This window comes from Eutrigla gurnardus (assembly GCF_963514095.1).
Source record: "Eutrigla gurnardus genome assembly, chromosome: 8".
Taxonomy (NCBI): domain Eukaryota; kingdom Metazoa; phylum Chordata; class Actinopteri; order Perciformes; family Triglidae; genus Eutrigla; species Eutrigla gurnardus.
The window spans coordinates 21,427,370-21,491,476 of NC_139922.1; the positions used below are offsets into that span (position 1 = coordinate 21,427,370).

General features: G+C 40.2%; 1 protein-coding gene and 1 long non-coding RNA gene across 2 annotated transcripts; both read right to left on the bottom strand.

The window, feature by feature from the left end:
- Positions 1 to 4,118: 4,118 nt before the first annotated feature.
- On the bottom strand, positions 4,119 to 9,493 carry LOC311017312 (uncharacterized protein). The gene is made up of 6 exons (XM_084015565.1): positions 9,418 to 9,493; positions 8,899 to 8,997; positions 6,610 to 8,662; positions 6,106 to 6,183; positions 5,983 to 6,072; positions 4,119 to 4,409 (listed from the first exon to the last, which is right to left on the bottom strand). Exons 3-6 carry the CDS (start codon positions 8,648 to 8,650, stop codon positions 4,177 to 4,179), a joined length of 2,442 nt encoding a protein of 813 aa, XP_083871691.1. The 5' UTR covers positions 8,651 to 8,662; positions 8,899 to 8,997; positions 9,418 to 9,493; the 3' UTR covers positions 4,119 to 4,176.
- Positions 9,494 to 9,892: 399 nt separating this feature from the next.
- On the bottom strand, positions 9,893 to 10,546 carry LOC311017123. The gene is made up of 3 exons (XR_014597589.1): positions 10,468 to 10,546; positions 10,107 to 10,338; positions 9,893 to 10,070 (listed from the first exon to the last, which is right to left on the bottom strand). It is a non-coding gene; the product is annotated as an uncharacterized lncRNA (long non-coding RNA).
- Positions 10,547 to 64,107: the final 53,561 nt, after the last annotated feature.

Genomic DNA, 64,107 nt, shown 5'->3' on the forward strand with positions numbered 1-64,107 from the left:
GGAGATGATAAAGGGTGACCGCTTGATTAGAAAGTGTTAGATTGGTCCGGTCCTTGTGACCCGCGACAGGAACAGATGAGCAGGGGAGAAAGGTGCTGATATCGTCGGGAGGAAAACGTTTTTTCCTTGATAGATTCACTGGTTTGACACTTTGGCAGACAAGAAAAAGATGATGAAGATGATATGGATGTCAGCTTGTCTTGAGAGGTGTCTCTGTGTCATCTTTATTAAATTATATTTTTTTAAGCCAACACACTGGAATAGTGCAACAAAAGTAGTAGTAAAAAATTGCGAATAAGGCAGGGCTGATACGGCTTTTGCATAGTTTGGCGCTATGGGTTAGGCGAGTCTGGAGTAGTCACACATGTCGGCTTGTCTTCAGGAATTTATTGAAATTTTTATTTCATATCTGCCAATATTAGCCATGTTTCATGCTGTCCAGAGACGAGGTCAAACATTTGCGTTATGAGAATGTCTGAGAAGAAAGCTGATAAAGGATGCAAGTTAAATGTTCCCTGCATCAGAATTTATTCGGCAAGGGCATTTCCATAATTCATTTATCATAACAACTCTTTTTTTTAAAAAGGCAAAAAATTACCTCAAGCAAACGTAAATATATCTTTGTAATTTAGGGAGATTTATCGAATTCTGCCATTTCAATTCACTAATGCGATACTTCAAAATGCACATAAAGGATATGTGAATGGAAAGACGACAATTGTTAAGTTAAATGAGTCTGTGGGGAGAGAAAAAAAGAAATTACAAGATGAAAGGGGAAGGCAGCTGAATATAATGGGAGGTTGCCTGTAGCTCTTCTGGGTGATAGGTGAAGAAATTGATTTTTTTTTTTTAAATCAATTTGCAATCACCATCATTACTGCATTATGACCTTTACTTGGACGTGCCGTTTAATTCCATTAAAGCCTATCAAAAATGTAAAAAAAAAAAAAAAAAAGTAATTTAATAATGAAAAGGAGATAAATACACATTTGGGGGATTGTTTGCGTTTGTATTGTATCTACAGAAGATTCAACTTGACAGACCAGTTAAAAAAAAATGCAATAATGCTGATGTCAAAAAATGAATGGATATAGCTACAACTACAGCTGCAACATAGATACTCTAAAATCAGAGATTTGAGATGCTGAACGTATGGCCTCAGAATTTCAATGGCTTATCAGCCATCTTCCGTATTAAGTGACTCTTCTGCTGCAATGCAGTTAAAGCAGTAGTTCTGACTGATAGGCACTCTCAGCCCTTTTTTTTCTAAATTGCTGCTGCTGTGCCATCTTGTTAAGTGGATGGTTAAGTACCATGGTCCCGCTGAAGCGTGTGCTGTTGGTTGATGGACCAGGATTTGCTGAGAGATAAGGGAGCCACAGACACCAGGTATTAGCAGCAACAATCTGACCAGCTTGATCACAACTCGAACTGCCACACGAGTCTTTACGCAGAGCAATTAAAGAAAAAAAGAAGATTGAGCTCTGCTGTCGCTCCTGTTGTTGTGAGGAAAACTGTGACAGGGCTCATGAGGATATTTCCAGAGTGAAGAAACAATAATCCTATATTTTGCCCTAAATTGCTTAGGAAACCAAAATAAAGGCACATGAATGACTCTTCTGTCACTTATGTATTAATCATCTAATAAATAGTTGCGTTTAATCATTATTTAAAGTTCATAGCCTTCCTCCTTGATGAGTTTGTGATAAATAGATAATGCATCTTAATAGCTTTCATCAGCTTAAAAACACCCTCCAGCCTTAGGAAGATAACATTTTCTAGGTGTCTATTGCTGGGAGAGTTACCCTTAAGAAACTGGCCTTTTGACTTGCTAGACGTCCTTTCAGGATGATTGACAAGAGGGACATGAGGAGAAACGGGTGGGTTGTGCAGATTGTGGTTGAGCCACAAACACAGATTGCCTTTGAACAACATGCTGGAGATAGCAGTGAGGATTCATCTGAGTGGATCATCGGTAAAAACCTGGCCCTCTGGCTAGTATCAGCTTGGATCATCTTCTGCAGACTTCATGGTGTGTTCTCATGTAGCGTTGCTGTCATTGTTATCCTCTTTGTTGTTTACTGTTGTTTACACAGAAAACGTTGACTGTATATTGTTTTGCCTCGAGCAGCCAATGCAATATATATATACAGCCGACGGGACACTGAGCCTCTTAGAGATGCTGATGTTAACTTTGGCTGCAGCTGTGGTGCAAAATGTAATTTTATGTCTACTGGTAAAATGGCTAGTGAAGAGAAGAAATTCTTCATCAACTTACACTCAAAGAACGATCATAGGATTGAATCGACTACTCCATTTGTTTATTTAACACAGTTTCTCCACAAAGAATCATGCGAAAGCATCACTTAAAGCTTGTGTTTGCCAGACATGTGCTCATAAGTTCCATGGATATAAGTAATTCAGCGTCACAATAAAGTGAATAATCAGACATCTCAAATCTTTAACAAAGACCAAAATGACTGAATAGTTGACTGATTGACTGACTAAAGATGCAGCATGTCTACAAGTGAGTGTTAAAAGTTTTACCAGCCGCTTATTAAATCACCATTCTTCGTTTGGCTGGTGAGTGAAGCAGATTTAGGAGCCAACTGCATATTTTACCAGGATTTGGCTTGTGGATGGTGCCAGTTTTGTACCCTGGCTGCAACTGCTTTACACGTTTGTTCATCAGTTACTGGTTTGGTCTACAAGAATGCTGGAAAATAGCAAAACAAAAGGGTCCATCACAAGTTAGCCCAAGGTGGTATCTTCAAATGTCTTCATTTGTCCGACCAACAAACAGTGAACTATTGAATTTACTGTCAGCAGAGGCTGAAGAAAGCACCCGATGTCGACAGCTGAGGAGATGTCTGGTATTTCTGGTTTGATAAAAGACATGAATGATTCATAATGCAAGGCAGTGTATCTGCGTAATGTAAAAAGGTATTTCACAAGCTGTTTACAGGGAAAAGAAAATGAACATCAGTTTGGATTTGCATTATGCTAATTATGTTGTCCACAGCGGGTCAGTGTTGGTGGTCATAAACGTGGTGCAGACACACACACACACACACACACACACACACATACTTACTTATGTCCACTTTGGGGGCGCACATTTCAACACCCTCCCTTAGAGGACACCACTTTCTGAATGGTTTAGAGAGATGCTGGCAAGTGGAATATATTACTGGGAGTCTCCAGATTATGAAAATCGCTTGAGATTTTAGTTTTAAACATCTTTTGTCCAAAAATATTTTTTACCTTGAGATTGGGGACAAATAATTTTAATGTCCCATTTGGGGTCTTCAGCTATACACAAATACACAGACTGATAAATGTCACTTTTGGGTGCCTCACTTTCCTTTTGGGGACAAGACTCATTAAATGTCATTATCTGCATGCACATTCAGTAAGGAGAGCATGTCGTGATGAAATATGAAATTCAATCTTTGATCGGGTAATACTGTACTTGTAACAGGTACCGGGGCTGCCGATGCCCATTGGTCAGTTGTATATCGTCTGAGAACTGAGCAAAAAGGAAAGAGTTAGCAGGACACAGCCGCTTCTGTTGAGTTCTCATAAAGACTGAAAACTCAGGCAGAAAACCCGGAAATGCCTGCCCCCTGGGATGATCACCTGGCATTATACTGCCACATACTAGTCAAACTGGAGAAGCTCTCAAAGGTAAGTTTTGTAAAAACCAAAATAAATCTTCCACAAATGTGGGCACACATCAGTGGACATCACATACTCACCCAGACCATGGAATAATGCAGATTAAGCGGTAGACTGAATATGTCATAGTAGCACCACAATGAAAATCTGCATGAAATAATAATACACCCAACAGACTTACGTTTGCTGTTAACTTGTATTTTAGTAACATAATGCATGGACATAATGTATAAGTGTCACACAGCTCAAATGGAATGTCCTTGAAAATTACAGGTCACTACAAACTTGGCTAGCTTTCAAATGAATGCATCTGGACAACAGTCATTTAACATACTTGACTAGAGAATGTTCAGAGAAACAATTTCTTGGGCTCGCTAGCAACAGCAAGAACTTTGGCTATATAAAAAGAAAGAAGGGCTTTGGGCACAAGCAAATTTAACATTAGCCTCTAAAATAAGGTAACAGTTTTAGTTCACACAGGTATACTTCAACAAATAGCTATCGTGAGTCCTGAGAACAAGCCTGTCTCTTTAAGGCAGTGATCCGATTTCGGACATAATTTTTCACTCCAGTCCAGTTTCGGTCTTTGAGTGCATGGGGTTCTGCACTGATACACCGAATGCAGTCCATCTTTTGAGGTACCTTGCACGTGTTGATGAAGCGCATCATGTGTCTTTGAACAGCACGCACCTCACTGTCTTCCCACTTACGTTTGGAGTTACCTCTGTTGTCTGTGAAGAAAGAGGTGTAAATATCTCATTACTAAAAGCATTTTTTGCAGTCCATCCAAAAATGTATTCACAACCTGTGCTGTCTTTTCGTACTATTGTTCAAAATGCAAGGACAACACCAAGGTAAACTGATTAAAAATAGAAGGCCATGAATGCTAGATATCGCTACAAAGGTTTTTAATTATTTAAACAGTTAAATTTGTAAAAAAAAAAAAAAAAAAAAGCAGGCTCCCTGCTCCAACGACATTAGCTGAAGAAAGCATTGCCTTTCTGGGAGCAGAGCTCAGGTCCTGACGATATCATATAGACATGAACAGAAAGAAAAATGTTCACGATATCGACCAATAGCTCTTAGAGGGTTACACCTTTATTAATAGAATCTGGAGTTACAATATGTAACGTTTTAAGCACTTTTCAAAGTGTTACTACTTAAACTTAAGATTCTTCTCCAAATTCAATTGTTAGCTGCAGTTGTAAACACTTTTTAATCAGAGATTTTAGTATCAAACAACTTAACAGAATTTTAACCTTAAGACTGAGGACAAATCATTTTAATCATGTCATGTCACTTTTGAGATCTTCAGCTGTACACATATATACAAACTGATAAAAGTCACCTGTTGGTGCCTAACTTTCCCATTAGGGACAAGAGTCATTAGATGTTATTATCTGCATGCACTTTAAGCTATGTTTTGTAAGGAGAGCATGTTCTAATGTGAATATGAAGTTCAGCCTTTGTCTCAACAGAGACTGCAGTGCAGACTCTGCCATAATGCCCTTCTTTAGGCTATCACGGACAGACAAGTTGTCTGTTAGTGCAGTAGACAGACACATTTATGTTATAGGTAGGTAGCAAGACCGGCAGCAAAGCATGGTAAACAGTGGTAATGTCTGAGCTGGGAGGTGCCGGGAGGGACAGCTAGGAGAACCATTAGCTATGTTATTATTACGTTATTGATCGTTGTATTTGTAAGTCTTTCATGAGGTTGCTGGTGTAATATGTTTTAGACATATATTAGATTTAGCTGCATTTTCATTCAATTTTGTAAAGTGAACCAACACCTTTGAACTTTTTGCCCTCTCAGCCATGACTGGGGAGCACAGAATGTAAACACAAAGTTACAGCACGTTAAATATGATTACTGACACCAGCATCTTCATCATTAGGGGACGATTAAGAAAAATGCCTGCTATGTTAAAATAAATTCATGTTATATAAACACTCATGGCAGCAATATTTCTTTACTGAATAGTCAGGAACAGGTACCAAATTAGTCCTGTTTCTCCCATCCCTACATATTACTGATCAGTTGTTAGTGATTAGTATGTTTTTAATATGTCCATTTATCATTAAATAGCCTAAGTCAAAAAAGGACGTTCTGAATATGTGTCTTTATTTTTACCACAATTCAAAACCTTATCCACAGTGCCAGAGTGGCTGGGATGGTTTGGCTGCAAAATTACTTGAAGGGCTCAGTATTCAGCTGTAAGACCTGGTTTATTAGGTTAGATTTATATTGTAGATACTAACTTTCTTACATTAAAAAAATATCTAACCCAAGCCAAAACAAACCTTGATTGCGAAGACCAGTGGGAGGAGTGGAACTGGAAGCAGTGGCCGGAAGTAAAGGTGTAGTCTCTGGTGGCTCCTGGCCGTCTTCACCTGTAGTCTCTGGTGGCTCCTGGCCGTCTTCACCTGTAGTCTCAGTAGACAACTCAACAGACTCATCCTCATCACTTGACGCATCCTGATCTTGGGAGGAATCAACTTTTTCTGAGAAAATGTAAGAGAATATTTAAAAAAAATATGGCATAGCCTCAGCAGTTGTAGCCTTAAGATGAAAAACCAACAGCCAATTCTGAATGTATTGCCCACATTATTGCAGTTGCACATTTAATCAAAATAATTTGATATAGTGTAGTGTTCTATATCAATTAACCATACATGTACGCAATATCTAAGGAGAAAGTAATCCATATTTGACCTGATAAGACTACATTTGCATTCTTTCAATTTGAAACAGATTGATAAGGTTCTTAATTTCTAGACTTCAATTACCAAATACAGCATAAACACTACCTTACTGTTAAAGAAGTACTGATGATGCATTTCTCATCAGGCAAAAACCATGGGTTGCCCCAGCATCTGAACTACATATATTGTACTAATATACACTAAGATACACACATGTATCCATACCTTCAGGGTCAATCTCAATGTCATCAAGGGTTTGACCTTGATACTGTGATAGAGTCCCCTTCTCCACTGCCAAAAGCATTTTACTCATTTTGGCTAACTGAAGTGTTCCCTGCGGAAGGCGGTAATACTGCCTGTGGACACGAATGTCATGACCCAGAAAGTCAGCAAGTTGGTCTGCTTCATTTTCTTGAAGATTAAGAACTTGAGACATCGTGGCTATGTGCTTCCGGAGCCTTGTTGAGGTTAAGACCTCGGGATGTTTGGCACCACACTCCCTTGCAAACCTTTGGATGCATTCTCCCCCTCTGTAAGCTGATGATGCTCCTGGTCTAGCAAACATGTAGATGTTCTCTTTGGAGACTCCACACAGTTCACGAGTGTCAGCTAGAAGCTCCATAGCTGTCACCATTGATGGTTTTAGGAGCACAGGGACTCCTCTTCCTCGTTTCCCCCTGATTTCTACTCTGGTGAAGAAATCACACATCTTGTTCTCAAGTGGGGTAAGACATAGGGCCATGTCCTCATTGAGTTCTGACTTTCTCCTTGCTTTGAAAGTGGCCAACTCCATTCTTGACACCTCTCCTTCTCTTCTTCTGTTGAAAATGATCAGCTGAGCAAGTGTCACTTTGGCAAGCATTGCATAGTTCTTTGCAGAGGGACACAGTCTCAGCATTCTTTCAACAACAACTTTAAAATTCTCCATGTGAAAGTCCAAACGTTTGACATCTTCAGTGAGAGGAATAATCTGTGGTGCATTCCACTTTGACTCTCTAAGAGAGGTTGTTGCTCCTCTGGTAATCATTCCCTTCCATCTGAATTGTTTTATGGTCTTGAATTCTCGAGCAAATTCTACAAGTCTCCGGTCTCTGTCAGCTCCAGACAAATTATCACTCTCTACAAGCTCACAGATTATACCCAGGCTGTTACCAAGTTTGAGGGCTAAGGAAGGTGTGCGGAATGTGTTGTTCTCTGCGTTGTACCCAGCCAACTCTTTCACTGCAGATATCACATGATTGAAGTTTGCAGGATAGATGAGTTCCTCTGCCTTCCGGATGGGAGTAATCTTCTTAGCCACAAGTAATAGTCGCCCAAGTTCTCTAAGTCTTTGCCTTATGTAGTCATGTCTGTTCTTTCTTGACCCATTCAGATCAAACAGGTGTTGTCCAAACTGCAGGAGAAGTTTGTCATTTTGAATCAGCTGAGTGACCCCATCATAGGTCATGGAGGAAATCACATTCTTCAAGCCCTCACTAATCTCACGCACAATGGCCGTTTTAAGGGCACATTTGGATCGAACTCGACTCCTCCCACTGCTGGATTCATCACTAGTTTCTTTCTTTGCTGGGCAGATTTTCATGTGCTTCCACAATGTTTTCTTGGCGTAAAGTCCTTGACAATGAAAACAATGAATAAATTCAGAGGCACGTCTGGACTCTCGTGGTCTGTAGCAGACCTGGAGCTCTCCAGCTCCCTCCCTCACAACATTGGCGTTGTGGGCAAAGTTTCCACGTCTTCTAAGAATGTCCAACTTTTTGCGTCTCTCTTTGGAATTCTTTGGATGCTGAAAGGCTAAGGCAACCTCCGCTTTATCCCCATGTACAGCTTCCAGGTGTCTTGAAATTTTGGATGAGGGATGGAGGCAGAAGGGACAGTAGTTCCTCTTGTTGTACACTCGACGAGTTTCAGAATTTGAGGGAGGCAATACTCTTATTGAGCCACAAATTTGTTGGATTCTGCTTTTCTTAGGAGTGTTTGAGTTGCTCTTTATTGGACTGGGGGATGAGATCTTTCTCTTCCTTTGAGTGATCAAGTTCCTCTTCTTAGGGCTGACTGCATTGTCTCTTTTTTCTGGGCTTCCTGAATCAGTATCTTGTTTTGATAGAGATAAAATGGGATAGCGTAGAGATGGCAGGGGCTTTTTCACAACTGGATACAGCGGTGTGTCTTCATCAGGCTCAGAGGAACTTCCTGCTTCAGAGTCTGGGACATAGTCACGATCACTAAAGTCTGTGACATCAGAGTCATCAAGGGATGTTTCCATATATGAAGTGGCCTTGGAAAAAAGATTCTGTTTTGTAACATAGGTCATCCTTTACTATACTGAGTGTCATGTACTGTATTGATGCATTGGACTTTTATTACAGGAAGATTATCTCTTTTAGCTTTGGGATATGACATATAAAGGCTACATTTATCAACGGTGATTTAATGAAAAGCCACATTATAATGGATTTAGCTTTATGTATACATCAAAATGTATACAACTGTTATTAGACTGTAGAAAAATACCTGTCTTTGTCTTGAGGATATCCTTTTTGAGTAATCCACTGAACAATTCCAAGATCTTTGACCATCTGATGATGTAGCACACGCAAGAGGAGCTGTTGTCTTTGAATAGAAAAAAGGACAAAAAAATAAAAGCATTCCATTTAGTACAAATTACTCAGCAAAAAAAAAAAAAAAAAACATTCACGTGGGTTTTTTAACTTAAATTAAATGACATAATAAATAATAATACATAAAAAACATTGGTATGATTGAAATTGATGTAAAATGAAAAAAATTCCACTCCCTATAATGATCAAAGAGTGATCAACCTTCACTCTTTTTCAGGGATAATACATTGGTAAATAAACAAATTACATGAGTATGTATTTTTGAAGAGCACGATGAAAATTATTGGATTAATGATGGTTTATTTAACGATGCCAAATGATAATAGTGATATTATCCACACTGAATATACCTGTACAATTGAAAAGTAAATAATAGGCTATTGTTCAAATGCAGCAAGCAATGCAGTGTTACCTGTGTTTTTGATGCTGGCTCTCCATCTTCCAACGGATCACTGGTTATCACTGATTCATCCGAGGTATCTGATGAGGCTAGTGCCTAAAAAGACAAATCCAACTTACTGTGTGCAATGTTCAAATTCAACTGGCATTCTAACATTTAAAAACATGACAAATAATTGCACCCCTATCACTGCTTGATGTACACAGAGCATGTCAATGATCATGGAGTTTTATAGAAGCTTCCCTTTTAAAACTTGCCCGTTTGAAGTTGTAGACATACCTGAATATCATCATGCAATGGGGATTGCGAAGTTAGCTAATGGAGGAAAAGAAAGAAAGGCATGTCAAAAGTGATGAAAAGAAACAAGATTGTTGACTCCAGGACAACAGCAAAACAAAATTAGACCAATGGTAAGTTATATATGGTCAGGAAATAAAATGTAGACTACTCATCATTGCTTTACTAATGTCTGAAAGTTAGCAAGACAACAACATTTCATGACAAATGGACATTCACAGTAAAAATCCAGTGCTTACAGATGAAATATAATAGGCCAAACATTTTTCTCAGGGTTCATGGGAATTAATCAGAGGACGAGTAAAAAAAAAAAATAATTAAGGGCTGTATCTGCCCCACTGGCCATCAGTTGAAGAACCCAGCTTTGACTGTGCTGTATTGAATAACAAGTAATAAAAAGACACAATCAAGTTCCTAGTAATGAACCATAAGAGGTTGGGCACAGAGAGTAATTTCTGCAAGATGTTCAAGTGTATTACTCACAAGCGTATCCAGTTGTGCCAATTGTTGAACCAGTTGTGCACGCTTTAACAAATTCATTGTATTCTGTCTTTCTTTAGCATTTCGCTCCTCCTCTGCAATTTTGTAACGATTGAAGCATTCCTCATGGTGCTGTCTATATTTGGCCATTCGAGACTATGACAGTAATCAAATAAAGAACCGATTGTTTCAAAGACAGTTTGCGAATACAACTACAAATTATAACACCTCACAGCCAAAAATGAACAATAGTTATTACATTTAAAGATGAAAATGGGCTCTTACTGTATGTGCCGCTGGATTGCTGCTGTTTATGTTGATCTCATCATACACCTGAGATGCATTCACACGACTAGATGACAGCTAAAAAAAAAAAAAAAAAATTTAAATTGTGTGTGCAGCCCACATGATTTTTGTTAAGTGTTACAGCAACTGATGTCATGTAATTGTTATCCTAGCGAATAGCAAACATTAGCTACATGCTAACACCAATTGTTAATGCTAAAGAATCGTGGTGTTCATAAGGCATGGGTTGGCTAAATTGATCGTACAAAATGATATCGTGTTAACGTCGTCACAGTGAGACAAAACAGAGTGGGGTTTTTTTCCCCAAAGTGTTTTTCAGATTAAACGGGAGGGCACACTGAACTGCAGACTTCAGAGACAAGTGTGTTGACCCCTGTGATCACCTACCAGAGGATTGTCCCTGACATCAGGTGTCAGTTGCTCGCTGACATCAGGTGCCATTTTCTGCTGGAAAAGGAAACCGGATAAAGTAAATATATAATCAACCTTGATACAGTTGAAATCTCAAGACATATTGAGATGAATGTGCTGCATGACCCCATTTAGGCATGAGTATTGTGTGTGTGTTTGGAATGACCCCAAAAGTAATAATATAATAATAACAATAATAATAATCTTTACAGAAGGAGCATTTTTCTAAAACCATGTCACAAGGTGCTTCATAAAGGCATCAACATAAAAGTCATAAAATCATCAAGTTTTAATACCTTTATCACATAGCCGTTCCTGATTATCATTAGGTTTTTATTTTCTTGATATGTACTGGGTTTTAGACACTAAATTGTTTTCTATATATTTTCATTTAAAACTTGATGATTTTATGACTTTTATTTTAATTCCTTTAAGAAGCACTTTGTCACATGGATTTAGAAGAGTGCTCTATAAAAAAAGATAATAATAATGATAATAATAGTAATCATAATCATTATCATTATTACATTATTACTTCTGGGCTCTCTCTCTTACTTTTGGGGTCATTTCAAACACACACACACAAGCTACTCATACCCAATTGGGGACATTCATCTATGTATATTGTTAGAACACCAATATGTAAGTCTATCAGTACTTTAGGAGATGTTCCAAACACAGATCATTGTCCTTACAGTCCATTACTACCTGGGTTGTCATAAGATAAACACTGGACAATAAAACACACTAATATAAAGGGATTCAGCAGTGTTTTAGGTGGCAGGCATAGACCCCCAACACTAAGAAATAAGAAAATACAGGTAGAAGGCAGTCTCTCTGTGGACACAAACACTGTCACAAAGGAATGAATGAGTAGGACCATTTTTGGAGAATTTCCTGCTATTTAAATGAAGAAATTCTTGCTCAACAGGTCTTTAAGTAGTATTTTATAAACTGGCCCCTACCTGGGGTCTATCACTTTCTTCCTCAATCAGCTGGCTATCATCAGGTGCCAACTGCTGCTGGAAAAGGAAAAACAATGTGATTTACTATTTTTACTACTTTTGGGGTCGTTTCAAACACACACACACAAGCTACTCATACCCAATTGGGGACATTCATCTATGTATATTGTTAAGCCACCAATATGTAAGTCTATCAGTACTTTAGGAGATGTTCCAAACACAGATCATTGTCCTTACAGTCCATTACTACCTGGGTTGTCATAAGATAAACACTGGACAATAAAACACACTAATATAAAGGGATTCAGCAGTGTTTTAGGTGGCAGGCATAGACCCCCAACACTAAGAAATAAGAAAATACAGGTAGAAGGCAGTCTCTCTGTGGACACAAACACTGTCACAAAGGAATGAATGAGTAGGACCATTTTTGGAGAATTTCCTGCTATTTAAATGAAGAAATTCTTGCTCAACAGGTCTTTAAGTAGTATTTTATAAACTGGCCCCTACCTGAGGTCTATCACTTTCTTCCTCAATCAGCTGGCTATCATCAGGTGCCAACTGCTGCTGGAAAAGGAAAAACAATGTGATTTACCATTTTTACTACTTTTGGGGTCGTTTCAAACACACACACACAAGCTACTCATACCCAATTGGGGACATTCATCTATGTATATTGTTAGAACACCAATATGTAAGTCTATCAGTACTTTAGGAGATGTTCCAAACACAGATCATTGTCCTTACAGTCCATTACTACCTGGGTTGTCATAAGATAAACACTGGACAATAAAACACACTAATATAAAGGGATTCAGCAGTGTTTTAGGTGGCAGGCATAGACCCCCAACACTAAGAAATAAGAAAATACAGGTAGAAGGCAGTCTCTCTGTGGACACAAACACTGTCACAAAGGAATGAATGAGTAGGACCATTTTTGGAGAATTTCCTGCTATTTAAATGAAGAAATTCTTGCTCAACAGGTCTTTAAGTAGTATTTTATAAACTGGCCCCTACCTGAGGTCTATCACTTTCTTCCTCAATCAGCTGGCTATCATCAGGTGCCAACTGCTGCTGGAAAAGGAAAAACAATGTGATTTACCATTTTTACTACTTTTGGGGTCGTTTCAAACACACACACACAAGCTACTCATACCCAATTGGGGACATTCATCTATGTATATTGTTAGAACACCAATATGTAAGTCTATCAGTACTTTAGGAGATGTTCCAAACACAGATCATTGTCCTTACAGTCCATTACTACCTGGGTTGTCATAAGATAAACACTGGACAATAAAACACACTAATATAAAGGGATTCAGCAGTGTTTTAGGTGGCAGGCATAGACCCCCAACACTAAGAAATAAGAAAATACAGGTAGAAGGCAGTCTCTCTGTGGACACAAACACTGTCACAAAGGAATGAATGAGTAGGACCATTTTTTGGAGAATTTCCTGCTATTTAAATGAAGAAATTCTTGCTCAACAGGTCTTTAAGTAGTATTTTATAAACTGGCCCCTACCTGAGGTCTATCACTTTCTTCCTCAATCAGCTGGCTATCATCAGGTGCCAACTGCTGCTGGAAAAGGAAAAACAATGTGATTTACCATTTTTACTACTTTTGGGGTCGTTTCAAACACACACACACAAGCTACTCATACCCAATTGGGGACATTCATCTATGTATATTGTTAAGCCACCAATATGTAAGTCTATCAGTACTTTAGGAGATGTTCCAAACACAGATCATTGTCCTTACAGTCCATTACTACCTGGGTTGTCATAAGATAAACACTGGACAATAAAACACACTAATATAAAGGGATTCAGCAGTGTTTTAGGTGGCAGGCATAGACCCCCAACACTAAGAAATAAGAAAATACAGGTAGAAGGCAGTCTCTCTGTGGACACAAACACTGTCACAAAGGAATGAATGAGTAGGACCATTTTTGGAGAATTTCCTGCTATTTAAATGAAGAAATTCTTGCTCAACAGGTCTTTAAGTAGTATTTTATAAACTGGCCCCTACCTGAGGTCTATCACTTTCTTCCTCAATCAGCTGGCTATCATCAGGTGCCAACTGCTGCTGGAAAAGGAAAAACAATGTGATTTACCATTTTTACTACTTTTGGGGTCGTTTCAAACACACACACACAAGCTACTCATACCCAATTGGGGACATTCATCTATGTATATTGTTAGAACACCAATATGAAAGTCTATCAGTACTTTAGGAGATGTTCCAAACACAGATCATTGTCCTTACAGTCCATTACTACCTGGGTTGTCATAAGATAAACACTGGACAATAAAACACACTAATATAAAGGGATTCAGCAGTGTTTTAGGTGGCAGGCATAGACCCCCAACACTAAGAAATAAGAAAATACAGGTAGAAGGCAGTCTCTCTGTGGACACAAACACTGTCACAAAGGAATGAATGAGTAGGACCATTTTTTGGAGAATTTCCTGCTATTTAAATGAAGAAATTCTTGCTCAACAGGTCTTTAAGTAGTATTTTATAAACTGGCCCCTACCTGAGGTCTATCACTTTCTTCCTCAATCAGCTGGCTATCATCAGGTGCCAACTGCTGCTGGAAAAGGAAAAACAATGTGATTTACCATTTTTACTACTTTTGGGGTCGTTTCAAACACACACACACAAGCTACTCATACCCAATTGGGGACATTCATCTATGTATATTGTTAAGCCACCAATATGTAAGTCTATCAGTACTTTAGGAGATGTTCCAAACACAGATCATTGTCCTTACAGTCCATTACTACCTGGGTTGTCATAAGATAAACACTGGACAATAAAACACACTAATATAAAGGGATTCAGCAGTGTTTTAGGTGGCAGGCATAGACCCCCAACACTAAGAAATAAGAAAATACAGGTAGAAGGCAGTCTCTCTGTGGACACAAACACTGTCACAAAGGAATGAATGAGTAGGACCATTTTTGGAGAATTTCCTGCTATTTAAATGAAGAAATTCTTGCTCAACAGGTCTTTAAGTAGTATTTTATAAACTGGCCCCTACCTGAGGTCTATCACTTTCTTCCTCAATCAGCTGGCTATCATCAGGTGCCAACTGCTGCTGGAAAAGGAAAAACAATGTGATTTACCATTTTTACTACTTTTGGGGTTGTTTCAAACACACACACACAAGCTACTCATACCCAATTGGGGACATTCATCTATGTATATTGTTAGAACACCAATATGAAAGTCTATCAGTACTTTAGGAGATGTTCCAAACACAGATCATTGTCCTTACAGTCCATTACTACCTGGGTTGTCATAAGATAAACACTGGACAATAAAACACACTAATATAAAGGGATTCAGCAGTGTTTTAGGTGGCAGGCATAGACCCCCAACACTAAGAAATAAGAAAATACAGGTAGAAGGCAGTCTCTCTGTGGACACAAACACTGTCACAAAGGAATGAATGAGTAGGACCATTTTTTGGAGAATTTCCTGCTATTTAAATGAAGAAATTCTTGCTCAACAGGTCTTTAAGTAGTATTTTATAAACTGGCCCCTACCTGAGGTCTATCACTTTCTTCCTCAATCAGCTGGCTATCATCAGGTGCCAACTGCTGCTGGAAAAGGAAAAACAATGTGATTTACCATTTTTACTACTTTTGGGGTCGTTTCAAACACACACACACAAGCTACTCATACCCAATTGGGGACATTCATCTATGTATATTGTTAGAACACCAATATGAAAGTCTATCAGTACTTTAGGAGATGTTCCAAACACAGATCATTGTCCTTACAGTCCATTACTACCTGGGTTGTCATAAGATAAACACTGGACAATAAAACACACTAATATAAAGGGATTCAGCAGTGTTTTAGGTGGCAGGCATAGACCCCCAACACTAAGAAATAAGAAAATACAGGTAGAAGGCAGTCTCTCTGTGGACACAAACACTGTCACAAAGGAATGAATGAGTAGGACCATTTTTGGAGAATTTCCTGCTATTTAAATGAAGAAATTCTTGCTCAACAGGTCTTTAAGTAGTATTTTATAAACTGGCCCCTACCTGAGGTCTATCACTTTCTTCCTCAATCAGCTGGCTATCATCAGGTGCCAACTGCTGCTGGAAAAGGAAAAACAATGTGATTTACCATTTTTACTACTTTTGGGGTCGTTTCAAACACACACACACAAGCTACTCATACCCAATTGGGGACATTCATCTATGTATATTGTTAGAACACCAATATGTAAGTCTATCAGTACTTTAGGAGATGTTCCAAACACAGATCATTGTCCTTACAGTCCATTACTACCTGGGTTGTCATAAGATAAACACTGGACAATAAAACACACTAATATAAAGGGATTCAGCAGTGTTTTAGGTGGCAGGCATAGACCCCCAACACTAAGAAATAAGAAAATACAGGTAGAAGGCAGTCTCTCTGTGGACACAAACACTGTCACAAAGGAATGAATGAGTAGGACCATTTTTTGGAGAATTTCCTGCTATTTAAATGAAGAAATTCTTGCTCAACAGGTCTTTAAGTAGTATTTTATAAACTGGCCCCTACCTGAGGTCTATCACTTTCTTCCTCAATCAGCTGGCTATCATCAGGTGCCAACTGCTGCTGGAAAAGGAAAAACAATGTGATTTACCATTTTTACTACTTTTGGGGTCGTTTCAAACACACACACACAAGCTACTCATACCCAATTGGGGACATTCATCTATGTATATTGTTAAGCCACCAATATGTAAGTCTATCAGTACTTTAGGAGATGTTCCAAACACAGATCATTGTCCTTACAGTCCATTACTACCTGGGTTGTCATAAGATAAACACTGGACAATAAAACACACTAATATAAAGGGATTCAGCAGTGTTTTAGGTGGCAGGCATAGACCCCCAACACTAAGAAATAAGAAAATACAGGTAGAAGGCAGTCTCTCTGTGGACACAAACACTGTCACAAAGGAATGAATGAGTAGGACCATTTTTGGAGAATTTCCTGCTATTTAAATGAAGAAATTCTTGCTCAACAGGTCTTTAAGTAGTATTTTATAAACTGGCCCCTACCTGAGGTCTATCACTTTCTTCCTCAATCAGCTGGCTATCATCAGGTGCCAACTGCTGCTGGAAAAGGAAAAACAATGTGATTTACCATTTTTACTACTTTTGGGGTCGTTTCAAACACACACACACAAGCTACTCATACCCAATTGGGGACATTCATCTATGTATATTGTTAGAACACCAATATGAAAGTCTATCAGTACTTTAGGAGATGTTCCAAACACAGATCATTGTCCTTACAGTCCATTACTACCTGGGTTGTCATAAGATAAACACTGGACAATAAAACACACTAATATAAAGGGATTCAGCAGTGTTTTAGGTGGCAGGCATAGACCCCCAACACTAAGAAATAAGAAAATACAGGTAGAAGGCAGTCTCTCTGTGGACACAAACACTGTCACAAAGGAATGAATGAGTAGGACCATTTTTTGGAGAATTTCCTGCTATTTAAATGAAGAAATTCTTGCTCAACAGGTCTTTAAGTAGTATTTTATAAACTGGCCCCTACCTGAGGTCTATCACTTTCTTCCTCAATCAGCTGGCTATCATCAGGTGCCAACTGCTGCTGGAAAAGGAAAAACAATGTGATTTACCATTTTTACTACTTTTGGGGTCGTTTCAAACACACACACACAAGCTACTCATACCCAATTGGGGACATTCATCTATGTATATTGTTAAGCCACCAATATGTAAGTCTATCAGTACTTTAGGAGATGTTCCAAACACAGATCATTGTCCTTACAGTCCATTACTACCTGGGTTGTCATAAGATAAACACTGGACAATAAAACACACTAATATAAAGGGATTCAGCAGTGTTTTAGGTGGCAGGCATAGACCCCCAACACTAAGAAATAAGAAAATACAGGTAGAAGGCAGTCTCTCTGTGGACACAAACACTGTCACAAAGGAATGAATGAGTAGGACCATTTTTGGAGAATTTCCTGCTATTTAAATGAAGAAATTCTTGCTCAACAGGTCTTTAAGTAGTATTTTATAAACTGGCCCCTACCTGAGGTCTATCACTTTCTTCCTCAATCAGCTGGCTATCATCAGGTGCCAACTGCTGCTGGAAAAGGAAAAACAATGTGATTTACCATTTTTACTACTTTTGGGGTTGTTTCAAACACACACACACAAGCTACTCATACCCAATTGGGGACATTCATCTATGTATATTGTTAGAACACCAATATGTAAGTCTATCAGTACTTTAGGAGATGTTCCAAACACAGATCATTGTCCTTACAGTCCATTACTACCTGGGTTGTCATAAGATAAACACTGGACAATAAAACACACTAATATAAAGGGATTCAGCAGTGTTTTAGGTGGCAGGCATAGACCCCCAACACTAAGAAATAAGAAAATACAGGTAGAAGGCAGTCTCTCTGTGGACACAAACACTGTCACAAAGGAATGAATGAGTAGGACCATTTTTGGAGAATTTCCTGCTATTTAAATGAAGAAATTCTTGCTCAACAGGTCTTTAAGTAGTATTTTATAAACTGGCCCCTACCTGAGGTCTATCACTTTCTTCCTCAATCAGCTGGCTATCATCAGGTGCCAACTGCTGCTGGAAAAGGAAAAACAATGTGATTTACCATTTTTACTACTTTTGGGGTCGTTTCAAACACACACACACAAGCTACTCATACCCAATTGGGGACATTCATCTATGTATATTGTTAGAACACCAATATGAAAGTCTATCAGTACTTTAGGAGATGTTCCAAACACAGATCATTGTCCTTACAGTCCATTACTACCTGGGTTGTCATAAGATAAACACTGGACAATAAAACACACTAATATAAAGGGATTCAGCAGTGTTTTAGGTGGCAGGCATAGACCCCCAACACTAAGAAATAAGAAAATACAGGTAGAAGGCAGTCTCTCTGTGGACACAAACACTGTCACAAAGGAATGAATGAGTAGGACCATTTTTTGGAGAATTTCCTGCTATTTAAATGAAGAAATTCTTGCTCAACAGGTCTTTAAGTAGTATTTTATAAACTGGCCCCTACCTGAGGTCTATCACTTTCTTCCTCAATCAGCTGGCTATCATCAGGTGCCAACTGCTGCTGGAAAAGGAAAAACAATGTGATTTACCATTTTTACTACTTTTGGGGTCGTTTCAAACACACACACACAAGCTACTCATACCCAATTGGGGACATTCATCTATGTATATTGTTAGAACACCAATATGTAAGTCTATCAGTACTTTAGGAGATGTTCCAAACACAGATCATTGTCCTTACAGTCCATTACTACCTGGGTTGTCATAAGATAAACACTGGACAATAAAACACACTAATATAAAGGGATTCAGCAGTGTTTTAGGTGGCAGGCATAGACCCCCAACACTAAGAAATAAGAAAATACAGGTAGAAGGCAGTCTCTCTGTGGACACAAACACTGTCACAAAGGAATGAATGAGTAGGACCATTTTTTGGAGAATTTCCTGCTATTTAAATGAAGAAATTCTTGCTCAACAGGTCTTTAAGTAGTATTTTATAAACTGGCCCCTACCTGAGGTCTATCACTTTCTTCCTCAATCAGCTGGCTATCATCAGGTGCCAACTGCTGCTGGAAAAGGAAAAACAATGTGATTTACCATTTTTACTACTTTTGGGGTCGTTTCAAACACACACACACACAAGCTACTCATACCCAATTGGGGACATTCATCTATGTATATTGTTAGAACACCAATATGAAAGTCTATCAGTACTTTAGGAGATGTTCCAAACACAGATCATTGTCCTTACAGTCCATTACTACCTGGGTTGTCATAAGATAAACACTGGACAATAAAACACACTAATATAAAGGGATTCAGCAGTGTTTTAGGTGGCAGGCATAGACCCCCAACACTAAGAAATAAGAAAATACAGGTAGAAGGCAGTCTCTCTGTGGACACAAACACTGTCACAAAGGAATGAATGAGTAGGACCATTTTTGGAGAATTTCCTGCTATTTAAATGAAGAAATTCTTGCTCAACAGGTCTTTAAGTAGTATTTTATAAACTGGCCCCTACCTGAGGTCTATCACTTTCTTCCTCAATCAGCTGGCTATCATCAGGTGCCAACTGCTGCTGGAAAAGGAAAAACAATGTGATTTACCATTTTTACTACTTTTGGGGTCGTTTCAAACACACACACACAAGCTACTCATACCCAATTGGGGACATTCATCTATGTATATTGTTAGAACACCAATATGTAAGTCTATCAGTACTTTAGGAGATGTTCCAAACACAGATCATTGTCCTTACAGTCCATTACTACCTGGGTTGTCATAAGATAAACACTGGACAATAAAACACACTAATATAAAGGGATTCAGCAGTGTTTTAGGTGGCAGGCATAGACCCCCAACACTAAGAAATAAGAAAATACAGGTAGAAGGCAGTCTCTCTGTGGACACAAACACTGTCACAAAGGAATGAATGAGTAGGACCATTTTTTGGAGAATTTCCTGCTATTTAAATGAAGAAATTCTTGCTCAACAGGTCTTTAAGTAGTATTTTATAAACTGGCCCCTACCTGAGGTCTATCACTTTCTTCCTCAATCAGCTGGCTATCATCAGGTGCCAACTGCTGCTGGAAAAGGAAAAACAATGTGATTTACCATTTTTACTACTTTTGGGGTCGTTTCAAACACACACACACAAGCTACTCATACCCAATTGGGGACATTCATCTATGTATATTGTTAAGCCACCAATATGTAAGTCTATCAGTACTTTAGGAGATGTTCCAAACACAGATCATTGTCCTTACAGTCCATTACTACCTGGGTTGTCATAAGATAAACACTGGACAATAAAACACACTAATATAAAGGGATTCAGCAGTGTTTTAGGTGGCAGGCATAGACCCCCAACACTAAGAAATAAGAAAATACAGGTAGAAGGCAGTCTCTCTGTGGACACAAACACTGTCACAAAGGAATGAATGAGTAGGACCATTTTTGGAGAATTTCCTGCTATTTAAATGAAGAAATTCTTGCTCAACAGGTCTTTAAGTAGTATTTTATAAACTGGCCCCTACCTGAGGTCTATCACTTTCTTCCTCAATCAGCTGGCTATCATCAGGTGCCAACTGCTGCTGGAAAAGGAAAAACAATGTGATTTACCATTTTTACTACTTTTGGGGTCGTTTCAAACACACACACACAAGCTACTCATACCCAATTGGGGACATTCATCTATGTATATTGTTAGAACACCAATATGAAAGTCTATCAGTACTTTAGGAGATGTTCCAAACACAGATCATTGTCCTTACAGTCCATTACTACCTGGGTTGTCATAAGATAAACACTGGACAATAAAACACACTAATATAAAGGGATTCAGCAGTGTTTTAGGTGGCAGGCATAGACCCCCAACACTAAGAAATAAGAAAATACAGGTAGAAGGCAGTCTCTCTGTGGACACAAACACTGTCACAAAGGAATGAATGAGTAGGACCATTTTTGGAGAATTTCCTGCTATTTAAATGAAGAAATTCTTGCTCAACAGGTCTTTAAGTAGTGTTTTATAAACTGGCCCCTACCTGAGGTCTGTCCCTGTTATCAGGTATCAGCTGCTTGCTCACTTCAGGTGTCAGCTGCTTGCTGACATCAGGTGCCATTTTCTGCTGGAAACAGAAACCGGAAAAAAATTAAAACAATTATGATATAGGTGAAATCTCAAGACACAATGAGAACAGTTTCATCTGAAAATTACTAAAACAACTATTATCAACATTAAACAAATTGTACCTGTCTGCGCCAAGGCCAGTCTGAATCCCCGTAATTGTAAGTTATTTCTTCACCTGGGGTGATGTCTCTTAGGGCAAACAGGCAAAGATGTGGCATCCCACCAACATCAATAACTTTTATCTTGCAGTTAGGCTTGATGTGGTCATCATTCACAAGCCTTCCCAGAGACTTGTCTTCAACAGATGCATCAAGACTTAAAGAAGAGAATACTGATGTTAAGAGTAGAAATAACCTACTTTGTTTGGATACAGTGTTAAGAAGGACACATTTTATTTGGAAGTTGAGCAAGCAATTGAGGTAGCTTGCAGCAATACAAATTTACAGTATTATCGGGGTGGTGAGTTTCTTGCATGGTTTGTTAGGAATTGGGATGTCCTTAGGTTAACAGGTCATTCAAAGCTCATCTCCTAAAACTAACCTGCCAACAAAAGCATATTTATTATAACTTACCACCAACATCCCCCTTTCCATTTGAAGTCAAACAGGAATACTGCTTCTGTGTCATTGTAGTTCTTCGTAAGAAGACCATCTTGTTTGAAAAGTTTAGCACGGTATTCAAGCACAAAATCTCCTTGGTTGAAAACATCCACAGCAAGCACACCTCGACCTTTAAAATTAGAAAGAACATGATGTGATTTACATTCTAAAACCAGCTGCTGGAGACTTGACAAGCTGAGTTGAAGGGGACAACATCAGACGGTTTGAGTCGAGACAAAACGGGCCAGTTCACACGTTTACCGTAAATTCCGGACTATAAGCCGCTTCTTTTTTCCCACGCTTTGGACCCTGCGGCCTATAATATGATGCGGCTAAACTATAGATTATTACAAGCTAATGACCTTCAGGGGAAAGTTAACACCAAGTCCTTACCACAATTACCCATTAACCTCAATGTCCCAATTCCAAATGTTGCATTATAACTGCATATGAAAAACAATACAAAAGGATCTACCATGTTAAACCAAGTTTATTTAACATTTAATTTCTTTTCATTAATTATATATTAGGAATTGAGGAAAACATCAATACCTATAGAGAAATACTGCTGGTACATGACTTTTCCAAAAACTGTCTGTATTTTAATCTAGAATTGTTTTTATGTAAATTACACAAAATATGATATGTTTTTTAAGCGGTCATAATGACTGTTCATCATTTCACAGGGTTTCATTGTTGCATTTTTCACGCAGTTTGCTTCTTTCATTGTCTCTCTTGTCTCTAACTTTAACGTTCTCCAGCTGTGCTTCTTTCCTTGTGAGTTAATTATTATATAGTTGTATTATATAGCCTGGTTGGCACCATGGGCAAACAAAAACGGGAGTTCCCCCTGTTCAGCACAAGGTGCTGAAATGATGCGACTCTGACTGTGTTAATTTTCTTGTTCAGAGTTTTCTGGTCTGACTGGAATGAACCCACCACAGTGGCTGGAAAACTGAATCAATTCACCCGCCAGCACACAAATTCACCCGCATTTGGCGGGTAGCAGGTGTTAATTTCCATCCCCCGTGAACACACAGAGGGCAGACGTGGACACGTGCGGCTTATAGTCAAGTGCGGCCTATATGTACAATTTTTTTCACTTAAAAATGAGGTGGTGCGGCTCATATTCAGGTGCGCTCTATAGTCTGGAATTTAAGTATCTGCAGCGTTCTAAAATGGTTTAGTTTCATCTCATCGCAAATCTTTGGTCTGAACTGGGCTTACAACACCAAAGTCACACAAAAACACAAACTAACGAATCAGGCAGGCAGTGGTAGACTAGCAACTCCCATGTTCGGCAAGGTAAAAAGACTAACTAAATATAACCAAAATTGTTCTAAAATGTTGTCTAACCCAGCTTTAAAATGTTAATAGCCAATCCACACTGGCAGTACAAAGTAGCCTTGTGTAAATGAGATATGCATAGGAAGCAATGATGAATTTTGAATTTGCATAGTGTAATTCAACATAATTATTAATAGGATGTGTACAACTGACACTAACACTACTTGCAAAATTTAAGAACGTACCTTTGTATGGGTTGATAAAATGCTCTGTGAGACCAGCCTTATCAGTTTTCAGTTTAATGTGTTGTTCGGCATCCTGTTGAGGACGGACCCGTCTTCTCCTTACAGATCTCTCCATGATCGCTTCATTGCCAGCCATATCATCTGTTTGACAGAATATTTCATGTATAATTAACATATATGAGCCATCCAGTTTAGCTGACATACCTTTATTGGTTTCCTTTATACCAGGATATAATTTTTATGTTGATAGCTTAGTCACAAACTAATGCAGGCTTTTTACCCTCTTAATCAAAACTCTTAAGTAGCAAATTTGCAGTGGATTTACCTGGAGGACACCTGTTGTGTCTCACACACACTCGTTATTTTATTATGCACACAAGAATATATCTATGTATATAGTAAATCATATTCCTAACATCAAAATACTGAGTGAAGTTAAGAAATAATTTAGAACACAGACATCAGTTAGTATTTGTCAGATTTGAAGATTCTGGCACAGTAAGCTAAACAGTCAATTGACCAGTAAAAAAGACCGCTTTCTACATATTTACATTTTTAAAAGAACCTCAGAATCATGTCAGAGCTTATCAATATTACTGTATTTTATAATTTAGTCCAGGTGACCCGTGCCCATCCTACCACTCCCTGCTAACTAATCTCATGCCAAGCAATTCCTGAAAGTTGGCAACCCTGAACCTGTTCTTCCCTGAAGCCCCCGTATCAGGGGGCTCTCCGACAACACAACAACAACTTCCGCACAAGCAACAAGCCCGTAGCACACACACAGACATGCTGCATATCAACAGAAAGCTGAGAATCTCCGCTAAACGTTCATATAAACCATCCGTAGGACCAACAAACACAGTTACAACACCGAGCGATCAAACAATTTGTCGCGAAAACACGAACAAACACCGAAAAAGGAGCTAGACAGAGAAACGAGCCAGCAAACAGCCTTCTTTGATCTGACCAGGAGCTAATTATAGCCACAGGATAGCAGACACTCGACAGATTCCTAGCTAGCTTTGTGGATAAATATCAATTTATCGTTACCAACTCGACAGAAAATGGTCAGTCTCACATTTTCTATGAGTTCCCTTCCCTGTCATAACATGACTGGATGAACCACATGGCATAAAAACCTGATAAATTTTCAAGAAACGTCATGTTTGCTTACCTTAAATGCCGCTCCTCATGTCATCTCCCTGATGTCCATCTCCCGCGCCTCATGCACTCTAGGCGGGGCTTGCGCACGTCATTGGGGGGGGGACTTCACTTTTTTTTTTTTATACAACTTTATTGAGTATACACAGGACTGAATACAGTTAGATGAAATAAGTGTATACAACATTAATACACAACCAAACCATCATAAATACGCCCAGGGGATGACAGCAAAACAGAAAAAACATAAACTTAAATAAATATTTTGTAAAGCTTACAAAGATCATACGTTTTAACAGCTTTTTTATTCTCACAATCACAGAGGGAGGAGATATATTGACCAACATATGCAGACAGTTCCAAGAAGTTTGGCTTCTTACCAGAAAATGTTGACTTATGTATATAAAATTTGGATAAAATAATTAACAAGTTAATCATATAAAACTGAGAATTTAGTTTTTTATCATATTCAGTGTAGCCAAACAAAACATTTTTCCAGCATAAATTAAACTGGGGATAAATATGATCACTGATAAAGCGTGCCAGTCTGCTCCAGAGTTGTCTGGTGTGTGGGCCAGACCAAAATAAATGAACCAAGGTTTCGTTGACAGAGACACAGTGGGTACAGTTCACATCAATGTCCTTCTTAAGCCTTTGTATATAATGATTAGTTGGGTAAAAACTATGAAGCATTTTAAATGAAATCTCTTTGACCTTGTTGGTTAAAAAAATCTTATTAGGTAGTAGCCAAACTTTTTCCTAATTAATATTTCCAACAAATGTAGAGCAGTAGGATAAAGCAGAGGGTGAACTTACAATATCTTGTTGAAATAGTTGACGAATAAACGTATTTTTATTTTTATTATTACCCGTGAAACACATCTGTCGTTGATGACTTGATACTGCATCTCCCTCACCCATCCACACACACATCTGGTTATAGGCCTCCAAACTTTTATAAGATTTAAGGTCTGTGTATGGGCTTGGCGAGAAAACCAGGTAGTTGACGATATCAGGATACACAATTGATGGAAGACTTAGTCTACTTGCCAACAATGAGTACCCGGAAATGTTGAGTACCCCAAAGTTTTATGTTAGAAATATATAGCTTTCCAAAGCAGCACCTGCAGATGAGCACGCAGTCCATGGAGGTATGCATTGCGCTCTGTAGGAGGTAGTTTCTTCAGTGCTGGAGGGGTTTTGTAATTTTTATAGATGTTGTATCTGGCAATGTTTAGAGATGCTGACTTCCTCTGGTTGTACAGAGCCAGGAAGAATCCCCTCACTGCCTCTGTGATCTGCAAATCAGTTGCTCCCTCCTCTCCAATGAAGTGAAGCAGGTCACCAGGTACTACTCTCATGGCCTTGAGTACAGATACTTTCCCTTTTCCTGCAGGATAGGAAGTGGTGTCACACCCGGAGAGAGCATGCATAGCTAGTATGGAGCGACATTGATCACCAAGATTCTCCACTGTTGCATTGATGTTGAGAACAGTGCCATTCCATCTCTCCATCTGCAGGTGACATGTGATACCCATCTTCCAGCACCAATAGACCATGAGCACAAACACATCAGTGTCGTCACTGAGAATCTGGACAGTTGTAGCTCCACGCCTGACTGCATCCAACATGTATGATATAATGGAGATATCAGCCTCATCATGAGTGAAAATACTATCTGCTTTACTGACCATGTTGATGTGACTTCCTATGCTCTGTGTGCAAAGAAGCTCACCTAGCCTCCGCTTGTTTGTCTTGTTCTTCATCACTTTGTCACGACCAGGTAGAGGGGTTGTCAGTGAGAGGTGATACTCAGTAGAGCTCTCACCGGCTCTTCTTTGCCTCTCATGGTCTTTGGCAGAGACTAGCTCATACCGGTCAAAGATGACAAATGTTTCGGTGATGTAGCGATTAAGCCGGTGCCTCATGTTGTTTGCTAGGTCAGCCACGGTGCCTGTTAATGGCCATACCACATGGTAGATGAGCTGTGATGCATCAACAAGTACAACATCTGGTGGATGGGGATTTGAGACAGGGATTCCAAGGCGCTGGACTATCACAGACTTGTTACCCTTTCTAAGGCATCCATACTCATCAATGATGGATGCAGGGACCGGGCTAAGTTCATAGTCAAAGAGGGCAGAGAGCTCCATTCTTCTCCTGCTCCCCACCACCAGCAGCCGAGCAAACAGTGCTTCAAGGTCAGGTATGATCTTCCCATTGACCTTTATTCCTTTTTTCTTGTATTTCATTGTCACCACTTTATTTGAGATGGGAGCATGAAATCCCCCAGGAAGCGATGAGGAGAACAGTGAGCTCATATTCTGTCCAATTGTCAATGCATCCTGCACATTCACCTTTTCATCTGCAACCTGGCCATTTATAATATGGTGGAGTGTAGTGCACTCTGTGTTGAGAGGGTGGGAGTTTTCCCAAAGCACTCCCAGAATTTTAGCCCGATCCTCTGCATCAAGCTCCCGCCGTCCTTTACCTTCTTCTTTGTGTCTGCTGGGCTTCATTGTCATTGATGATGCCTCAACATCTTCATTTTCAGTGTACATCTCATCCAATGACATGGAGAGATGGGAGCAGATGCTGAAAGACTGGATCCACACAGCAACCTGCTCAGGGTTGGTGGAGATGCCCTTCATGCCTCCTACCCCTTTCCCTTGTTTAATATATGTTTGCTCACCAAACATATCTGCACTAACTGCGACTGCACCATCTGAGTGGCGGCACACATGGCTTCCAGAGAGGAGGTCATCCATGACTGTAGCAGGAAGGTGCTGCATGTCACGCAGATGCCATGTTATCCACCTTGAGTAGTGGTGATGACCGGCATCAAATAAATAGGGTAGCATCTCCTCAAGGCAGTATTGTTGCAGCAGCCAGTCACCCTCTCTCTCTGCTCGCCAGAACTTGTGCGCTATTAGGGTCGGAATGATGAAGCAATCCACCCATAGCCGGCCTGTGGGGTGCTCTCTCGCTTTCTCCAGGTATGCCATTATCTGAACATGAGTCTTTTCCCCCTCCTCTAAGAAGTCATGAAGAAGAGCAGACACAACCATACGGTAGGCTCGCATTGCTTTGGGCCAGGCCTTCCCATTGAAGATTGATGTAAGTCCTCCAAATGATGCACCTACTACCTCCTCCAAACCGGTTGAATTCATCAGTCCTCCAATTGAACCAATGAATGACATGAGAGTGTGCATCATCCCAGGTCTAAGCACCACTGATGACCATCGCTGCAGATCACTCCACTTGATCAGACAAGCAATTTGGTACAGCTGCATGTCAAAGGTTATATGAGTATGGCTCATGCCAAACTGCTTCAGTGATGTGTCTAAGTAGGCCATGGTACTGAGTACTGTATCAGGGTGTGCAGGGGAAGAGTCAAGCAGCGGTCCAAAGACACTTATTGTCTTCAGTTTGGGAGCACTGTCATCACCATCACGATCTTGCACAACATTGTAGGCTGACCAGTCCAGAGGAAGAGGGGAGGAGTGGAGCTGACAGAGCCAAGCAGTATCCCCCTTCTGTGCTCTTGAGACACTTTGTTTGATGGCATGTTGGAGAGCATTAGTTCTTGGGACTTCTTTCAGAGCTGGTGGGTCTATCTTCTTGGGGCCTGTGTAATGTTCAATGACAAAACTGCTCTTATCTGCTAGAAAAAGTTTCCCAGCTTCGAGCTTTGTGAGACGGGGTATTTTTAATGACATGACCCCACCACCAGGAGTGGCTCCTCCAGTGAACAGGATGCCTGCTGGATTCTGCACAAACTGAGTGGCCATGGCATGAGTTGTGCGGCGACCATTGGGTGTAAAGACCACAAGATCAAAATTATCACCCCAACTGTGGATAGCACCGATTCGCCTCTCAAGGCCAACTGCACGAAGGTACTTATCTGGATCCTCATTAGCATATTTGGCAGCTGACTTTCGGAATCGCAGGACTTCATCATATGTAGTGACGATGCCATGCTCATTTAGATTCTGGATCAGTTCTGAGCTACCATGCTTATGGTGGAGTTTTACAGCAAGCCCCAGAGTTGTCTGATTCCATTTTCTACTGATGTGCTGCTGAATGCATTGAGCAAGTGTAAGTGAGGGTTTAGTCACTTTTCCATCCTTGGACACAAGACTGGAGACAAGTTTGAGGAGGGTTGGACTTCTGTCTTGAACAACCTTGTCATGTCGGAAGCTGCTAAGGTCGTATTCATGGGGCAATGGAATTTCTTGTACCTCTGCCCGCACTTTGGTAACCAAATTGGTGACAACATCATCATCATAACTAGAGGTTTCAGCTTGTTTTACAAGTTTGAGTGATTTACCAATGGACTTTCTGAAGCCAACAATAGTTTGGCACCCTTCAACTCTCAGTACAATTAAAGCGTAACCATAATAATTACACAAATTGGAAAGCATTTGCTTCTTGCAGAGGTCCCCGGAATTAGTTACATATACATCATATAACTCTGACACAGTCCACGTCCCTGATTTGTTTGCATTAATGTGGTCTATCACAGCAGCTAAGCAGCTATCAACTGGTTTGCAACTAGCACTTACACTTGAGCTAATAGACACCTTTCTAAAGTGGTTATAGCAGTTAGTGTGATAGTGGGCATCAGCTGCAGGCAGGTCCACAACGCCATTCACACGTAGCTCCACTACCTTAGCCCAATCATCCTGCCGTTCCTTACATTTAGACAAGATGAAATCTTTAAAGGATGGATTACTGGGCCTCTCTACAGTTTGACACTGTTTAACTGGATTCCACCTATCAGGATGTTTGGGATCTTGATGTTCACAAATGAGACCACAAAACAGACAGTGTTTTGAATACTCAAAGGCAGGTACTCCAGAGCGAAGAATTCGCTTTCCTGGCTGACCATTACTTGTACTTGAGTCTGATTTGCGTTTGATCACATTTCTAGTTGTAGACGTATATGAGCTATAACATGATTTGTGACATAATATGGAGGCTGACTGAACACCATGGGCAGAAAGGATGTTTAACAAAGTCTCATGTATAGCTGTATCTTCATGTTCTTTGCTTCTATTAAGGAGAGTAGCTATGCCTGTGGATCCACATGTTTTGAAGTCACTTTCCTTGCCATTGCATGGGGCGAATAGACATTCCTTCCCTGACATGTCAACCTGAAAAAAAATTTAATATAAGGGAAAATTCAGATTTACCTTTTTTTTGTATCAGTTTAGTATTTATTAATATAGACTCAAATTTTCTCTGTATGGATGTATCATGGTGACTTACAGTGCACCTGTTGCATGCATCAGTCAAGTGCTGAATGAGATTGTATGCACCTAATTATGGACACCTAAAATTAAAAAAAGGAGGGGTTAGGATAAAGATAAAATCAAGATTCAAGATTTGTATAAGATTAGGATAAAATCTCACCTCGTAATAAAAATGAAAGGCTGTGTCCCCTGAATACGGATGACTTGAACAAATCCACGTTTTTTATAATTCAGGTTTTGATTTCAGGTGTTTGTTTCTGTTGTTATTTCCCCTGTCATGAAAAAAAAAATACAACATACCTATTCTGCTTGTTCTGTGTGGCATTCACTAGCTTTCTACTGTCAAGTCAGCTGTTCCAGTAACATGAATACGTGTTTAATATATTTCTAAAACAACATAGAGCGAGTAAGCTAACTATGGATCTGAAGAATTCAGTTTTACCTGTAAGTTAGCACATTAGCAAAAAGCTAATAGTTCAAACCTGTGTATTGTACGCACCTATAGTAGTATTGACAATAAAGTTGATCTTCACCTAGCTACTAAAGGTTAGCTCATTGGCTAGCTAAATAGTTGGCTAACATTAGCTAGCTAAAATTATCATAGGCTTCCTCACTTTTCCAACTTTTGATAGAGTATGGTAAAGGAGGCTACTCTAAGCAGCAGTTACCACGGCAACAACGACAGAGCAATGACGCAGCAAAAAAGGGAGCAGCACTGAAGACGCATTTATTCTCACACTAATACACACTAATAGCTGCTAACACTGAGCGCTCTTGATTCTGAAATGCAGGTCCAATGTAATAAATATTTAAATAACCTCTTACAACTTACCTTAATAAATCAAGGTAAAAAAAAACAATCAAACAGGAAAAAAAGAGGCTTAAAATCCATCAAAATCGGCCCACTGGCGGTTAAAATCTGGTCACTTCCGGTTTAAACGGCCATTTTGAATTTTGGAAATGTCAGAAATGGATTCAGCATCATCAATAACCCCTAAAACCACTCCAATATTGCCCTGATTAGCCAAGCAGTTGTTGAAATATTGCCCATATAGGCGATTATGCTAATTATGCTAATTGCCGGCTTGTCATTGACGATTGTAACGGCAAAAAAAAAGGAACTTATTTCCTTCCTTCCTTTATTTTTCCTATTTTTCTGTGGCCGCTACTAAAAAAGGACAAAGTGCTTGACGCGCAGGAGCGCACGCAAGAACAATTAGGGGCCGGTGTGTAGGAGCCGCATTTAAGTTTCCTCAATTTATTTAAATTTTTTGTTTGATTTTGTGTTTGTTCATTAACCTGGATTTTTTGTGTGAGCTCCTCCCTCCTCAGGTGGTGAGGGCAGGACCTACCGAGGTTTCAAATGGGCTGGGGGATGGCACAATCATGGGCAAAACTGTCATTGACCGCAGCCAGGCGCAGCATTGTTGATACATTGTTGATTCATAATTAATTACTTTTTTGTTTATAATAAAACAGTCAACTTCTATACGCTACTCACTCTCCTGACCTTTTGTTTTTGCGTGCGCTCCTGCGCGTCAAGCACTTTGTCCTTTTTTAGTAGCGGCCACAGAAAAATAGGAAAAATAAAGGAAGGAAGGAAATAAGTTCCTTTTTTTTGCCGTTACAATCGTCAATGACAAGCCGTGGATCTAAACTGCAGAACCTTCGAGGAAAATACAAAGGAAAAGACAAAGGAAAAGTGGACTCGGAGGCGGAGTTGGACGCGTTCAACACGTGGCAAACAAAACAAAGAAACTCATCCACGGAGGTATGTGCTGTCTAAGTGCACATTTTTGAAAGATTTTTCGTTTGGGAAAAATACCTGAAGCATTTTGAAATTGACTTAACCGCTAGTTTTTTTTGTTAATGAGCTGTGATTTGTTTGTTTTTGACCGGCACGACCGGGTAATTAAGAGCGGTGACTGCGCACCTGAATAGACCTGCAAGTGGAGCAGAATTGGATAAAGACGCAAAGATATTGGAGGATTTAAAAGCTGTTTATTAACTTTTGTTGGCCTACGTGGGAGTTTTTCTGTGCATAAAATGCCAAGTTCGGATGAAGCAGAAATGGAGCCTGTTGTTGGAAACCTGGACGACGCTGTCGCGCGTCTGCGCGCATCGAGATCAGGAAAGGCTTCACATTTAACAAGGAGGATGAACATTGTAAACAATTTGCTAAATGATAAAGAATACCTTGAAGAGGTTAAAGGAAACATGCTCAAGTTTAATGAGCTATTGGAGGACTTTAGAGATTTGCATGACTCTTACGCACGGATGTTGGATGAGGACGCACGGAAAGAGGACAGAGATAATTGGTATCAGCCACGGTGTGAGCAAATTATAGCCTTTCTTGCCACCGTAGCAAGATGGATAACAGACATAGAAGATCGCCGTTCACTCAGTCCAACTGAACGTCATCTTGCTGTCACTCAAGAGGTAGAAAACCCACCTGGGCAATGTGAATACGCACAAGCACAAGCAGGCCCAGTAGACGCAGATGGGCGCTCGATGGTGTCACTTAAGTCATGCAAATCCAGCGCATCGACAGCATCCTCTTCATTGCGCATCAGTGCAGAGGCCGAGAGGGCAGTTTTAATGGTCCAAGCTGCCACGTTACAGGAAAAACATGACATTGAAGAGCAAGAACAAACACTTAGAAAAAGAAGAGAAATATTGGAACTAAATACACAAATAGCAGCCACCACAGCCAAAATTAACTACCTGAAAGGGGCTGAAATGGCCATGCTTTACCCTGTTCAACCTGTTGCAGCTCCAGCTGTAGCTCAGAAGCTGGAATTCAGTGCATCAGCAGCTGCCCACGTGCCGCTGGATGAGAAGCCACTATGTTCACTCCCTGATGAAAGCGCTCCAATGGTTAGAGGCAGAGCAGGAGCTGCCTTTCAGTTCCCCTTTTTTGATTTTGATGAAGAACAATTCCAAAGTCACCCTGTTATTCCACCTGAAGCCAGTAGTCAAGTACAGCAACGACCACGCCCAACCTCAGTGCCCCCTATTATACCCCAAGCCCAAATCCCACAGTCAGTATTGCCCCAGGAGCAAAACCCTCCTGCGTCCAGCTCAGCACAGAACCACATGATGGAAATATTGGAGAATCAGAGCAACTTGACAAGGTTTCTCGCGAAGCAACAACTTCTGTCCACTCTACCACAAGGAAGTATTCCACAGTTTGATGGGCAAATTCTGGAGTACAAGTCTTTCATTCACTCCTTTGAGAATATGGTTGAAAATAAAACAGACAACGACAGGGACAGGCTACAGTTCCTTATTCAATACACAAGAGGACAAGCACAAAAACTGGTCAAAAGCTGTGAGTATATGACTCCTGAACGAGGTTATCAAAAGGCAAAACAGTTATTAAAGGAAAACTTTGGAAACACATACAAAATCTCCTGTGCTTACCTGGAAAAAGTGTTATCCTGGCCTCAAATCAAATCTGAAGACTCAAGGTCATTGCTTGAGTATGCCATGTTCCTTAGGAGCAGCTGTAATGCCATGGAGGAGATGGAATACATGGAGGAACTGGACACAATATCCAGCATGAGAAGCATTGTGCTTAAGTTGCCATACAAGCTCCGGGAGAAATGGCGCAGCAAAGCCTACGAACTCCAAGAGGATCGCAATCGAAGGGTTAGGATTTTGGACCTTGTCCACTTCATTGAAAAACAGGCCCGGATGGCAGCTGACCCTGTTTTTGGTGACCTCCAGGACCAGACAACTGTTAAAGGTAAAGTGGCCACAAAGATTAGACCCCCTGCCAAACCACAAATCACCAAATCATCAGGCAGTAGTTTTGCTACAGGCGTCACTGTTGCCCCAAAGGAGAAGCAGTCTGAGCCCCCTGAAACCTCCTGTCCTTTTTGCAACTGCAAACACACACTGGACATGTGTAAAACGTTCATGGCACAAACACACAGGAACAAGCTCAACTTTTTAAAATGCAAAGGTATATGTTTTGGATGTCTTTCCACAGGACACATCAGTAGAGACTGTAGAAGACGTCTCATCTGCAGAGTGTGCAAGCAAGCCCACCCAAGTGTCCTGCACATAAACGTCAAAGATGGTGCAACTACTGGCTCGGAAAGACTCTATGGTACTGTAAATGGGGCAGCCACAGAGCTATGTGGTCATATAGGGGCCGGAGAACAGGAGAATGTGTTATCTATTGTCCCAGTTCAAGTTAAAGCAGCAAAAGGCAGCCAAGTCCTCCAAGTGTACGCCCTCCTGGATCCTGGCTCCACCGCTACTTTCTGTTCTGAATCCCTCATGTCTCAGCTCAACCTGAAAGGTAAAAAAACACACATTCTCTTAAGCACCATGAATCACAAAAAACTGGTCCCATCTCATGTCATCTCTGGTATTGAAGTTTCAGCATTGGACAGCGATAACTTCTTACCTCTTCCTGATGTCTTCACCCAGAATGAAATGCCTGTAACCCTGAGCAGTATTCCTAAGCGAAGCGACTTAAAACTGTGGGATTATCTGAACAAAGTCAAGATTCCCAGTATTGATGCTAAGGTGGAAATGCTGATTGGCACAAATGCTTCGAAGGTACTGGAACCTTGGGAGGTTATTAACAGCCAAGGTGAGGGCCCCTACGCTGTTCGAACACTATTGGGGTGGGTTGTAAATGGGCCACTCAGAAATGGGGGACATGGCAATACAGTCACTGTGAATAGGATATCAGTTGCAAGTTTGGAGGAGCTTCTGATCTCACAGTATAATCAGGACTTTAATGAAATATCATCCCAAGAAAAGGCTGAGATGTCAATCGAGGACAAAAGATTTATGGAAATAGCCGGGGAAGCCGTGCTACAGGATGGACATTACACCTTAAAGTTACCTTTCAGGAGAACCAATGTCAACATGCCAAACAACCGCCACCTTGCTGAGCAACGCCTGCAGAGCCTAAAAAGGAAAATAAAAAAGGATGAACAGTACAAGCAGGAGTACATTGCTTTCCTCAACGACATGATGGAGAACAACTATGCGGAGAAAGTCCCGCCGGAGGAACTGAAACAGCCCCCAGGAAAAGTGTGGTTCATCCCACACCATGGGGTGTATCATCCAAAAAAGAGGAAACTTAGAGTGGTTTTTGACTGTTCAGCTACCTATCAAGGCATATCCCTTAACACAGAGCTGCTACAGGGCCCTGACCTGACAAATTCCCTTGTTGGAGTTATAATGAGGTTTCGCAAAGAGCCCATTGGATTCATGGCTGACATCAAATCCATGTTTCACCAGGTCAGGGTGGACAAAGCTCATGTGAATTACCTGCGTTTCCTGTGGTGGCCACAAGGTGACACCAGTAGAGCTCCTGAAGAGTACCGCATGCTGGTTCACATTTTTGGTGCAGTGTCCTCCCCGAGCTGCGCAAGTTTTGCGTTGAGAAAAACAGCTGAGGAAAATAGGAGCTGCTTTCCTCCTCAAGTGGCTGACACTGTCCACCATAACTTTTATGTTGATGATTGTGTAAAGGCAGTCGCCAAAGAACCTGAGGCCATTCATCTGGTGAAAGATCTCACTGCATTATGCAGCAAAGGTGGGTTCCTGCTCACTCAGTGGGTCTGTAACAGCCGAGGAGTTCTAGCTTCCATCCCCCCAGAACACAGAGCCAAGGATGTCAGAGCTTTGGATCTGGATAAGGACAGTCTCCCCACTGAAAGGGCGCTGGGACTGCAGTGGTGTGTGGACTCTGACCACTTCGGTTTCAACATCCATCCCAACCAAAAGCCACACACAAGAAGAGGTATGCTTTCAGTCGTGAGCTCTATCTTCGATCCACTTGGTTTTCTGGCTCCTCTCATTCTCCCAGCTAAGCAGTTGCTACAGGCACTCTGCCAGAGAGGTTTTGGATGGGACGAACCTTTGCCCCAAGCTGTCTCAGACCAATGGATGGAGTGGACAGCAAGCCTGGAGAGCATTAAAGACCTGAGCGTCCCACGGTGCCTAAAGCCAAAGAACTATGGAGCACAGAAAAGTGCGCAGCTGCATCACTTCGCGGACGCCAGTGACAGTGGCTACGGTTCGGTGAGTTACATCAGGCTGGTGGATGTTCAGGATGTTGTGCATGTCACCTTTGTCATAGGAAAATCCCGAGTCCTCCCCTTAAAGCACATCACAATACCACGACTGGAGTTGGCCGCTGCAACGCTGTTGGTAAAAGTGGATAAAATGCTGAGGAAAGAGCTACACCTGGATTTGAGCCCCTCACTTTTTTGGACAGACAGCCAAACAGTCCTCAAATACATTGGAAATGAGCACACTAGATTCAAGACCTACGTTGCCAACAGAGTGGCGCTGATTCGAGATGGTACAAACCCATCTCAGTGGAGGTATGTGGGGAGCAGGGACAACCCTGCTGATGACGCCTCAAGAGGGATGAGTGCAGTCAAATTCATGCGCCAGAAGCGATGGTTACATGCCCCGGAGTTCTTATGGAAACCAGAGGAGGAGTGGCCTGTGGAAAAGTCAGCGCAATCTCAACCAATACTACAGGATGACCCAGAGGTAAAAAAGAGTGCCACTGTCTTTGCAATGGTGACAAGCATCCAGACTCCCACAGACCATCTCCTTTCCTTTTTCTCAGATTGGATGAGCCTGCTCAAGGCTGTGGCATGGTACCTCAAGGTAAAAAACACTCTGAAATCCATCATCAGAAAGAGAAAGGAACTTACCTTAGGTCAGATCACCACCCGCTCAAGCAGCCAAAGGATGAGCTCTGGGCTTGGCACCTTCAGGACCACGCTTGGTGGACAGCGCCTCACTGTGGACGACATCACACAGGCAGAAAGGTCAGTCATCACCTTTGTTCAAAAGCAAGCATTCCCAGATGAGGTGGCAGCACTGGAAACAGCCCCATTTCAAGTGAGGAGGAACAGTAAAATCTGTAGGCTTGACCCAGTGCTGAATGAAGGTGTCATGAGAGTGGGTGGCCGCCTCCACAAATCTGCAATGCCTGATGAGATGAAACACCCTTGTATCCTGCCCAAAGAGTCACACATCTCAGAGCTCATATTAAGACATCTCCATGAGCGCACTGGGCACAGTGGGAGAAATTATATGCTGTCCGAGCTCCGTAAGAAGTACTGGGTGGTACAGGCTCACTCAATTGCAAGAAGAGTCACCTCAAAGTGTGTTGTGTGTCGGCGTTCAAGAGGAAGAACAGGAGAGCAAAAAATGGCAGATTTGCCACAGGAACGGCTCAGGTCAGATCTCCCTCCATTTACCAACGTTGGATTGGATTATTTTGGCCCGCTGGAAGTGAAACGAGGACGAAGTTTGGTCAAACGGTATGGAGTCTTGTTCACATGCATGAACAGCAGAGCTGTACACCTGGAGGTGGCTCACTCATTGGACACAGACTCGTGTATCCATGCTATCAGACGGTTTGTATGCAGGAGAGGCCAGGTCAGGCACATCAGGTCTGACAATGGTACCAACCTGGTGGGTGCACAGGCAGAGCTGAAGAAGGCTTTGAATTCAATGCATGAAGAAAGGATTCAAGGCGCTCTGCTTCCTGATGGAATACAGTGGAGTTTCAACCGACCAGCAGCTTCGCACTATGGTGGGGTCTGGGAGAGGCTCATTAGATCTGTGCGCCAGGTGCTTTCCTCCACTCTACGTCAGCAGACCCTTGATGACGAAGGCTTACAAACCATCTTTTGTGAAGTAGAGTCCATCCTAAATAACCGTCCCCTCTCCACTGTGTCCTCTGAACCACACGACCTGGAACCACTGACCCCAAATCACATCCTGCTACTAAAAACACAGCCTATTCTTCCTCCTGGAACCTTCTCAAAAACTGATCTTTATGCCCGACGCCGCTGGAAACAAGTTCAATACATGGCTGATCTCTTCTGGCGCAGATGGACGCAGGAATACCTTGTTCTGCTCCAAGAGAGGCAAAAATGGATGAAGATCAGAAGAAATTTCAAGGTTGGAGACATTGTGGTGGTGGTGGACCCCACAGCTCCCAGAGGATCATGGCCACTGGGCAGAGTGCTGGACATCAGAGCGGATGCAGGAGGTCTGGTTCGCTCAGTAAAACTGCAGACCAAGACCTCAATCATCGAAAGGCCTGTGACCAAGCTATGCCACCTCCTAGAGAGTGAAGAGTAAAAGACTATGCTGTAATGTATATACTTTATTTCTTAATTAATGACTAGTAATTAAACGTCTCCTTTTTCTTTTATACTTAACCTTATTTATATTAATTGATTCTATAATCAATTAACGGCAATTCAGCAGTTTCTGAATGCTGGGGACCCATACTATATATTTCTAACATAAAACTTTTCCGGGTACTCATTGTTGGCAAGTAGACTAACTCTCCAGGTCGTCATTGATCCAAGATGAGGGAGCCAACTCGTATGGATCTGCACCACCAATAAACCGTAACTTTTCCAAATATCGTGCCTTTTCCTGAGGACCAAGTCCTTCCCTGTATGCCTTTGCGTCTACAACACATTTTGAGGAGCTTTTCTGTGGTTTCGGACATTTATCCATAGCAGTCCTGTATGTATGATCGCAGTGTTTACCTCCGAGTGCCTCCAATATGGCCGTGCACCCGGGTTACCGCCCAGAACGTGACGTAGGTGAAAACCCTCTATCAGCCCCACTTCTTTGTAGTTGATTTTGGATTGATCAATGTATTGCATGAGTTTGTAATTTGTGTTTAGTTTATAAATATTATACAGTGATTATAAGATATAAATAAATAATATAGGCAACAGTTCACGCCTATAGGATTTATCAATTAGCTTACAGTATATTAGATAGGTACACCTGCTGTGTGTCCATGGTGATGGGTTGATGATTCCCCCATTGGAGTCCTGAATGCTAATCCCATATGTTACTATCATGCACATGTGCATTGATGAAATGATAATGATGATTTTACTTGCACCTGCTTTCACATAGCGCATAGCCTACTGTACTGGCTAGCTATTCAAACTATACTGTGTACAATTCAATTCAAATCAAAGCATTTATTGTTATGTACAGTGAAAACCAACTTTCCCTGTACAATAAACGTCTTACATTGCCTTCCACTCTGAATATCATTCAAAATACAATAAAATAAATTAAGATATTTGGAGAGATAAAGAAAGAAAAGTATCCGAAGAACACAATAGTCTGTGTACAATATATACTTTACAATATCAATATACAATATACAATACCAGCAACTAATATCTGTGCAAAGTCTGTCCAGGCAAAATCTGTCTGTGATTGTGCAGTACGTATGAGGTTGTGTAATGTATGCAAAGTGAACCTTCCTGTATGATGAGGTGGGTTAGGGTTGCGGTAGGGGCAGTGGATTAGATCTATTGATCAGTCTGAGGGCTGAGGATAAAAACCATCCCTCTGCCTAGAGGTCCTGCATCGTTTGTACCTTCTGTCAGAGGGCAAAAGCTTGTGTTGCAGTTTGGGGGAGTCTTTGATGATGATGTCCTGCAGAGATGGTAGGGGCACCTTGACAATCCTCTCAGTAGTTTTTACCACTCTCTGCAAGCATTTGTGGTCCATGTCACTGTGGTTCATACCACACAGTGATGTAGCTGGTCAAGATTCTCTCTGATGCAACTGTATAAGCTGCTGTTGTGTCGATCTTACAGTTCATAATACACCTGGTGAATCTCCTTACAGTATATATGATAGTGGTAACAGTCAACAGTCTCTGTGTTGTGTTTTGATGTTTGATGTTGTCCATGTTGAATGTGAGAACTATTTTTATAACTGACTGGTATACTGTTGTCAAAATGTCCTTTCTGACATGAAAACCTTTTATGTATGTGGATGTAGCCTTCTTTATACAGCCAACCCAAGGAGGGGTTTCGCTTATATCCCTATTATATACATACAAATTGTGATTTTTAAAATATGTGATGCAAGAATGTGATATCAGGAGATAGAAAACTGTAAACTTTTGTTGTGTACAAACTATGACACAAATGGGCTTAAATGGGCATATATATATATATATGTATATATATATATTATCAGGCAAAATACAGGCTACATATAGATCTTGACTATCTATCTATCTATCTATCTATCTATCTATCTATCTATCTATCTATCTATCTATCTATCTATCTATCTTATATCTTTATTATCAGGCAAAATACAGGCTACCTATAGCTCTTGACTATCTATATCTCTTGACTATCTATCTATCTATCTATCTATCTATCTATCTATCTATCTATCTATCTATCTATCTATCTATCTATCTATCTATCTATCTATCTATCTATGTTTATTATCAGGCAAAATACATGCTATCTTTATCTCTTGACTATCTATCTATCTATCTATCTATCTATCTATCTATCTATCTATCTATCTATCTATCTATCTATCTATCTATCTTCTATCTATCTATCTTATATCTTTATTATCAGACATAATACAGGCTATCTATCTATCTATCTATCTATCTATCTATCTATCTATCTATCTATCTATCTATCTATCTATCTATCTATCTATCTATCTATCTTATATCTTTATTATCAGGCATAATACAGGCTACCTATTAGCTCTCTATTTGCCAATTCACATCATCAAAGTAGTTAGCATGTTGTGTTAGCATGTAGCGCTAGCATGCTAATATTAGCTAACTCATTTTAACACATTGCTAGTGCTCTGCTATGAAAATGTAGCCAAACTATATTTTGCTTGGCTATCTATCCATCTATCTATCCATCCATCCATCCATCCATCCATCCATCCATCCATCCATCCATCCATCCATCCATCCATCTATAGCTATCTTTCTTATCAGGCAAAATGCAGGCTACCTATACCGCTTCTTTATTATCAGGCAGAATGTGGACCACCTATGGGGTCCTAGACAATTCCACACACTTCCACTAGGGGCAATGTAGAGGGATACACAGATTGAGTGGGGGGGGGGGTGGGGGGGCGACACACAGATACACAAAAAGTCTTAAATAAGTCACTTTTAGGGACAACTGAGATTTTAAGAAAAAAACACATTTTGGAGCGTGCTGAATACGATTCAATTGAAATCTAATTGGGGACGGTGGTTTTGGTCCCCAAAGGCAAAGGCGTCCCCAAACAACTGGTGTGTGTGCTGATGAAAGTCCCCAATCTAGGCTTAAGTAAGTACACACACACACACACACACACACACACACACACACACACACACACACACACACACACACACACACACACACACACACACACACACACACACACACACAGAGCTTTAAAAACCAACACAAGTAGCAAGCACCTCTCCATGGCTACAGTCGCCAACTGCTGAGAAAGGGAGAGAATGTCGATTGGATTTTAGATGCCATGCCACTTTTCAAGCCTGCTCCTCAGAAAGACACTGACAGTATGACAGTAACAGGCAGTGTTCCTCAGGAGCACTGCTGTGCCGGGGTTTTTTTTTTGCCAAGAAGCGAAAAATAAAAGATTTGCGAGAGCCAACTAGGGCCAATTGTCTCAGAGACTCATTAGACCTTATTATGTGGCATAGGCACATGTTGTTTTCAAATTTGAGAAATCTGATTATTGCATTGCAGGTTTAACCATGTGCAGTACCATTTTCCCAAGCATTACTTGTTGACATTGTCAGCTTATGCATATTATTTTTGCTGAAATTGGTGTTGCATGTACAAGAGGAATGCTTTGAGAAAATAAATAAATAAAGATTCAATGGACATAAGTCAATGAACCACTTAATTGTGTTTTTTTTTAAAAAACGGATTATTTTAGGACAGCTTAATTTTAACCTAAGTATGAGTTGATAACATTCAGCAGTAAATAATATGGAGTGGTTAATAGATTCATGTACGTGGCAATCATGTGAATCAGAGTTTGTTTGGAGGCTTCTGCTCAGATCAGAACAGTTGCTGGGTCACAATCGAAGAATGATAGTTTCACACTTCTCCCCTGAGCCTTTTTCATTTATCTCGCCGAGATAGCCTCGCCGTCATATAGTGCCTTTCTCGTATCCAGCAAAATGAAAAAGCCATTCAATAGATGGAAAATAGCCTGAAATACAATGAGGAAAATTACCAAATTAAATCGGGACTGAATATAATGTAATTATATGTGTTCGCCCGTTTTACAACCTTCTCTCTTTTTTTTTTTTTGCAGCCAGTCTGTTGAATTTATTTTCTGTCTCACCTGGTGAAGTAAAATTCACTGAACCCACACGAGAAAGAAAATAGATTTTACCACAACACATTGATCAAAAAGCCTTATGTCACGAAAATATATGGAAGTGCCCTGCACTGCTTGATAACTACACAATAAAACATCATGAAAGAGACAGTTCTTCAGAATCTCATGTTGTAAAAATGTAACAGAGGGGATCACATTTACATGTTGTAGACTTTATAGGACACTGATTTAAATAAAACAATGACTGCAAATGAAGGAAATCTACTGCCATCTTCTGGATAACTAAAGGGAAACCTGATTTTCAGCCTTCATCAGTGTGAGTCAAATGATTAACACTATAAGGCACAAGCTTTTCTATGAACTCGAGAGAACTTGCTGCTAGAAGATTGATTCAGGATTATGAGTTAGAACCAACAGCAACCTATTACTTTGCTAGGTATGATAATAGAGAATTTCTCTTTAAATGGTCAAAAACTGATGCTCATCTTAACCCCTAGTTGGATTTGTCTCACGCAGCATCCACCTTCATCAGCATGCTGACATTCACTCATAACACACAGATGCAGACATTAATGAAAACAAATACTTCCATAGTTCAGTCTGGATTGTCACAGCGTACCGAGCTCAATATTGTATCCGATGTTGAAGACTGGGCCATGTTAATGTCAATCCCAGGTTCTTTGATACCACTGTGGCATGGTGGAAGGACACACCCTGAGGAATCATAATATTTTTGCATTGAATGACTTTCCGCTTAAGCTCTCAGGTATGGACAGCTTCGTTCCGATTGGTCGGCCCAGCTCTCAAGTACATGATTTAAAACGTAGTGGCCCCGAGGGGATCGTCCAGGCAACAATCAGAGGGGCATGAGCCTAAGTGTTTAAAGCACTGAGATTATTTGTCGGTGTGGGGAATTAATCAAGCTCAGAGCCTTTGGAGCTGTGAGTAATGAGAATGGAGATGGGCCACCAGGAAGATGTGATGAGGATATAGAATGGGATTCACGGCAGGCAAGTACCCCATCTCAAAGAGACGGAGGCCTTTTTTCTTCTCCTTCCTTCTTGCCAGTGGAAAGTCATCTCTTTCCTGTCCGATTTATCTCCCAGCGAAGATCTTGCAAGTTAAACGAGTTCTCTTACCACCACTCTATGTTGAATACAGTATATGCCCACGTACAGGACTAAAATCAGACTGGGTTTTCCATTCTGCGTTTTATATTCAGCTCTTTAGCATGTATCTAAAGCTATGTATAACAATACATGAAAACCAATGTATTTGATCTTCATAATTAACAGTTTATAAATAGAAGCAGAGTGATCATTTAAAAGCAGCATATGCAGATATACACTGAAGTGCGATATGAAAATTGCAGCAGGCCATAATGCAATTTCGATAAAAAAAAAAGAAATTTGATTAATTGTGCAGCAGCAGCTGCTGGGAGGGGTTTTTCGTTGCCATGGAACAGAGTCAGGCGAGAAAGAAACACTATTCTTGTATGTTACAAGGTCAGAATATAGATCATATTTGTGAGTCATAACATGCATTATTATATTATTTATACTCAGTGTCCAATTTTCAGCTCTGCATAAGCCCTTCAAATCAAAGCTGCATTTGTTTGGCTATGTTGTGGACACCAGATCACCCCTGGTCTCTTCTCATCAAATCTCATCAAAATAGCTTTTCATTACTGAGCAAACATGCCTGGGCTGTTCTGGGCTGAAGCCCAGATTTGAAGAACCCAGAATACATGGTACGCATTTTCCCCAGCGCCTTTCTTAGCAAACACCTAAAAATGGCAATATATGCCTTCCAGATTGCAATTCGGCTCGTAGGGAGATGGCAATACAATAAAGGGGAGTGTCCCAAAGCAGCGGCTTCATTACTTTCTTCTACACATTCTGCCATGAATTCACTGAGATTTATAGCCATCAGTGGTCCATCAGCATTGCAGTGGGAATGTGAGAGGCACTTGATGTATCAACGCTATCATGGCTCTTTGAGTAGACATGCTCCATAGCAATGATGAAAGAGTGACGGCATATATCGTTTAAGATATGATGAAGTGCCAGGCAGCTGCAATAAGGTCTGATTACTGAAACAGTGGCATTCTGATTTCAGAGCTCTGGGGTCTCATTTATAAAATACTGCATAGGATCCACACTAAATGTGTGTACGTACAAACGAGGAAATGAACTTAAGCCAAAAAATATTTTAATTAATAAAACCTTGTGTACGCCTGCCAGTGCACAATTTACTTTTATAAATAACAAATCAACTTGGAAATGTGCGCATATGGAGCAACCTCATATCGCCCCCTATTCATCCATAAATGGTCAACGCGAAGCTCTCATTGATATTTTATCACAGAAAGAGAATCCGCCGATCAATGGTTCTATAAAAGGTGAATCCTGGCAACTACTGAGAGGAAGACCAAGAAAATGACACAAAAAGCAAGGTGCTTGTGGGTGAGCTGGTCCCTTAAGACTTTCATTCAATTCATCCACTTGCGTAGTCCGAGCAGAACCAGCGCATCTATTATGCAGCATTACGAATGTATGCGCAATAAGTATTTGTTTGCAGCAATAAGACTGCTTCCCTCCGAAATGAATGTGGTGTATCCCTCACCCTGGGATAGCAGATGAACATGAAAGAATATATAGGTGAAATAATTTATGTATTTTTTAGTTTTTAAATTAGTTGTCGCAGCTAGGAGGAGCCACTAAAACTGTACTCATATACAATGTTAATTTCTTAAACACGTTCGGTCAATGACTATAAACAGGAATAAAGATAAGAAAAAAAAAAGGAAATAAATGTTTTTTTCGTTCATTTAAATCTCAACAAACAACAAACAAGAAATCAAAATAACCTAAATTTATGAGCAGTGTTAAATGTTATTATTTCGGACTCCTCCATGCTTCAGTTTGTGGCCTCCCGACGCTGAGACACTGTGGGGAGGGAGGAGGGCTGCTCGGCCCACTACGTACCTGTCCCGGTACTGGTTGTGTTTCTGGTGCTTTTTTAACGATTCTGAATGACGACGCTCCAAAAGTCAAAGCAGCGTTCCCAGCCTGGCTCTGGCCATACTGCATAATGTTGGCCCGCCCGCGGCGAACCGGATACCGGTTTTTAAAACCACGCTCGACCGGACCACCCGGTTCGCAACACCGACTCGGACTGAGACGTGTGAGACGGGACCTGTATCTTACAGCGCGACGGGAGACAGGTGTTACGGGCACAGAAACTTGCTGTTGGAAAAAAAACTATCAACAGTTGTCTTCATTTTGGAAGCTCAAGTCACTGCGCTTGATTACTTTTCTTCACAAACATTCAGGAAAGAAGAGACCGTGGCGATTCATCTCTGTATGCTGTGGGGGGAAAACATTACGCTACACACCTAAACAGACCCGCTGAGCTTCGAGGCAGAGTTTTTGCCTCAAGCATTTTTTGCAATCGAGTTACTTGAGTAACTCAAGTAATCGTTTCAGCCCCAAACCAAAGACTGGATTTGGAGATTTTGCAGGTTAAAGAATAAAAAACAGTCAGTCGCCATCTTTCTGAGCTCAGCTGTATGTTACACCATACAGAGTGACCTCTGGTGGAGCTTGCTGTGCACTACATAACATCACATCAATACAGCTTCATAGAAATCATACAGTGGGGATTTTAAATACCCCGTACTGTATCATAATACCACCCAAGCCTAGTCTGCAAACAGTATAATTTAGCTGTCCCTGTCCAATAAACCATAAGTAAAAGTTGTGTTCAATGCAGTGATTCTACACATAAAGCTACTTTAATCATTTTTAGAGCCCCCTCTAAAAGTCTCACGGGAGGCTTTCGAGGGGGGCTCGTGTCCTTTTCTGGGGAGCCAAGCTCCCCTTAGCTCCCTGTAATTTGAACCATGCATGTAACACTCCGGAGACATTGGTGAAACGTAAGCTTTAATCGTTTATTTCTTCTTCTTTTGGGGACAAAACCATTTCAAATGTAAATAACACATTTGGTAGCTGAATTATAATTTGTCTCTGTGAAAATAGCAACATATAACTGCTTACTTTTTACAGTAAAAAACATCTTTATCTATGTAATATTTTGGATTACCGGTATTCAAAAAGCCTGATAGCTTGTTTGGACATTACTGACCATTTAGAGGCTAGGATTTACTGCGAGTGCACCTAGCGAAGCCCAATTAAGAACATCTTCACTCCTTGTTGAAGACTGAGTGACAAGGCCTCAGCTGATGTACTGTTGAGGTTTCCTTCAGAAGATCAATCTATACGCTGCAGAGAGGCAGGCCAGGCTGTCTAGTTAGCACCTCGGCGGCGGCTCTCTCTGGTTCCCCATGACTGGAATGAAAGCTATGCAGCATGACATTTCATCAATATAAGGAGGGTAGGCCGAGGGGGTTTACTTCCTAATCCAGCTGGTTTATGTGGGCTCAGGCCTACTCAAGAGCCTATTCGGATGCATTAGAGGTACTGCACGTGGAAGGACAAGCATGACAGGACACTGGCACCATTTGGACTTTGTGCTAGTAAATTCTATGTCCTGTTGAGACAGGACTGAAGTGTCAGAAGCCTGTGTTTCCATATATTATTCAACCCACATGCTGTTTCCATGGTGCTGCATATCACTTAAGCAGAAATGATGGAACTGTCATGTGTTTAATAGGCTACCACTCACACGCAAGCAAATGTTAGAGTCATGTGATTTAAAAAGCCAGAAAACAAAATAGTTGGAGGATGGCACCAGAGTTAAGCCAGCTCAGTGGCTTCTTTTAAATCTCTTCTTAAAACTCACTTTTATCGATTAGCCTTCTCTTAATTTTGTTTTAATTTTGTTTTATCATTATTGTATGATTACTTTGTTGTGGGTGGGTGATTTTATAATTTTAAATCCAATTTTATTTCTCAGGTGGTTTTATTATGTTGTTGCCAGGAAATTGCATTTGACCTGTTTTATTTCTGTTGTTATTGTACAGCACCTTGTAACTTGTTTTTGAAAGGTGCTATATAAATAAAGTTTATTATTATTATTTTAGGAAATCTCAGACTGAATTTGCCAGGCTCATCTCTGCATTGTCAAACGTCCTTTCATTAGCCTCAGCTGTTGGGCTAGGCTATGCTCTGAGCTGGATGCTAATATTAGCATGCTAGTATGTTTGTGCTCGGTGTCATGTTAGCGTGGTGACATGCTCACATTTAACAAAGTTTTAAATGCTTACGCTTCACACATTAGCATGCTAATACCATAACATTAGTATATTAGTAGGCTATGTGAACATTAATATGGAGGAACAGATAAACAAGTGGACATTTTTTTGATGGCAGCAGCACTAAATGAAAAGTCAGGGATCACCAGAGTCGTTACGAGTCAGTGTCTGGGTGCTATGTGAATAACACACTTATATGGCAATCTGTATTCCTTTCAGTCGTTGTCCCTCTGGACCAAAATGATGGACAGACAGCATTGCCATTTCTAGAGTCATGCTGCTAATGTGGCAAAAAAAATAAAACCAAACTGGTTTCCATGGAGAGAACATAACAGGAAATAAATATAGTTACCTCACATAAGGAAATTAGATCAGCAACTACAAAAACAAAGTCAACTGTCGATGTTCATCACCTGCTGCAGCGACATCTGTTTTATGTCAATATTTTCTTACGTGTCAAGTGGTGTACATTACCCATTTTAAAAAGGCTGAACGTATATGCAGTTTGAATTGTTATGTGATGACTGTTATCCTTGACCTTGAGACTATTAATGCCTTGTTCTTCATTTGACCTTCCCTTCCCAAACTTACAACTGCCTCAAAGCCATGACAAGAAGAGCTTATACCATGTAAATGCCATGACCTTGATTATGTAATATAAGAGGTACACAGCAGACAAGGGGATAAATACCTTGTTCACAACGTGTGATCTTCGCAAGCAATAGTGGGGTTCAATTCAGGATCAAACTGTGAATTTGTTTCAACATCGTACTGCCTTTAAGTTCAATGGAGAGTAGGACTTCCAGCCACATTCTTTTATTAGCTTCACCATCCAGATTAAAAACATTGCCTCTCTGTGCCACATTACCTGCCAGCCAGCGACCATTAAATTACCATAGTTTAGGCAACTCTTAATGCTGGATGTTTCCATCACAGCCTGGGGTGACAGCTCAAACTCTAATCTGTCCTTTAAAGACACTTGCCTGTTCATTCAGCAATTAACACTTTTAGCAGGACAGGAAAGCACCACTAACAACGTGACTGTTAAACATCTGTGCTATCTATCAGATACCAGACCCACAAAATGAACTCGGCAATCATTTTCTTGTCAGCAACTGTTCTGTTAAAGATGAGTCCGCTTTCATCAGTAATTACTGCAGTAAGAGATAAACTTCACCACTAACTTGTCATTGGTAGCCCTGCCCTCGGGCTATTCATCCCTCCTTACCTCATGCAGTGCCCCCCCCACACCATCACCATCACCCACCCTGTTCCCCCTTAATAATAACCCACCCCCTTCGAGCATCCATCTGCCTAAACAGAAGAAGCATCTCTTTGACAATCACTGCCTAGGCAGAAGCTTGCAGGCAGCTAAATCAAACGTGTCTTCCCAAAGGATTTAAGATCCAGTAAAACCCGGGAGGCAGCAAGTATATACCATCTATAAACCAGTCTCAGTGGGAGTGTGGACTGAGCTGCAGACAGGTAAAGCACTCTTCCTCTCCGTTCTTTGTGTTTGTGTGTGTGACCAAGGAATGCATCATGGTCATGGGTCAGCCCTTATTTCATCATGATATCCATGTGCATTACAGATTATGGGATTATAGGATACAGTATGCTCTTGAGAGGAATCCAAGGTTTCTATTTAAAGGAAGACTTGATCAAAGAGATGACTCTTCCTTTGTTTTGTACTGCAGGCATGGTGGTGTATGAAAGACTTACTCTTCTATGCTTCTATGCTTTTCCAATTTTCAAACTGTGATAAAACATGAGCTGGTTTGACTTTGGATGCACATATCATTGTATCTTTGACTATGAACAGATAAAAGGAAATATTCCACCCTCTTGCTGTATGCCTGTATCTCATCCCCCTCCTCTATCACTATTCATCAGGTCATAGTTTTATTTACCACTGGTGTCCTTTGAATACATTGATGCATTGAGAGCATTTCATTCTGAGCATTTTACTTCTGAGAATGGAGATCTCAGAGCTGCAATAATCTGCAATAAGGCCCGGTGTAATACCATTTGAAGGTATTACAGGGTCACAGCTAACTATAGCTTGAGAGCTGAGCACCATCAGTGTTTGTCCTGCACTTGATATGGACTTGGCCGCTCAATGACCACCATCTTAATGTTTGTAAGCCCTGAGATCGGTGCTGACAACAATATATGCATAAAACACATTTTGTGCTGAATAAGATAAGAACTAACTGCTACCATCCTTTTCCGAATTAAAAGGCATCCAAAACTAGCCTCAGACAACATATAAAACTAATTCAACAAAGCTTTTCATTAAGCCTAAGCTTCTGAACTACATTAACTGGTTGAATAAACACCTTATATCTCGCACAAAGGGTACATGTATTTCCCACTGCTTGTTAAAGCGCAGCAAGCCTCAAGTCACAATAAACAAGATAGGCTGACCTTTTGACCTTTAGGTTCAAAGCATGGGTAGATACAGTAGGCCTAGCAGTTTTGTACAAGTACTGCAACATATGACACAAGCACATAGATCTGACTCTGGCAATATTTGAATCTTAATTAAATCGGTGCTTTACAAGGTATTTGTCCTCATCAAACATAAAATAACTGAAGCCAACACACAAAGCTCAATATACACGTGCTCTTAATGACTCTCATTCATCTACTTGAATCTGACTATTCCAGTACAAATTGTACCTGTAAAATGAGAACAGGACAACTAGATTCTGAAGGTGCTGCAGAGAAAAAATGATGCGATATCTTGGCAAGTGTCTGAATGAAGCTTTACGGTGCTGTAAAACTATAAACTAAACCTAACCGATGTTTAGTCTAGTTCTAAAATGAATAATGTATTGTACTGCTAGCCTGTTTTTTTTATGATATTTAAATATTAATATTATTTTGTTTTGGATAGCCCATCACACATTAACCTGTAATCAACAGGTTTATTTTTAGGCAAAAAATAAATTAGGCATGATTTCTACTCCAGCGCTCTAATGACTCAATGAGCTCTGCCGCTTTTTTTTAAAAAACTATATCAATCTAGTTTTCATCCACCCCGAAAATAATTTTGTGCATGCATTTCTACCCCAGCCTTCGAAGCTGTGCGTTGTGAATATAAAACAACTAGCCAACAGAGCTGGCCATCAACTTGTAATGCGAACATGCAAACATGCAAACTGTGGTCAAAAAACTGTCAGCTGAGAGACATATCCCAAATGCACTGTACACACCAAAGAATGCTCCCAAAACTTGAATAATAATAAAAATAATAATATCCCACGTGTTGATTAAAAAATAAGACCTCATTCTTAATCCACACGGAATATAAGGTTTACATGACTAATATCAAATTCCGAATATTCTCATTTCTGTGAATTTGGTGTGCATGTACACATGGCCATAGATGTCTGGCCTCATCATTAGTACTAATGGTTATGTTCACATTCTATTTGCAGGTCACCCTTTTGACTGTTAAGTCTTGCCAAAATGTGGAAAAGAGCGAAGAACACTGGTCCCTCTACCAACAGAAGATGTACAGTACTTCCTCTTCAAATTCCTCTTTTTTTTCTTATTTCTGTTCCATTTTAATGACTAAAGTAATAATTAAGTTGTCTGGGATCCATCTCATCTCTTCCAAACAGAGTGTTAGAGTGGGAGGACTTTTAACCCATATACACCTACACTATGATAAAAAGAAAACCACTACTGTAGGCTCTGCCGTATTGTTTTGTAAAGAAAAACAAACCCTTCAACTGAACAAAAAAGGACACCATCAACAACGTTGATCTGTATCTGAATCTGTAATGAAAGCCCACATTTGTTTTTGATGTGAGCAAACTGATTTAATTACCGTCTCGTATACAGTAAACTGTGTGAACATTAACTTATCACAAAGTGGCGGAAAATGAGCTGCTGCTAATCCTGCCAAAACCTAATATATCGCTGGAGTCAACAAACAATTTAGAGAACAGTAAAGCACTCCATGTTGTACAAATTGTTAATTAGTACATCAAGACACTTTTAAAGATGAAGTTGTTGCATCAGCTAAATAAGAATACTTTATAGAGAAATACTACTGTCTTTGAAACAGAAAAATAAACTCTGGACCTATTATTAATACTGTTTATAACAGTGTAATATGTTCATAATCATATGATGGTTTAGCTGGCCAGCCTACAACTTTACCGTGGTCCTAGTGATAATGTTTTTCTGTAACTGTTGTATATGTTAATAAGAAGTTTAATAACAAAAGGGGATAAATTGTCAGCGTTGTGTTAAAAAAACATCCTGTTATTGCAGCTTATCATTGAAACTATTCTAACAGTTCACACGGAATCTGTAAAACACAAGGAAATGTGAAAACATTCACGCCAACGACATTATATAAAGGATCTCCATTATCTTATAAAATTAGAACTATGAGAGTTGGAGTTTGCCCACTTCAAAAGCCCGTTGACCAAAGGTCTTTTCTCTCAGGCATCAGTGATAAACCGAGGATGAGAAGAAAACATCCCTGGATTAAGGTTGCCTGCCTCCTGTCCGTTACTGTGACCCTCTCAGTGCTTCAGTTTATTCAGGCCTCTACAAGCTTTCCTTTTCCACATTACGCCTGACTGGGTCACTTCCAGCCTCCCCGCCCATTTTTTATTTCAGTCTCACTCAATTACCTCTCTCTCACACTCTCCATCCATCCATCCATCCATCCATCACGTACGCCTAAAAGGGGAAAAAGCAAGTAAATGCTACACCTGGCTTGGATAATCATCAACAGCCCCGCATATATACGGAAATGCCTGGAAGACATAACCTGTGATTTCACAGAGGCATCTAATAACGAGCAGCTCCTGTTGTGCACGTATTGTATAGAAACATACCCTGCTTCATGTCCTGCAGCCATAGCGCCGCATTAACTTGTGTACCTATAACTGAACTAGTGTAATTTCTCTTCACCCAGGTTTCTCCCTCGTTCATCAATACATTCAGCGCTTTAATGAGGTGTCTGGCAGCAAGTCAGGTGAACTACAAGCCGTTTCATTTCCTGCATGCACAACTGTACTGTTTGACAAAAATACTGATTTACATCCATTATAATGAATAATGGTATACATATTGAAGACTATATTTGGTATTATTGAATACTGTGTCTGCATGTGGCCTGTCCTGCCTTTGTGCTGATAATATGAAATAAATATTAGCTACTTGCCAAATCAGTCGCCCTCGTTTTGACAGGGTGGTGGTTATTTCAGTCCTTGTCATAACAGTCATTAATCCCCTGAATTAATGTTGTTCTTCATCGACTCCTGTGTGATCCTCTATCTTTGTACCTCCAAAGCCTGGTAAGAAAATGTTGGAATGTTGGAAAAGCTGGTAGGCAGAGGATCACAGTATGGATTCGTGCACTGCTGTTTGAAATGCTTGAGTTTATTCATCTGCAGTGTGTTCATTTAACTTTGTGGGTACAGTGTACTGAATATGCATACAATAGCTGAAACAATTAGTAGATCACATGTTAGGTCATTCAAAAATAATTTGCAACTATCTTGACAATTGATTCATCTAATAAAAAATATGTTTTATGGTTATTTACAAAATTATACACACACACAAACACACACACGGAATAGACTTGACATTCCTGACATCTGCTGGTAGCAAAAAGAAATGTTTAGCTCAACCAAAAGCGACACTCCCCACTTGGTCTGAAGAGATTTCAAATCCCACTGTGCTTTTGTTTTGCTTTTCACTTCAGATTGTAAAGTCCTATCCTCATAAATAACCGTTTCTTTAATCGTTATTTTTGCTGGCATTGTTTAGCTGTCATCCGAAGAAGATCTAAGACTCCTGGAGTAATCATCACGCAGTATGTAGCAAACATACCAGAGGGAAAAAGCACCCCAGATTTTCTGAGTAAACCTATCCCAGTAACTATCAAGGAGGGTGAGTTTCATTATAACAAATCACCGCCTGATGAAACAAAAATGGAAACGTTGATTGGCTGAGTTTCATAGCACTGCTAAAGATAAATAAATAAATAAATTGGAAAATAAAAATTCATTATTTTCATATATTCTACAGGGAAATTAGCCATTTTCAAAGTCATGGTGAATGGAGATCCAAAACCAGAGGTGTCATGGAGAAGAACTAAAGGGCCCATTTCAGACAACGACAAATTCTGGAGCAAATATGATGAATCAACTGGAGAGCACATATTTGAGGTGAGTGACTATTGCATAAACTGTAGCAAACTTCTGAGGAGAGGTGGATGATACAGAAAATATCTTATCCTATATCCCATTTTATTTTAAAGTCATGATCACGCTCCACAATCTTATCACAATTCTTTCTATTTTTTTTGTTAGTTTTTAAGACCATCTTGCAAGATGCTGACCTAAATTTAAAAAATCCTGTTCTCAAATTGAACAAATTAAAGTTTCTATAAATATGTTTCAGTTACTTATTTAATATTTTATTTCGAAATCCACATAAAAAGCTACATTACATCGCTTTCAGCAAACTTCACAATCTTTCGACCAAATATTCTCTTGTCCATTTCAGCTGGGTAAAAAAAACCCCATAAAATCAATCAACACAGCCTGTTTGTAACTGGTACTGATAACGTTATCTTCCCTTCACCTGTCTCCCCTCTGCCCCGCTCTGTGTGGGGGAGCTTACTCTGTAAAACAGGAGCTTTGAAATTACCAATGACACACTGCTAAATGGTGGCAAAGTCTGGGGATGTTCAATCCATAATCCTCACTCGACTGCTTAAAGGGGAAATCCGGTGTGAAATGGATTTTGGATATGCTTAGCATGACGAGTTTGAACGTTCGTTGGGGAGCAAAAAACTTCATTTCAAGATGGCGCTGACCGGCAAACGACTCAAGGTATTGTCTGTATAAACAGTTCTTTTTAATCAACTATCTGTACATTTACAAAGTTGTCGATGCCTCATTTTATGTAAGGACACTCAATATACCAAAGAAGTGTCAGGCTACTTTGAGTCTTGTAAATGGTAGAACGCATTGGATTAGTGTTTTTTTGCTCCCCAACGAACGTTCAAAATACGTTACTAGCGAAGCGTGTCTGAAATCCATTTTACACTGGATTTCCCCTTTAAAGTGGAGATAGCCTACCTTTCAGTGTTTGCTGCTCATGTTGATTATTTAACATCACAGGAAACCAGTCAATCAACAGTAAAACTGTATTAAAATGTGTGAATTAAATCTGTGCATCTGATAACTTTCTATGTCGCATGTTATTTGTATTTCTAGATTACCAATGTGTCTGGTGAAGAAACAGATACATACAAATGCTATGCTGCCAATGAATATGGTAAAGCTGTCTGCACAACAACATTGAATGTGATTGAGGGTAAGAGTTCACGCAATACAGTTCAAAACTGATTGCGAATATTGGTTTGATGTCAGGGATTTATAAAGTAACTGGGATTGTAATTCACTTTCAACACTTCTTGTAGGTTTTTTGCATGTTTTTACTCATTTAAAAATAATTGTGTAGTTCCTCAATAGCTTTAACTGAATCCTAATCTACAGCTTTAAAAGACTAACAAACCTGAGCTGAATTTGTTTCTTTCAGCTTCAAAAAATCCATCAGACTTCAGAAAACTGCTGCGAAGAAGGTAAGAACATTTCTCATGATATTAAAATATCTAACAATTTATTTCTGCATATGTGTGAATTTTATTACGTACTCTTGTGTGACCATAAACATTTTTTTTAAATATTTGCCTTATGCCTTTAGTAAAGTAGAGGGAACAGATGATGGGGAAACTGATAAAAGATTCTGGGACATGATGCTGAAAGCTGACAGGAAAGACTACCAGCGCATCTGTACCGAATTTGGGGTCTCAGACTTACATTCGATTCTCAAGAAACTGGAAGAGAAGAAGAAGGAGAGGGCAAAAAATAAGTGTAAGGTACGAAATCTGTCGTCTCTTAAAGATGAGGCATTAATCTCCAGCTAAATCACCAGTACAGTTCCTTTCAAGCTGTGATAGAATTGGCATTTCACAGAAGACATCTGGCACTGATTAAACTCCATGTTCTGAATACTCAACAACCCTAACATATTACTGTGTTTTGACTCCATAGTTCAAATGCATTTATCAGTTAAAATCAATGCAAGAACTGCATATGAAATATTTACTCCGTGAACTATCGTGTCTTGTCAGTACCAGAAAATGGGTATAATTAAAAAAAATTTTCTATAAAGATGGCTGTGCTTTATGCAGGCCGGAAATAGAGATTAAAGATTGACCATGAAACTGATAAGGATCACAGATTTATTTTTAAAGCCAATTCACAAACGATTGCACCGTTTTTCGCTTAACCTTCACAAAGAAGTATGTTATTCTGAGAAATGCACCCATAACTGCACTGCTATGAAACAAAACAAATGGTATTTAGTGATTCTGTGCTATTTGCATGCAGCACATGCAGTTACAATGAACGTTTTAGCGTGTTCAGAAAGTTGGTTGTAACTTCAACAAGAGTGTGACTGTGTAATCCCCATCTATTACATTCATCATCCACCATCTTACTGTGTCCAAATACGAATCCTGGGTGTGAAATTTACGCATTGAACAGTGTGCTCAAAAGTTACCAAAAAAAATAGTTTCCGTGGCACAACACTACTTTCTGCTAACAATACTAGAAAGCAATGTGCAGAATTTCATGGATGGACTTGGGACAAAGCAAACTGACGATAACACTGTGTCCCCTGTGTATTTGGTAGGATGGTGCAATTCCATATGACGACGACGGAACAGAGAAACACAGCCTTCAGAGTGCTGGGAGGACAAAACATTCTAATATCAAGGGCCTGATGCAAAAGGGCACAGGGCTTAATCAGGTGGCTGAAGAGGTCAACCTCCTTGACAGAGGGATGGATCTGATGGATGAAGAGGTCGCTCTTCTCTCTACAGCATTTAAAGGTAGGTTCGGGAAGTGGGGTGGGGATTGAATGCTTTCATGCTTTTTCGTGTCGTCCATGTGTATCCATCAGGTGTTTAAGCAGGTTATTTAAGTTTGTGAAACAGAAGTGTATGTTTAGCAAAAGTGAACACATGGTGAAAAGGTTGAAAGTCCTCACTTTACTTAGCCCCCAATGTTGTACCTCTGTGCTTGCAGTAGCATTACAAAACAAAATAGACGGCTATCTTCACTGACTTCTTTGTGTTGCGTTTACAGTTTCCAATGTGGACTTTGTTATCAAAATTCAGGAGCTTAAAGCTGAAGAAAGAGAGGATGCCCTCTTTGCATGTGTCCTGACACATCCACTACCCAGAGTCACCTGGATGGGCAAGGGCAACACCCTGGAGGATGGAGAGAAATACAGCATAACCGTGTCGGACCACAAACTCATCCACCGGCTGCTGATCAAAGACTGCAACCAACTGGACAACGGCATCTATTCAGCCGTGGCCGGCATTACGTCCTGCAGTGCATGGCTGGTTGTTCAAGGTAACGCCTTACAGTATAACACACCGCTAACCGATTTGTCAATGTGTGCTGAAGTGATCCTAAATGGTGCCATGATAACGAGTGATGATCTTCACAAATAAAACGTGAGTTATGTGTCACGTACGTTGTATTTCATGTCCTCCAAGCCGAGGCTGACCCTGCATCTGCCGGACTCAAGGGAGCTCGTAAAACTACCTTGGCAAGTGGAGCACAGATCGACCTCGAGAAGGTGGCCAAAGAGCAACAAATAAAAAACCGAGGGGAGATGGAGAAGATTTTAGCAGCGGTAAAAGCAAAGCAACGAGAAGGACAAGCGAAAGAAGTTATGTCATTAACCTCAAGTGGAAGTGATGGTGAAACCAGCGAGGAAAAAAACAGTGCCCTGTCAAAGCCAGCAGGGAGCAGCGAGAAAGCCAAGAGCAAAAACTCACATGGAAATGGCACAGCAACAGGATTAGATGCTTCAGGGTGTGTTACTCAAGTAGGAGCACAACTGACAGCAGATGACTCCAAGAACAAGAAGCACGTCAGATCTGGTCAAGTGTATTTTGACAAGGTAACAGGTAAAGTCGATCCATGCCGAACAATGCATTTCCACCGCATTTTCACCTTTTTGTTGTTTCAAAAGAGAGTAGGTTGATTTATAACATAAGGGGATGGGATGTCAGCTATAAAATGGACTTTGTCATTTAGTGCTTGGGTTAAGTCACAAGTTTTGTTTTGTATTAGTTGAAGTGGTGGCATCCAGAGACAAACATGATCAACTTCACGCTGACAGGTTAAATTACAACTATTCTACTATAACTGACATACAACAGATACTAATGAGGAAGGACATCCTGAAGAGAATGAGGACTTCACTGGATACGCCAATAATTCAAGATGCACAAAAAACGGTCAAGAGACACAACATGAACACACTGGTAAGACACTGTAGAAAATGTGTTAATTAACATCCATACTTATTTTCTAAACGTTATTGATTATTACGATTGTGTGTCGTGTCGGAGTAGAGTTCAACCAGATTGAAACATATGCCATGAGTCAAAATGAAGTGGCTGATTCTGATGGAGATATAGGAGCCATCGGACGCCCACGGCACACAAGGAAGGTTCAACGCAAACAACGCACATCTGGTAAGAACCAACGGGGAAACATATTGATGGAGGAAATGTACTGCTTCAAGTTTAGTCACACTGGTATCAGATATGATATATAGTTGAGCACCGACAGAAGAAACAGCCTTTATTGCTGCAATTTGTCAAATTCTGTGTAATGTACAATGGTGACAATAATAAATGACTCTCTTTGTTTTGTAGCCCCCCCCCCCCAACATAAATAATCTGTTTCATTACAGAGCTTTCTCTGTCTGCAAGTCTCTGTAGTTGAATCGAATGGAGATATAAATACTTGTATTTGTTTTGATTTGAGGCCATTGAGGTTAAATTCTTCAATCATTCTAAGTGTACAAAGCTGAGTGAGAATCTGGATCATTGCTATCAGCACTATTTGCTCTTTAATTTGGTGTAGTATAATTTTAAATGCCGGGTGGACACATTGCGTTGTTTTCATAATGAACATGTGAAGTGGCATGAAGATACGAAAACAGCTGGCACAGACTTCTCATCTTCCCGTGGAAGATAACTCAGTGAATGCTTGTGTCTCTGCTTCTAGAGCAAGAACCAAACAAACAAGCAAGTGACGAAACAGAAAGTGACAGCGATGAGTATGAGGACTCTAGTTGTTCAAAACAAACCCAGCAGACACAGAAAGCAGTCAATGGTAAGAAAACACAAACTTGGTATAGTATGTGTAGTATGGACAGAAAATATTATATTGTTCCACATTGCGTTTTTTATGTGTGGAAGGTGAGTAGTCACTCATCAACCTCTACATGTTTGTTGTGTTAAGGCCAGAATAGCAAAAATAAACTCAATATACGATATCCCGAGAAAATATGCTTTTAAATGGCACTACTATAAAATGTCCACAACATACTGGTATAACTTTACATTTTGTAAAGAAACAAATATTCTTTTGCATCACAGATCAGAACACATTTTTTTAGTGAAGATCCTTTTCAGTGAAAAAACAATGGTTAAACAATCTATATTTTAATAGTAATAATAAAAGTAAAGTAATAATAAATCATAATTTTTCGCTGCATAAATAAACAATAAATAAATGTTTTAAAATGGCAGATGATGTTTGAGTCTGTTTTTATTACATGATACTTCCTGTATTCTGGTATAATTTTCTGACAAATTTTAATAACCGTGTTTTTTTTGTTTTTTTTCCAAAAAGGTGAAAGTACATTTCCTGAAGACCACAATGAGTGTGAGTGTGAGTCTGACAATGGTGATGGCACTGCTGCACATTCAAGGAGTAAAAGACAGGGCCCTCTGATAGACGACGTGGTGACTGGTAAGTAACCTGAAAGGGGATCCAGCTGGATGTATAGCATCTGTTGATCCATCAATCAACTAAATCAATTAATTCACATTGTGTGTGTGTGTGTGTGTGTGTGTGTGTGTGTGTGTGTGTGTGTGTGTGTGTGTGTGTGTGTGTGTGTGTGTGTGTGTGTGTGTGTGTGTGTGTGTGTGTGTGTGTTAGATCCAGAGGTTCATTTCATCTGTGGTTTGTCTGATGTCAGTGCCATCCTCAATGAGACTGCTGAGTTAACATGTAAGCTCAGCAGTGAAGACTGTGAGGGAGTCTGGTTCAGAGACGGCAAAAAGGTTAGTCGTAAAGGTCAAACTCATCATTTTCTTGGCTACTGTGCGGGTGTCCATCACGAAATCGATTATATATTTAGTGATTATGATCATCACTAGTCCAGACTGTAGTTTGTATATCAAAAAGAGAGCAACAAGGATAGTTGAATTTCAGATCAAAAACACAATCGCAACAAACCTCCGGTTTAATTCTGTTTCACTTTCAGGCCTTCATGCTCTACCACGGTTACAAACTGATCTCTGCTCAGGGGATCACTTTCTGAAGACCAAGAGCTTTTTTTTTTTTAGGGTCGGTCCAGTTGTTTAGTCTGCACCACAGTTCAATGGACAGTTTTCACACCAGCCCAATCAAACAGCATTTGCCTCTATTATGTGTACTCAGTAATAAAGGGAAATACCCTAAAACTTTCCTTCTGGTAACTGGAAATTACCATAGGTTAAATCGGTTATATGTGAGGAAACGGAGCCGGACACAACACCGTTTTGGCCATGCAGGGTTTGTTGATTGGAATAACCATTATTGCTTTATGTTTTTAGTCATCCGTCTGCCCCTTTTCCTGTCAGATATCACCAGATGACAATTTCTGTGTCACCAAAAATGGTGCAATCCATACATTAGTCATAAACAGGTGCGAGGAAGAGCACTCTGGGAAATATCGCTTTGAGGCAGACGGTCGTAAAACAGAGGCGATGTTCAACGTCAAAGGTTTGAGACTTTGTCATGATAAAGATTATTTTTTTATAATATGCAGGAGTGGACAATAAAAAAAGTATTTTTTACAGTCACTGGTCAGAATCAGTTCACAGTTAATACCACTGAAATTACTAACTGACCCATCTTTGCAGATCCACCCAGGTTTGACCCAGAAGACCTCAATGATTTCGCTGAGCCTGTGACAGTTAAAGTGGGGCACAACTCAATCTTCAAACTGCATTTTGTTGGCCATGAACCCATAAAAGTTAAGTGGTACAGAGAGGGAGAAGAGCTCCTAGATGACAACAATACAAAGATTGAGAAATCTGCAAGTCACAGCCGCTTGCTCCTGAGCAGGTGCCAGAGGAAGGACACCGGAGAGATCAAGATTAAGCTCAAGAATGAACACGGCTTCATTGAGGCAATTTCACAGCTAATTGTGCTTGGTGAGTGAATGAAGCACAATGCAGAAATCCAATACAAGACAGTGTCTTATCACCCACAATATGTCAGTCGATTCAAATGGAAATAATTAGCTCAACATCCAACTCTTCAAGAATAATCTGATCTTTATAGATGCGCAAAGATGTGATTTGTGCAGCTTCTTAGTACAGTTGTGTGGCAAAAAGTACTTTGCAGTTAGATCTTGAACAGCAAGCAGCAGTGTTGTTAAATGCTTCATAGCTCATGCACATAATTGTTAAAATCACACCAGGCTTTTCGCTATCTGGTGAAAAGGGGTGCACATTTCACTGCGCCCATCTGTGCCTGAACAGATTTACATACTTATTTTCCAATTGCAACTCTTAAAACTACCACACACACACACACACACACACACACACACACACACACACACACACACACACACACACACACACACACACACACACACACACACACACACACACACACACACACACACACACACACACACACACACGCCTACTGCTGACAGAAAAAAAAGTCAAGATAGTTTTTGTTCTATTTGATGCAGAATTCCAGTTGGTTATGTGACAGGTTGAAGATGTGTTTTGGAAATGCATTTCAGTGCTTGACAGAAGTTATTATTCTCAAACCTCTGCTACATCTGCCATCACTAACAGCATGACACGTTTTACTATGATGACCTCTCAATGTAACTGTGTTTTCCCTAGTTTAATTCAGTCACTCACACATAGCCTTTTTTTTTTTACGTTTCAGACAAACCCACTCCCCCCCTGGGTCCTGCAGAGGTAACAGAGAGCTCAGCTATATGTATTGAATTTAGGTGGAGGCCTCCAAAGGATGACGGCGGCTCACCAGTGATTAACTACATAATCGAGCGACAGCAAGTGGGACGAAACACCTGGAAGAAATTAGGGGAAATCCCAGGTGTGCCCTCCTACCGTGATACAGACATCAACCACGGCCGGAAATACTGTTACCGTATCCGGGCAGTGACTGCTGAGGGTACAAGTGAAGCGATGGAGACTGAAGAAATGCAAGCCGGCACACTAGGTGAGCCAACTGGTACTTGTATGATATCTATTTGATCCGGTTGCCCCAGCCACTAATCTATAATCCTTAAAACGGGTGTAGTAGATAATAAACTGCACCTACTGAGTTTTACAATCTATCAGTTAAACATAACACTTTCATTATAAAATGACAAAAAGTCCTCCAACCCCTATGTTTCCTCCTGGCATTACCAATAAATCCAAAAGTCACCCACAAGACCAAACTGGTGACAATGAAACCTGCTACAAGTCAGACAGCAAAACAATAAGAATACGCTTTAAATGGTCCAAAATGTCCACACATATTCAAGTCAAGACCTCGGGACAAAATTGCACTCAAGACAATGGCGTACCAATGAAAGGCCAGCAAAAACAACAAGCACAAGCCCCTACGGCACGGCAGCCGACACACCACAAATAAAACAATACAAGCGTAGAGCAAAAAATAATTACTTGCACTTACTTTTTGAGGTCTGTTTGGAAAGAAACTCCAGTCCTTCTTCATGTGGTGTATACGTTCTCCATTAAGCCATCGCCTGACGTTGAAAGCCCTTCTTCACAAGTCTGAGGTCCACTCCGGAGGTCATGATCCAATTTTTTCCTCCACAAGCTGTTAAAAATACAGTTTACATTAAGTTTGGATAGCAATGAACTTAATTTTGCTGCCGACTATGCCACACAGCCAGTCTATCTTCTAAACGTCAATCTGCATACCCAGAGTCACCCATTCTCAAATATAAACACTTAAAAACCTGGTGTTAACTTATTCTTCAGTTCATTTTTTTTTTTTTTTTAGCATAACTGCTAAGGATGACTAAGTTTCTTAACTTATAGTTTCAGTGTGCTTACATTTTACTTTGAAAGTGTAGTAATTCATTTATGGACTAATATATTTCCATACCAAATGTCAATAAGCTAATATTTCTATACATATACACATACCGGTATATATATATATAAATCAAGCATAATAATCATAATGCATTCTAACACTTGTTAGAATACACTACATACTTATGAAGTGGAGATTACTTTTCTGTAAAAGCCGTTTTATATTATAGACTTCAGCACTGGCACTTAGCTAATTGATGACGGTGAGGTAAAGCTAGCTAACTTACAGAGCTAACGTTACTATTTAAAAACTTCTTAAAGTCGTTCGACAACACTTACCAGACGTTTCCGGACTCCTTTAAATGCGTTTCATGGTCAATAAAGAATAGTATTCACTCATTCTCGGAGTTGTGCCTCTAAAACCCGACCAGCACTGAGACCAGTAGGCTGTTGGGTGCAGCTTCCTTTCGGTACCACAGCAGGTGTGGCTGGCTGATGCTAATTAGGGTCGTGTGCAGCGAGCCATACATACAATATACAATTAAATTGCTTTTATTTATTTATTTACTTTTTTCAAATATGCTTTAATTTAAAATGGTAAATATATATTGTATATTTACATTTTATTGAATTTTTAAATATTTTTTCCCCCACTTGACTGGTCAATAATGAGACCGAGCTTTTCAGGAAAAAACAAATGTTGTACCAATAGATTGCAAATCAACACAAGCACATATCTCAGTTGCCGTATTGCATTGCTACTGAAAAAAAGACAGTTCAGTCTCTATGATGACAACCTTCAGCATTTTGTTTCTGCCTGTTGCAGCTTTTCCTGGCCCTCCAGCACCTCCAAAGGTGGCCAGCGCCTACAACGACTGTGTCAACATTTTCTGGGCTTCACCAAGTAACACAGGAGGTTCCCGGATCCTGGGCTATATATTGGAGAAACGCAAGAAGGGGAGTAATCTCTGGAACGTTATCAATGCAATGGATGAACCGATAAAAGGTCAGCTGTTTTTTTATTTGACTAATTAAATCTGATGGCATTAAAGACCATAACAATGTTGTTGTTCCTTCCAGAGAAGAAATATGCAGTGAAAGATGTTGTGGCAGGAATGGAATATGAATTCAGAGTCACTGCCATAAACCTCTCTGGAGTTGGTGAATTCAGCAACCCCTCAGAGTTTGTTTTTGCACGGGATCCAAAGAGTAAGTCCTGCAATAAACAATAGATTGTGCAAAACGTATTCATGTAAATACCTTAAAAATAATGACATTCATGAACTGTATATATGTATGACGTTGTAAAAAGATACATTTATATAAAAGCT

Excerpts from the sequence above, each read along its gene's own strand:
- LOC311017312 (XM_084015565.1), bottom strand. The coding sequence starts at position 8,650 with ATGGAAACATCCCTTGATGACTCTGATGTCACAGACTTTAGTGATCGT. Across the intron at positions 6,073-6,105 it reads GTTGTCTACTGAGACTACAG|GTGAAGACGGCCAGGAGCCA; the intron begins GTGAAGACGGCC and ends CAGAGACTACAG. Across the intron at positions 4,410-5,982 it reads CACTGGTCTTCGCAATCAAG|ACAACAGAGGTAACTCCAAA; the intron begins GTTTGTTTTGGC and ends CTTTCTTCACAG.